Source organism: Xenopus tropicalis, chromosome 5 (assembly GCF_000004195.4).
Source record: "Xenopus tropicalis strain Nigerian chromosome 5, UCB_Xtro_10.0, whole genome shotgun sequence".
Taxonomy (NCBI): Eukaryota; Metazoa; Chordata; class Amphibia; order Anura; family Pipidae; genus Xenopus; species Xenopus tropicalis.
Genome location: NC_030681.2, coordinates 150,466,025 through 150,517,142, shown reverse-complemented (window position 1 = coordinate 150,517,142; position 51,118 = coordinate 150,466,025). Strand labels below are relative to the sequence as shown.

The window sequence follows — 51,118 nt, the reverse complement described above, 5'->3', positions numbered from 1 at the left end:
AATGTTTATGTACATAGATGAGTATAGAAAGGGAAAATAATTTGCCATGGTTGCATAAAACAGTGGGTGCCGTTTGCCCCCCAAGTGAAGAAGAGGTGAGTGTAGGAAGGTGAGCAGGGAAGCAGCAGGGCCATAAGCACCCCCCCCCATTCTAAACACTGTCTCCTAAGATAAAGCCCAGGGATCAGTCCCAAAAGACTCATTTATATTTATCATCTACTGGTGGTGTAAATGGTTGTTTCGTGGTTACGCTGGGAAAATCCTGACTGGGTTGCAACCCTAGATTAAAGGGGTTGTTCACCTTTAGTATGATGTAGAGCAGTGATCCCCAACCAGTGGCTCAGGGGCAACATGTTGCTCCCCAACACCTTGGATGTTGCTCTCAGTGCCCCCAAACCAGGGAGTTATTTTTGAATTCCTGACTTGGGGGCAAGTTTTGGTTGAATAAAAACAAGATTTCCTACCAAATAAAGCCCCTGTAAGCTGATAGGGTGCATAGAGGCCCCTAATAGCCAATCACAGCCCTTATTTGGCTCCTCCATGAACTTTTATGATGCTTGTGTTGCTCCCCAAGTCTTTTTATATTTGACTGTGGCTCACGAGTAAGGAAGGTTGGGGATCCCTGATGTAGAGAGTAATATTCTGATGCAATTTGCAATTGGTCTTCATTTTTTATTATTTGTGTTTTTTTTTAATTATTTCACTTTTTATTCAGCAGCTCTCCAGTTTGGCGTTTAGCAGTTATCTGGTTGCTAGGGTTCAATATACCTTAGCAGCCAGAGAGTGGTTTGAATGAGAGACTGGTATATTTATAAAACAGTAGAAAAATCAGTAATAAAAAGTAACAATAAAATTGTAGCCTCACAGCGCAATAGATTTTCAAGAAAGTTGAAAAGAGTCAGAAGAAGAAGGCACATCATTCAAAAACTATATTAAAAAATGAAGGCCAATTGAAAAGTTGCTAAGAATTCCCCATTCTATAAAATACTAAAAGTTAAAGACGAACCACCCCTTTAAGTAGGAGAACTAAGGAAGCTGAGCTAGAGGCAGAACAAACCAAACCATTAATAATAAACTATATGAAACTCGATACATCGGTAACGCAACTCGTACAGCGCATTAAACTGGATTGTATAAAACCTCTTGAGAGACTTAATCCATTAATGTATATTGTAATGAATATTCAGGAAAAAGTATAGATATTGCTGCTTCCTACTACCCATAAGCCCCATGTTGGTACAGGGGAGTCCCGCGTCTCCCATCACACAGACGTAGAACCTGAAAAATGGCCTCTGGGCACGATTTGTGTCATGGAAATTCTTCAGCCTAATTTGCTCATTGTTAGGCCCTCTCTGTAATCCAATAAACATCAGCCACAAGCACAGCCTTGCTTCCATGTACATATAATTACTGCTTATATTGTGTCAATCTGCTGCACAGTATTACCTGTGTCTCCCAATGCAATGGCACTGAGAGTAGGTAATTATAGGCTGCAGGTAGGTTTATATAGCAAGAGATCCAATGTATGCCTCAATATATAATGTAAATATGTAATGTTCATGCAAAAACATGGTACCACTTACATCATAACAAACTTAAAGTGGACCTGTCACCCAGACATAAAAAGCTGTATAATAAAAGCCCTTTTCAAATGAAACATGTAACTCAAAGTCATTTTTTTATTACCACATCTATACCCATTATATAAGCATTTAAAAGTCCCAGCTGTCAATCATATATTGCCTGACCTGCCTCTATGCCTTAGGCATAGGGGTGGGGCAGACAGTTGCTTTTACTTTCAATTCAGAACTTCTTAGATGTCACTGCCCTCCTCACATTCCCCCCCCCCCCACCTCCTCACTATCTAATTGTGAAGCCAGTGCATGGATATGGGTATCAGGTCCCACCATACTGGCACAGAAACAAGATTTTAGCAGGGTGCACCGCTTGCCTTAATAACAGTATCCACAAAATGGAGCCTGCCTGTTTTCTGCAATAGTGAATTCCAGTGCTGAAGGAAATGTTTAAAATAATTTATATAGTGTAAGTGACGTTTATTTTGCTTGACAAACACAATAGAAAACAATTTGTAATTGTTTCTTAGGGTGACAGGTCCCCTTTAACATTATATAAAAAAATACTGGAATAACGGTCAACCTGCTATAGTTCCAGGGGTACCCAGGGCACAAATAAGCACTCACCCCAAATCCTCCCCTAACTGGCCTTCAGGCTGGGCCCCCTTAGCCCATAACAAGGTTACAGATATATAGAAACATTGGGGTAACAGTCACCCTGCTATAGTTCCAGGGGTACCCAGGGCACAACCACTCACCCCAAATCCCCCCCTAACTGGCCTTCAGGCTGGGCCCCCTTAGCCCATAACAAGGTTACAGATATATAGAAACATTGGGGTAACAGTCACCCTGCTATAGTTCCAGGGGTACCCAGGTCACAAATAAGCACTCACCCCAAATCCCCCCCTAACTGGCCTTCAGGCTGGGCCCCCTTAGCCCATAACAAGGTTACAGATATATAGAAACATTGGGGTAACAGTCACCCCGCTATAGTAACAGGGGTACCCAGGGCACAAATAAGCACTCACCCCAAATCCCCCCTAACTGGCCTTCAGGCTGGGCCCCCTTAGCCCATAACAAGGTTACAGATATATAGAAACATTGGGGTAACAGTCACCCTGCTATAGTTCCAGGGGTACCCAGGGCACAAATAAGCACTCACTCCAAATCCCCCCCTAACTGGCCTTCAGGCTGGGCCCCCTTAGCCCATAACAAGGTTACAGATATATAGAAACATTGGGGTAACAGTCACCCTGCTATAGTTCCAGGGGTACCCAGGGCACAAATAAGCACTCACCCCAAATCCCCCCTAACTGGCCTTCAGGCTGGGCCCCCTTAGCCCATAACAAGGATACTGCTATATTTACCCCAGTTCCAGCTGTAATTAGGCCTTGGCCCTGCCATAGAGGCTGGAGTGGCAGAACCATTAAGCTGCTGGTTATGGGTACCAGACTTGCTAGCTGCCTACAGTATATGTATATATGAATTGAGTTCTGGTCACTTGTTGCAGCTTGCGCTTGTTGCAGCTGAAGGTTAGAGCAGTCGATATATAAATCTCTAAGGACGTCATCGGGCTGCCTATGACACGGGCTTGTGCCAATGGGAACAAAGAAAGGGACCAGTGAGAGGCGCACTGTGCGTAATCCTTATGGGCACAGCCTGGGGGTGCAGCTTAGGTGCTTTCACTAATACCGGCGGTATTTCCGTGCCTCTGAGGAATGAGGGAGAACAAGAATCTAAAAGCACAAACACACACGGTGCTAAGTAATAGGCTATTCAAATGCACATCATGGAGGTTTGTACCGATTCCCTATTTTTCAGTCGGTCTCCATTTTTTATTTATCGTTTTTGCATTATTTGCCTTCTTCTGCCAACTCTTTGCAGTTTTTAAATGGGGGTCACTGACCCCCCCAGCGGCCAAAAATCTGTTGCTCTGTGAGGCTACAGGTTTATTGTTATTGTTACTTTTTGTAACTTTCTTTTTAGCCCCTCTCCTACTTCTATACTCTCCTAATGTTACCTCTGAAGATTGTGTGCAACCATTAAAGTCCCCATACATGGGCAGATCCGCTCGCTTGGCGATGTCACCTACGGGTGGGCCCTGGGGCCAAACGATCGAATTATAACGACAGGTATAGGAAAAGTCGATCTGGGGACCGCATCAATGAGCCAATGCGGTCCCCGATCCGACTAGATTTTCTAACCTGCCCGATCGAGATCTGTCCGATTTCAGGCCAGATATCGGTCGGGCAGGTCCGTCGGTAGTGCCCCATACACGGGCCGATTAGCTGCCGAATTGGTCTAAGGGACCCATATTGGCAGCTACAATCGGCCCGTGTATGGACTGCCATTTATCCTGCAAACAAAAGTTTTAAAATGGATAGTAAAATGTGTTACTTTGGTGCAGGGAGTTCACTTGTCCCTCATAAATACACCAGTTTGTAAAATGTTACTAAATTCCATACAATTTTTTTTTATTTTCAAATAAATTTGATCCACAAAATCTACAGACAGACCCCTGAGATAAAATGGCTTTGAAGAGGAACTCACCTTTACTTCATCTCCAACCTCACAGACCATTAAGAACATAGCAAGGGCCACAGAACCAGAGGATCTCCTGGTGGGCCCCAGCAAGGTCTGGACTGGGAGTGAAAATAGGCCCTGGCAAGTACACAGAGGCCCAAAGAGCCCCCACAAGCCAATTAAATAGTGACTGGGATCTTACAGCAGCCCCTCAGGCATTTGCCAGAACCTACAGATTGCCAGCCTGGCCCCCAGCACCGGCACAAAATCCCATAGTCCATGAGGCCCATTCAGACTCTGGATGTAGCTTGTTGAACATCTGGAGTTTGAGATGAAACCAAAACAGCATTTTGCGGTTGACACGTTTGGGTTTATTTGAACCAGAGTCAAACCAAAGACTGTCTGTATTTGCTGAGACATTGGTACATTGGCCCCTATTTCTGTGAAGGTAATGGGCATGCATTTGACCCTAAGTACTTCTTGTAGCTCAAATTCCATCTTTACTCTTCTAAATGTGATATTTCCTTCGGTTTTCCTCTTTTCTTTACTGTTTTGCCGACCATTCCTCCCTTGACGCGTTAAACTTACGTGCACTCAGGGGAAGACCTTGCGGGGGATGAAAGGGGGTGGCGGGGGCACCAGCAGGGCCCCTGGAGCGGGAGCCCCGGTCCTACATCCCCAGTCCGACCCTGCCTTCCCAACATCATTTTGCTCTTCACCCTTTTGGCTCTCTACATCTCTCCTCTGAATTCTCTCATTTCCTTCTCTTTCCCCTTCCCTTTTTCTCACCCTCTGCATTCTCTAGTTTGCAGAATGTATCCCCATGTGAGGGCCCCCACCCACCTTCCCTGGCCGGCTTTGCTGAGAGGTGCGTCAGTCGGCGAAAATCAAAGAGAATTTTTGAACAAGATGCTTAAAATATTTCTTAGGACTTGAATTCATTAACAGATGAACTGAGGAATCTTCTGCCCTTGCCCTAAGGACAAGAAAGCCCAAAGTATATATTTATCCCCTCTATAATACACAAGAGCCATAAATATCCTAATAAACGGTGCTTGTGATATCATCAGTTAAAACTGGCGCTTAGCGGTCATTAATATCACATGACTCACTGCAACTTGTGTATTACAGTAAATAATGTGCCCCCTGTGGTAAAATATGAGGTTTTTAGAAGTCATCTTGGTGCCCCGTAAGCTGTATAAAAGCATTGGCCTTTGTGGTAATTTTTCTAATGTATTTGTGTAGCGACTACATACAGTATTTACGCAGAATCATAATAACGCCAATGAAAGCGCAATGTGCCAAATTGAGCTCACCTAAATACTTTGCTAGAGAAGAAAGAAATGACCTACGTGGGATAGGAGCTTTGAGAACACGATGTAGATACTAAATTAACTGGCGTATTTTTAAAGATGCCAGGCAAAAACCCCACAAATTTCCACCAATGTGAACATGCATCTACAGCGGTTTCAGTGCAGAGTTGTGGGGAATTTTCTGTGAAATTCCATCAGATGTGACATTCCGCTCTTTAATAATTAAACTATCCGCAGGTTTCGGACTCTCATTTGGGGAGCAATGCATTGGCTCTTTGATTCGCGCCCCCACAGATATCTATTGGCCCTATTATGATCCAATCATTAGCCTGGGGGCCAAACAACAATGTTTCTCAACAGCTTATAAAACATTTAGATACCCTGAGATAGTGCCGGCCCGCAGGCCAGATGTGGCCCTCCAAAGGATTTTTATGGCCCCCAGTCTGGTCAGAGGCTCCATAGACTTTATTGTATGACATTGTCATTTTAATTTAAACATGCTCAGGGGTTGGACTGGGAACTGGGAAAAAACCCGGTGGGCCCTGCCGCCCCAGAGCCCATCCCCGCCAGGCCGCCTGACCCAGGGCTGCCATCAGAAACCACGGGGCCCCTCACAACCAAATTTTCTGGGCCCCCTCTCCTCCCACGCCCCCCTCCCATCTGTACAAAGGACACACAGACATTGGTAGCCAGGGACCCCCTAAAACATTGGTAGCCAGGGACCCCCTAAAACATTGGTAGCCAGGGACTTCCTAAAACATTGGTAGCCAGGGCCCCCTAAAACATTGGTAGCCAGGGAACCCCTAAAACATTGGTAGCCAGGGACCCTCTAAAACATTGGTAGCCAGGGACCCCCCTAAATCATTGGTAGCCAGGGACTTCCTAAAACATTGGTAGCCAGGGACTTCCTAAAACATTGGTAGCCAGGGACTTCCTAAAACATTGGTAGCCAGGGGCCCTCTAAAACATTGGTAGCCAGGGACCCCCTAAAGCATTGGTAGCCAGGGATGCCCCTAAAACATTGGTAGCCAGGGACCCCCCTAAAACATTGGTAGCCAGGGACTTCCTAAAACATTGGTAGCCAGGGACTTCCTAAAACATTGGTAGCCAGGGCCCCCTAAAACATTGGTAGCCAGGGAACCCCTAAAACATTGGTAGCCAGGGACCCTCTAAAACATTGGTAGCCAGGGACCCTCTAAAACATTGGTAGCCAGGGCCCCCTAAATCATTGGTAGCCAGGGACTTCCTAAAACATTGGTAGCCAGGGACTTCCTAAAACATTGGTAGCCAGGGACTTCCTAAAACATTGGTAGCCAGGGGCCCTCTAAAACATTGGTAGCCAGGGACCCCCTAAAGCATTGGTAGCCAGGGATGCCCCTAAAACATTGGTAGCCAGGGGCCCCCCTAAAACATTGGTAGCCAGGGACCCCCCTAAAACATTGGTAGCCAGGGGCCCTCTAAAACATTGGTAGCCAGGGACCCCCTAAAGCATTGGTAGCCAGGGGCCCTCTAAAACATTGGTGACCAGGGTTTAAGGTTTGCATTGGTGCCAGGGCAGGGACCCCCTAAAACATTGGTGGCCAGGGGTTATGGTTTGCATTGATGCCAGGGCAGGGACCCCCTAAAATATTGGTGGCCAGGGGTTATGGCTTGCATTGGTGCCAGGGCAGGGACCCCCTAAAACATTGGTAGCCAGGGACCCCCCTAAATCATTGGTAGCCAGGGACTTCCTAAAACATTGGTAGCCAGGGACTTCCTAAAACATTGGTAGCCAGGGGCCCTCTAAAACATTGGTAGCCAGGGACCCCCTAAAGCATTGGTAGCCAGGGATGCCCCTAAAACATTGGTAGCCAGGGACCCCCCTAAAACATTGGTAGCCAGGGACTTCCTAAAACATTGGTAGCCAGGGACTTCCTAAAACATTGGTAGCCAGGGCCCCCTAAAACATTGGTAGCCAGGGAACCCCTAAAACATTGGTAGCCAGGGACCCTCTAAAACATTGGTAGCCAGGGACCCTCTAAAACATTGGTAGCCAGGGCCCCCTAAATCATTGGTAGCCAGGGACTTCCTAAAACATTGGTAGCCAGGGACTTCCTAAAACATTGGTAGCCAGTGACTTCCTAAAACATTGGTAGCCAGGGGCCCTCTAAAACATTGGTAGCCAGGGACCCCCTAAAGCATTGGTAGCCAGGGATGCCCCTAAAACATTGGTAGCCAGGGACCCCCCTAAAACATTGGTAGCCAGGGACCCCCCTAAAACATTGGTAGCCAGGGACCCCCCTAAAACATTGGTAGCCAGGGGCCCTCTAAAACATTGGTAGCCAGGGACTTCCTAAAAATTGGTACCAGGGCCCCCTAAAACATTGGTAGCCAGGGAACCCCTAAAACATTGGTAGCCAGGGACCCTCTAAAACATTGGTAGCCAGGGACCCTCTAAAACATTGGTAGCCAGGGCCCCCTAAATCATTGGTAGCCAGGGACTTCCTAAAACATTGGTAGCCAGGGACTTCCTAAAACATTGGTAGCCAGGGGCCCTCTAAAACATTGGTAGCCAGGGACCCCCTAAAGCATTGGTAGCCAGGGATGCCCCTAAAACATTGGTAGCCAGGGACCCCCCTAAAACATTGGTAGCCAGGGACCCCCCTAAAACATTTGTAGCCAGGGGCCCTCTAAAACATTGGTAGCCAGGGACCCCCTAAAGCATTGGTAGCCAGGGATGCCCCTAAAACATTGGTAGCCAGGGACCCCCCTAAAACATTGGTAGCCAGGGACCCCCCCAAAACATTGGTAGCCAGGGGCCCTCTAAAACATTGGTAGCCAGGGACCCCCTAAAGCATTGGTAGCCAGGGATGCCCCTAAAACATTGGTAGCCAGGGACCCCTCTAAAACATTGGTTGCCAGGGACCCCCCTAAAACATTGGTAGCCAGGGGCCCTCTAAAACATTGGTAGCCAGGGACCCCCTAAAGCATTGGTAGCCAGGGATGCCCCTAAAACATTGGTAGCCAGGGACCCCCCTAAAACATTGGTAGCCAGGGACCCCCCTAAAACATTGATAGCCAGGGGCCCTCAAAAACATTGGTAGCCAGGGGCCCTCTAAAACATTGGTAGCCAGGGCCCCCCCTAAAACATTGGTAGCCAGGGGCCCTCTAAAACATTGGTAGCCAGGGCCCCCCCTAAAACATTGGTAGCCAGGGACCCTCTAAAACATTGGTAGCCAGGGACCCTCTAAAACATTGGTAGCCAGGGACCCTCTAAAACATTGGTAGCCAGGGACCCCCCTAAAACATTGGTAGCCAGGGAGCCCCTAAAACATTGGTAGCCAGGGACCCCCCTAAAACATTGGTAGCCAGGGAGCCCCTAAAACATTGGTAGCCAGGGACCCCCTAAGACATTGGTAGCCAGGGATCCCCCTAAAACATTGGTAGCCAGGGGCCCCCCTAAAACATTGGTAGCCAGGGGCCCCCCTAGAACATTGGTGGCCAGGGGCCCTCTAAAACATTGGTGACCAGGGTTTAAGGTTTGCATTGGTGCCAGGGCAGGGACCCCCTAAAACATTGGTGGCCAGGGGTTATGGTTTGCATTGGTGCCAGGGTAGGGATCCCCTAAAACATTGGTGGCCAGGGGTTATGGTTTGCATTGGTGCCAGGGTAGGGATCCCCTAAAACATTGGTGGGCAGGGGTTATGGTTTGCATTGGTGCCAGGGTAGGGCCCCCTAAAACATTGGTGGGCAGGGGTTATGGCTTGCATTGGTGCCAGGGCAGGGCCCCCTAAAACATTGGTGGGCAGGGGTTATGGCTTGCATTGGTGCCAGGGCAGGGCCCCCTAAAACATTGGTGGGCAGGGGTTATGGCTTGCATTGGTGCCAGGGCAGAACCCCCTAAAACATTGGTGGGCAGGGGTTATGGTTTGCATTGGTGCCAGGGTAGGGATCCCCTAAAACATTGGTGGCAGGGGTTATGGTTTGCATTGGTGCCAGTGCAGGGCCCCCTAAAACATTGGTGGGCAGGGGTTATGGTTTGCATTGGTGCCAGGGTAGGGATCCCCTAAAACATTGGTGGGCAGGGGTTATGGCTTGCATTGGTGCCAGGGCAGGGCCCCCTAAAACATTGGTGGGCAGGGGTTATGGCTTGCATTGGTGCCAGGGCAGAACCCCCTAAAACATTGGTGGGCAGGGGTTATGGTTTGCATTGGTGCCAGGGTAGGGATCCCCTAAAACATTGGTGGGCAGGGGTTATGGTTTGCATTGGTGCCAGTGCAGGGCCCCCTAAAACATTGGTGGGCAGGGGTTATGGTTTGCATTGGTGCCAGGGTAGGGATCCCCTAAAACATTGGTGGGCAGGGGTTATGGTTTGCATTGGTGCCAGGGCAGGGCCCCCTAAAACATTGGTAGGCAGGGGTTATGGCTTGCATTGGTGCCAGGGTAGGGATCCCCTAAAACATTGGTGGGCAGGGGTTATGGCTTGCATTGGTGCCAGGGCAGGGCCCCCTAAAACATTGGTGGGCAGGGGTTATGGTTTGCATTGGTGCCAGGGTAGGGATCCCCTAAAACATTGGTGGGCAGGGGTTATGGCTTGCATTGGTGCCAGGGCAGGGCCCCCTAAAACATTGGTAGGCAGGGGTTATGGCTTGCATTGGTGCCAGGGTAGGGATCCCCTAAAACATTGGTGGGCAGGGGTTATGGCTTGCATTGGTGCCAGGGCAGAGCCCCCTAAAACATTGGTGGGCAGGGGTTATGGCTTGCATTGGTGCCAGGGCAGGGCCCCCTAAAACATTGGTGGGCAGGGGTTATGGTTTGCATTGGTGCCAGGGTAGGGATCCCCTAAAACATTGGTGGGCAGGGGTTATGGTTTGCATTGGTGCCAGTGCAGGGCCCCCTAAAACATTGGTGGGCAGGGGTTATGGTTTGCATTGGTGCCAGGGTAGGGATCCCCTAAAACATTGGTGGGCAGGGGTTATGGTTTGCATTGGTGCCAGGGCAGGGCCCCCTAAAACATTGGTAGGCAGGGGTTATGGCTTGCATTGGTGCCAGGGTAGGGATCCCCTAAAACATTGGTGGGCAGGGGTTATGGCTTGCATTGGTGCCAGGGCAGGGCCCCCTAAAACATTGGTGGGCAGGGGTTATGGTTTGCATTGGTGCCAGGGTAGGGATCCCCTAAAACATTGGTGGGCAGGGGTTATGGCTTGCATTGGTGCCAGGGCAGGGCCCCCTAAAACATTGGTAGGCAGGGGTTATGGCTTGCATTGGTGCCAGGGTAGGGATCCCCTAAAACATTGGTGGGCAGGGGTTATGGCTTGCATTGGTGCCAGGGCAGAGCCCCCTAAAACATTGGTGGGCAGGGGTTATGGCTTGCATTGGTGCCAGGGCAGGGCCCCCTAAAACATTGGTGGGCAGGGGTTATGGCTTGCATTGGTGCCAGGGCAGGGCCCCCTAAAACATTGGTAGGCAGGGGTTATGGCTTGCATTGGTGCCAGGGCACCAAAACATTGGTGGTCCTCCCCCAGCGTCCTCTTACTATGGCCGCTCCGCGCTGCTTCCTCACAGTCCCCCCTGCATCCTCCGGCTCCCCCTGTGGGCCCGAGCTAAAAACCTGTATCACAGCTGGGCCCCCCTTAAAGAGAGAATTGACCGGGCCCGGAACAACTGCCCCCCCCCCCCCCCCCCGATGGCGGCCCTGGCCTGACCCCCTCCATACATGCGCTGAAGGTGAGTTTCACTTACACACCAGTGTGTCAGGGGCCCCTTCAGGGGGGAGGTGTGGGGGGGCCCTTGGGGGTGTGGGGGCCCCCCAGTATAACCCTGATCATGCTGTATGAGAAATAATTGGGCCACTACATGTAATATGTCTCACACACCATTGCACTAAGAGGTCAGATTACCTTACAGGTAACCCCCTAATTTGTTTTTTTGGGGCTTAATGATTTTACATTGGGAGGAGTTATTTGTTATACGTCCCCCTTTGTTTAGATTTTTCATTTTAATATGTGGCAGCCACACTCACAACAATACTATTAATCATAACAATAAATATATCCATCAGCTCCTCACAGAGCTGCACATCCCCTCTGCTGTCACGGCTAAGGGGGCGGGGCGAATGCGCGCAGGCGCAGTAAGGCGGCGGAGAGCCCGCTGTGTAACTTCTGACTGGGAAAGGAGAAGTTTAGCGTGAGTGGGAGAGCGGAGGGGAAGGGTGGAGCGGGCAGGAGAGGGAAAGGGAGGGGGACACGGAGAGCCGGCATAGTTTCCCGGACATGGCTTTCAGGAGGAGGAAAAGTTACCCGCTCTTCAGCCAGGAGTTTGTCATTCACAACCATGCAGATATCGGCTTCTTCTTCGTGCTGTGTGTGCTCATCGGGCTTATGTTTGAGGTACGTCCCCCCCCCCACCGTCCAAGAGTGGGAGAATCCGTGGGGTATGCAGCAACTTACTAGTAATAGGGGTGCCCTGCTGGCTCTAACAGTGTCTGACCTGGCACCTCGTACCGACCCCCCCTCCAGAGAATGGGGAGTTGGTATGTGCCTACAGTGCTAAGGGCCACGGTGTATGCATCCCCCCTGGGCTGGCAGAATGGGGGCGACTGTAGGGTAGGAATGCGCCACTGCACTCCAAAGGGGGGGGGGGAGTAGCTAGTGGGGTTCAACTTGTATAATGCAAAACAGTCACAAAAATCTGTAGGTTCAGCCAAAGTAGAAATATCCACTCTGTACCTCTATAGGCAGATACAATAGTGAGTATCCCTGGAGTTCAGTAAGGGGAGGGGGGAGTGAATAAGGGAAGATCTGCAGGCTGAATCCATGGCTGCCCCCCTGGGAAGGGGGTAATGGTATGTGCTTTGTTTTCACTTGTTGGATCTGTGCTAACACAGTGACTGGGAAGGGAAAGCAGCTGGATACAGTATCCCATAGCCCCATTGCATTCCTCTACTGTCCCCCCCCCCCCCTCCCAAAAATGCCTTCACCCCTGCTCAGAGCTGGCATCACCCAGGGCAGCCCAGGGTAGCCCAGGGTCTGGTATCTGTTTCACTTCTGACTGGGCTGCTCTCCTGCCAGGGATCTTTATTCTGTTACAGTTGTGCCCGTGTCCCCGCGCAACCCTGAGATATGCCAGTGTGGCAGTCCAAACACCGGCGGGGGGGGGGGGGGCGGGGGAGTTCATATGAGGGGGGGGATTGCCAGTCATTCCAGGCTAGATAGTACCCTGGCTTAGCCTGGCAATTCTCATGAATATCCATAGCACTGACATACTCTGCAGCTTTTTATAAATATTATACCTAGACCTGAGCAAGCTGGAGTCGAACCTAGGTCCCCGGTGCTGTCACCGTGGCGCCATGCTGCCCATATGACTAGTAGAGCAGGGTAGTACACAGGTATGGGATCCCTTATCCAGAAACCGATAATCCAGAAAGTTCCGAATTATGGAAAGGCCATCTCCCATAGTCTCCATTAGAAGCAAATAATTCTAATTTTTAACAATGATTTAATTTTTCTCTGTAATAATAAAACAGTACCTGTACTTGATCCCAACTAAGATATAATTACCCCTTATTGGGGGCAGAACAGCCCTATTGGGTTTATTTCATGGTTAAATGATTCCCTTTTCTCTGTAATAATAAAACAGTACCTGTACTTGATCCCAACTAAGATATAATTACCCCTTATTGGGGGCAGAACAGCCCTATTGGGTTTATTTAATATTTAAATGATTTTTAGTAGACTTAAGTGATGGAGATCCAGATTATGGAAAGATCTCTTATCCGGAAAACCCCAGGTTCCAAGCATTCTGGATAACAGGTCCTATACCTGTACATAATCACTGCCACTACAGCTATAGAGCCCCTGCAAAGTTGCCAAGGGCATGCTGGGGGTTGTAGTTCGCCAACAACTGGAGGGCAGAAGATGATGTGCCCCCCAGGGATATCTTTTCCGCCTTTTAGTCCAGCGAGCAACTCCCTGAAGGAGCAGTCGTGCAGCCGTTAGCCTAGGTGCTCTGTAATTATAGAGGCACAGTTAGCTCTTTGTGGTTAGGGACGAGCTGTCTGCCTGGGCTCCCAGACGGAAGGAATCTGCTGTGTCTGGGGAAGAAGCTCTCCATGCAGCAGGTTACTTGATAGCGGAATTAGTCAGTGCTTTGACGCTCAGAATATTTCCCTATATCCGAGTGTGTGTTACGTTGATCATTCGTGCCACTGGAAGGTGCCATATTGCTTATTGTACAGAGCTCAGTAACATTACAGAAGCATATGTATGGCAGCTAGTCGTCTATGTCCATACACAGGCAGATATGATCTGATGACTAAGCCCCTCCCAATCAAGTTGGCAGCTTATTGGTCTGAGTGAGGGCCTTATCAACGGCCTCCTTGTCGGATATCTAACTGTAAATCAGCAGGCTACTGGATCTCCTCCGTTTGTCGATGTGGTGCTCTCTGCGTATTCCTCCTTTATGATCACAATAAGATCGGCCCAATTTGTTCAGTGTAATATCGACCCTCCCAATGTTGCGTTGCTCTGAGGGGAGCGATGTGGCAGTTTTTACCCACACATATATTATAATATAAATAAAAAAAGAAATGTTCTCTGCATACAGAAAGCTTTACCCTGCCTAAAGCTGGCCAGACACGTACCCATAAAATAGATTTGGTACGATTTTCGCTCGGTGTGGGGGCTCCAAATTATCTTCTCAGTAGTCCCATACTACGCCTATCTGTCGTTTAGTTGGACAGGTTCGAAAATTTTGGTCAGATAAGGATAAAATCTGCGCATGTATTGTGTATCTGCCGATATCCTTGGGGGCCCTACAATGGGAGTCACTTTCGTACGATTGGTGCCTGTAACTATTTCATGTTCAGCGCATCCTCCCATTGGCTATATTTAGGGCTTTATCCTACAATTTTAGGCTGTTCGTTTCAGATCGTTGAATTTAAATGATATCCGAATGTTCGTCGGAAGAAGACTAAAGTTTTAGGGGATCAGTATGGCAGCTCCCATTGATCTAATTTTCCTTTTATATCCAGACAATGCATTTATATTAATGAGACAGACAGAGGTGGCTATGGGCAAGTACTGAGAGTGTTTGGAGACTGTACAGATGGGGGTTCTCTGTTTGTTGTTGTGAAGCTGCTGATTGATCTTATTGAGGCCTAAATTTTTCTGATTTTTCATTCAAGCAATACAGGCATGGGATCCGTTATCCAAAACCCATTAGTCAGAAGGCTCTGAAATACGGGAAGGCCATCTCCCATAGACTCCATTTTAATCGAATAACTCTCTTTAGCAGACTTAAGGTATGACGGTCCATATTATGGAAAGATCTCTTATCCAGAACACCGCAGGCCCTGAGCATTTTGGATAACAGGGCCCGTACCAGTAATGCACTTGGGTTTAATTGCGAGTAAAGTAGGGTGAGTCTATTTGGAGCCTGCGTAGGATTAAGATGACTCTGTTCTTATAAGTAGACTTTATGACAGTAGGGAAACCCATGCCTTTAGGTTTTGTTCAGAAAACCAAAGTAGATGCCATTGCAGCCCATTTATGGTGCCCAAAAGAGCCTGATCCATATCTGATAGTAGATCTGTTATATGGAAATCTGTTACTGGCAAATCCTATTGGCTGCGGAGTTGTCGGTCAGGATTTCAAGAAACCCACCAATCAGGGATCTCCCAGGATGATCCAGTTGTTGGCCCGAGGGTCCAACTGCAGGTCATGTAGATGGTAAATGGCGACATGACCAAATGCACTCATTTTCCAGTCGGTTGCCTTCCACCCCATCTTTATAATGTACGGTGTGCGCTTGTCGGCACACATGGCGCTGTTTTATTCTTCCTTTTCCAATGGAGAAAACACAAGGGGTGACACTCGCCTAACGCCATGTACTAAGCGTCTTTACTGGTGTATGGGAATTAACTGTCCTTGTGCTTTCCATTTCTCTTAGGGCGAGGGACACCCCGAATCCAAGATTCGGCCAAATCCTTAGGGTTTTGATTCACTTCGGCAGAACACATAGGCCACCGAATATTACAATATAACCCGACACGTTTTCATTTACAGATGATGCTATTTTTTAAAAAATGATCTTAAATTTGAATATGCAAAATTTAGGACAAATCCAGAAACGATGGAATCCTTGTTTCCCTGGTTAGGACAATACCAGTACCAGGCTCTTTAAACTCCCGTTGCACTGGGACGCCCCTTGGGTTTGTCCTTTGTGGCTTCTTGCTTTGTGTGTGTGTCGGAGGCCGGAGCCAAATAAAGCGCCAGCTTCTGAGGAACGGGAGGTTATCTGCAGGGCAGGCCAGATAAGAGGCGACTGCAAACAAGTGAGAATGACTGTACTGAGCCAACGTCACGGGAGGAGTATTATCTGTCTCATTTCCCCAGATGAGCCTTACTGGCAGCAGTACGACTGGGATTGGAGCGTATGGCTGTCCAACTGGCCCCAAAGGCTATGTGTGGCCCTATAAAGCATTTTATATGCCCCCAGCTTGCCTCCAGGCTCAGCAGGTTTTGGGATATTGCTTTCCTTTTTTACAACCACTATATTTTGGCATATATATATATATTTTTATATATTATATTTTTTGCATCGCTACCGTTTTTTTGTGGTGCGCTACAGATAGGAAAGAGCTACATGCAGTGAAGAATACGCAGGGGTAGTTTACCTTTAAATTTGCAATTCATTTTTTTATTACACATGATTTTTAATTGTTTAGCATTTTGTTCAGCAGCTCTCCTGTTTGGAACTTCAGCCGCTATCTGGTTGCTAGGGTCCAGCTTACCCTAGCAACCAGGCAGTGGTTGGAACGAGAGACTAGAATATGAATAGGAGAGAATCTAGAAAGATAAGAAATAAAAAGTAATATCTAGATTGTAAGCTCTTTCGGGCAGGGACCTCCATCCTCTTGTGTCTTTGACTCTTAACTTATTGCAACTGTACCTTGTATTTATTTGTATTTATTGTTATACTTTATATTTATCTATTTTTATTTTAGTAACCCCCTGTTTATATTAATCTATTCTACTGTACAGCGCTGCGTACATAAGTAGCGCTTTATAATTAAAGATATACATTCATACAAGTAACAAAAATAATAAAATTGTAGCTTTTGGGCCATGGCAGACAGAGAAATTAGTCTCCCGCAACAAATCTCCCTTGTTGCGGGCGACTAATCTCCCCGAAATGCCATCCCACCGACTAGAATGTAAATCGCCGGTAGGATGGTATATACTGCGCCGAAATCGCTGAAGTTTCCTCTCAAGGCAGCTTTGGTGATTTCGGCAAATCGCGCGCCGCGTATGCCATCCCACCGGGATGAGCAATAGATTTTGGCTGTCGGGGTCAGTGACCCCCATTGGAAAGGGTCAAAAGAACCAGGCAAATAATTCAAAAGATTAAAAATAAAGACCAGTTGAAAAGTTGCTAAGAGCTGGCCATTCTATAACATACTAAAAGTTAATGTAAAGGAGAATAATGGATAGAGCAGTTACTTTAGGCCATGAAATACTGGCGGAGCAGGGGAAAATAAAAAAAAGCCCCTCAGTGTTTCCCTCCTTCCCCGCAGGAAGTGAAAGGAAAGCATTCTCTAAAGCGTCTCGGCAGAGCCAAACTATGCCAGGAATGCGTCTTTCCTAAGCGAGGAGGGTTCCCCCCCTCGTACTGTCTGTTCCTGGATTGGGAATTTGAGTCGCCCCTGTGTGTTAAACAACTCGGCCCTTGTACACCTGGCTCCTGGGAAACCATCCGCCGGACCTCCGACCCTCTGTAAATGGAGGGATTCTTTTTTTTTTTTTTTTTTTTCGTTTTTTTTTTTTTTCTTTTACCCCCCTCCACTCGCAGCTCAGTGCCACGTATCAAACTGAAAGGAGCCTAACTGTAACTGGGAGGGAGAGAGGGGGGAGAGGAGGAAAAACGTGAGCCGATATCGCCAGACGTCGCTCTCTCCATGAAAGCCGAAGAACCGTTTTTTTTTTCTTTTTCATACGTTGTGGGGAAGGAACACACGTGTGACCTTCTGGCAGAGCGCGGAAACCCACGGCCCCTCTGGCGTTTCAGTTGCGGCTCTTCTATTAGAAACCGATACCTAGAAATGAAAAAAAAAACAGTTTTAATAGCTAAAACTAAGCAGATTGGGGAGAATGAGTCATAAGGCGATTGCATTAACTTTTAGTATGATTTAGAGAGTCCTATTCTGAGATAACTTGCAATTGGTCTTTATTTTTTATTACTTGTGTTTTTTTAATTATTTCACATTTTGTTCAGCAGCTCTTTAGTTTGGAATTTCAGCAGTTATCTGGTTGCTAGGGCCCAAATTACCTTAGTGACCAGGGAGTGCTTTGAATGAGAGACTGGTATATGAATAGGAGAGGGGCTGAATAGAAAGATAAGTAATAAAAAGTAACAATAACAATAAAACTGGAGCCTCGCAAAGCAATAGCTTTTTGGCTGCCGGGGTCAGTGACCCCCATTTGAAAGCTGGAAAGAGGCAGAAGAAGGCAAATAATTCAAATACTATAAAAAAAATAAATAATGAAGACCAACTGAAAAGTTGCTTAGAATTGGGCATTCTATAACATACTCAAAGTTAACCAAGGACTTTGGGACTGAATTTTTGAAGTTGTTCCCCCAATTTTTATGACCTTTTAGCAGCTGCCTGTGGATTCTCTGTTGCTCTTAGCGATTGGCCGGATATTATGTATAATAAAGGCACATTGAGACTGCAAAGTGGCCAAGCAAGCAGATCTTAGCCGCAATTTGGGGGGGCGGGGGCCAAATGATAGGTTAGTGATTGCTATGACTGAGGGGTACCTGATACCCCAGGGCCGGTGCTCCTGTTAGCAGAAAACTGCCCCGACCTGGGGTAGCTGCGAGCAAGCAAGGACACTTTTCCTTCCTTCTTTCTTTGAGATCCTGGAGCCGACGTATGCGCAGTAAAGGGAAAAGGCGTTTTTTCGTTAAAGGGGACATATAGTTTGGAAATATATATTGTGCCAATGAATTCTACTCATCTTAATACAGAAGGAATGTGCTTTAAAAAGTAGTAGTTTCAGTAGTAGTTTCAGGCTGATTTATTGAAAATTTCTCCAAAAACCCCACTAGTCCCGCCCATCTGTTCCACTTCCTGCTGCCTCCTATCCCAGGCTGTGCAGGGGGGCCGGCGGCACTCAGTACACTGCACTGTAGGATAGGAACCAATCAGCAGCTAGGCTGACCTGATAGGGAACTGAAGCCTGTCAGTGCTTGTGTGACTGCAGGGCTGTGATTGGCTCTCCCCCTCCTACTGTGCTTCTGGCAGAGACCAATAGGACACGCCCACCCCTCATTTGACACACACAGGGACCTGAGAGGATCTATAGGGAGCCCCAATAAAGGGGCCATTTTACAGATAGAATTAATTTTTAGCCCAAAGTGAAACCAGCACCGGATATTATTCCTAATTGCCTACAGGATTAGAAGCTTTTTCATTTATCCAATATGCACAAGTGGCAAGGCTGGCCCAGTTCTCTGGTAACAGGAGCACCAGCCCGGGGTATCAGATAAGTGGTTTCCATCATTGAGGGGGGAACCTAACATTTTGACACCCCCAGTGATTGTACCTTTCCTTGAGTCTTCTGTATTTTTTTCCCCCAAGATACAGTATTGGACTGGCCCAGCAGGATACCAGGAAAACTCCCGGGGCCCAGGTGTCAGTGGGACCGGTTGCTTCTGACTATTGCATGGTCATTCCCTATTTCTGTATGGGAAAAAGAGATGGAAGGATAGAGAAAAAAGACTTGGATAATAAAGAGGTTGAGGGGGGAGGAGGAATAATAGTTTAGAGAGTGGGCCTATGGGCCAAGGTTTTCTGGTGGGGCCCTGGCATCTCAGTCCAACACTGCCAAGATCTAACATTGACGCACAAACCCAGACCGTGACGCCGGCTAATATGGCTTCATGGCCGATACCGACATTGGGACATTGATACAGTCCTCTCCCGATGGGCCTGCGTCTGTCTCATTATGGGGGGGGGGGGGGGGGTCAGCAATCTGTTGAAGGGCAACACACAAGACACACAGAGCTACTTAGTAGCAGCTACTTGTCACAGCTACTAAATGCCAGAAAATCCCCTGCCATACACAATACTGAGAATTGCCTCTGCTAAAACACACAGTTATCAGTAAATGGTCAGCATTGTCTGTTTTAGTAGCTGCTTCTAGTAGCTCTGTGTGTCTTCACCCTTATTACTACTGGAATATTCCACTGTTAGACAAACCATTTATACATTAAAAAAATATATAATTCTGTCTAATCCTCTGTTTTGCCATGGTTCCCTCTAATGAATAATTTACTCCTTCCCATTGTGTGCTCTAATCCTTTATTTACATAAAATCACCACATCCTGGTACACAACAGAGTCCGTTTTGTCACAGAATAATATTAGTTTTCACAGTCGCATCAGTTTTGTGCCGCTCCTTATTGGGCTGGGATCCCCAGCGGTTCCAGTGCTGTGTATCTTAAAGTCATATATACACCTTTTACCCCCCCATATGTAATAAAAGGCACTAAGTTTGCCTGGGAGCAGTAACCCATAGCAACCAATAAGATGTTTGCTTTTAAACAGGTGACCAGTAAATTCTGCCTGCTGATTGGTTGCTATGGGTTACTGCTCCTGGGCAAACTTAGTGCCTTTTTATTACAAAACCCCCTATAAATTCAGTTTATCTGACATTCCCCTACCTCATTAAATCGGCAATGGCATGGAGAATTGATGCTGCTTGAGAGGGAGATGCCAAATGTCCATTCTTCATAGACCTCAGTACAACAGCCCCATCTAGAGGTCAAAAATGCATCACTCTTTGTTTGTAGACAGTGGCTGAGACTGGCAATGTGTATCTGTGGTGTTCTAGATAAACACTCTGGGGCAAAGCAAGTTTATTTACCCTTTATCTGAAAGGCTCATTAGCCTTTGCTGCACTGCTGCCTGGAGAGGCCTGTGACCTATTCAGCAAGCAGTCGGAGAGAGAAGAAAGGTTACGCTGAACTTTTAAACTGAGCATTTGAAATGATCTGGTAGAATTTAACGCAATATTAATGGGACTTTAAAGGGTAGATAGTCATGTGATGATGGAATCTCTGTGTCTCATAGAGATCTCATTGCATTCAGCACTGGGGCGGGGGGGGGGGGGTGACAAAATAGACATTTTTAAAGGAGAACTGAAGCTCGCAAATGAATATGGTGTGTATATGATTTACTGAACTTATTGTACCAGGCCAGAGGTTCAGCAGCCCTATAACGTTAATGATCCAGGCCTTCACAGTTGCTCACAGAATCTCCCCATCTTGAATCTTGTTAGGCATCTTTTGTGTGTCCGTGGCACTGCACGTGCTCAGTGGGCTGCCACTAAGAAGCTACGCTTGGGGGGTTATGGGAAATTAACAAGCAGAATATGAGGTCACATCTAACATAGAAGCTGAGGCTCCAGGGCTAATTGTGAATCAATTCTGATGCAGACTGCACTGGTTTCTGGCATTTAGTAGCTGCTACTAAGTAGCACAGTGTGTCTTCACCCTGTTCCTCCGTGACTGGGTCCTTCCGTGGGCCTGTTTGGATGGCAGATAAGAGATCATTTATTTAGATACCGGTGGATATAGGCTGGCACGTGTGTATAAGGGGAACCCCCTTGTATAATGCAATAAATATAATTTCCAGGTACTGTAGAGATGTCTACAAACAGCCACTGGTTTCTGGTTATACTTCCCCTTTAAATTCAATAAAGCAGCATGATCTTGTACCGCCGCGCTTATCACTTTATTGTTACTGTAAATGTTCTGTAATACACTGCCACATTGTGGGGGGTCTGTTATCTCTGCGCATGTGGGGGCGCAGCTGTGCGCTTGTCTGTGTCGGTACCTCCTGTTACTATCTGAGCCCGAATGTATAGGAACTCGCAGAGAGGTGGCAAACCAAAGTGATAAACTTTATATTTTTATTATTAAACTACAGGCATTGGGCAAAGTATATAAAACGGGCACCAAGCACCCTATTTTTGCCTCGTGGGTTGTAGCATAGGGAAACTATTGCTCTGTGAGGCTACAATTGTATTATTGTTACTTTTTATTACTTTTCTTTCTATTTAGGCCTTCCTCCATGCAAATCCCTGTTTCTCTTTCAAACCACTGCCTGGTTGCTAGGTTACATTGGACCCTAGCAACCAGTTTGCTGCTGAAATTCCAAACTGGAGAGCTGCTGAGCAAAAAGCTAAATAACACAAAACCTGCAGATTATAAAAAATGGAAACCAATTGCAAATTGTCTCAGAATATTACTCTCTACATCAGGGGTGGGCAAACTTTTTGGCTCAGGGGCCACATTGACTTTTAAATTTTGACAGATGTACCGGGCTGGGTCAGCGTTATGTTGTCAGTCCAAGTCTCGTGAGATGAGACTTGTGGAGTCGGCGGCCCGGATTAAAAAGAGCAACGGCCCGGATTAAAAAGAGCAACGGCCCGGACAAGCCCGTGGGCCGTAGTTTGCCCTCCCCTGCTCTACATCATACCAAAGGTGGCCATACACCTTCAGATCCGCTCGCTTGGGTGGGCGATATTGGGAGAACCCAGGCTAATTCGAATTAGAATGACGGGTATAGGCAAAGTCGGTTCGGGGACCGCATCAACGAGCCGATGCGGCCCCCAATCCGACTAGATTTTTTAACCTGCCCGATCAATTTCAGGCCAGATGTCGGTCAGGCAGGCCTGGCGTTAGTGCCCCTACATGGGCCGATAAGCTGCCAAATTGGTCTAAGGGATGGATATCGGCAGCTAGAATCCGCCCGTGTATGGCCACCTTAAAAGACAAGTAATTGTTCCCAAGACGTGCCATTATGGTGTGTGCCCCCCAGATATAAAGTGGTGCCCTCTGAGGCTGTAGGTGGGCAGTGGGTGTTCTGCTGATAAACCCCATTGGTGGCCCTTCTGCCGCCCTGGTCAGGGCCCCTGTGAGCCAGGCAGTGCCACCGTGCCCAGGAATTACAGCTCTCAAGGGGAAGCTGTACCTATCAGATGCTGCTAGATAGGAAAACACAGCATTTCCCCTGACATTTCCTTTACATGTATATAGCAGCCCAGTGTGCCAGCATAGCCCTGCAACCCAGGTTTTTAGTAACTGAGCTTATTTAGTGGCTTTATATTTGCGCAATTGGCCAGCCGGTGCCTGGCTCGGAACACTACACAGCCCAGATGCCTGGTGGTGTTTACACAGGCCCAGACCTGGCTCGGGGCCCAGTTCTCACCCCCAGTAGCCGTGCTGGGAAATGCAAAGTCGCATTCTATTGCTATTCTATAGGCAAAATGAGGCATTCCTGTGCCAGTGTGTTTAGTAATCCTACTGCTGCCAGTGGGGCCCTGTAACTCCCTGTGCGGGGTATAGAATAGCCCTGGGCTCCGTGGGAACCCCCAGCAGCCCATTCAGCAGGTAAAATACAGCAGCAGAGGCTTCCGAGTGTTCTAGAATTAAATCGGTGCATTTAAAGGGGAAGTTCACCTTTCAGTTAACATTTAGGGGGATGTAGACGTTGATATTTTCAGACAATGTTTAATCGGTCTTCATTTTTTTTTCCAGTTATTTAGCTTTTTGCTCAGCAGCTCTTCGGTTTGATATTTCAGCAGCTACCTGGTTGCTAGGATCTCATTTACCCCAGCAACCAGGCATAAGTTTGAACGAGAGATGGGAATATGAAAAAAAGAGGGTCGGAATAAAAAGATAATTAATGAAATGTAATGATAAAAGGAAAATTGTGGGGGGCGGGGGGGGTTGTTATGCTATTCGGCAATGTCTGTGTGTGTGTGGGAGCCGTGGGTGATATTTACTCCATCTAATCTGATTATTCTCTGTCCAACAGGTCACCGCCAAGACCGCCTTCATCTTCATCTTACCTCAGTACAACAGTAGCATTCAGTCGCTGGGTAAGTAAATCATTGGCTCGGCCCTGGTATTATGAAGCTGGGGAGAGGAGAGCGGCTGTCTATTAGAGTGCTGGAAAGCTGTCTCTAAAGAAGTGTGGAGCAAAACTATACATTAAAGGGGAGCTGTCACCCACACATAAAAACCTTTAAAAATTAAACCCCAATTTATTTTAATGAAATCACCCATACCTGTTAAAAATGTATTTAAAAATCTGAGCTGTCAATCATATAGGCAATATATGATTGACAGCTCAGATTTTTAATTACAATTACTTTCACTTTCCATTCAGCACTTCCTAGATATCACCTAGTTGGCAAATGCATAAGGTTTTGGGGGGGGATACAAAGCTTTGCCTTAATAACAGTGCACACAAAATGGCGCCGGCCTGCTGGCTGTGACTGTAAACTCCCAAGACTGAAGGGGGAAAAAAGCTAAATAGTTTATATGGTGTAAGTAAAGTTTATTTTGCTCAACTAACATGATAGAAAAGGATTTGGAATTATTTTTTAGGGTGACGGGTCCCCTTTAAAGCCTGGAAAAAGTGACTATAAATGCTGTATTTTATATACAGAACTTAATATAACAGCCCTACAACAGTAACGATCCAGGCCTTTCCATTTGCCCCCAGCAGCTCCCCATCTTGGATGTCGTTAGGCCATCTTTTGTGTGTCAGTGGCACTGCACGTGCTCAGTGGGCTTATGGCTCCTAAGCTGCAAAACTAATGAGCTCTAGGGGCACATGGGGTGGCAAAATGCTCTGAGTTACCCCTTGTGGGGATGCAAGCGCAGAGTCGGGAGTGTTCTTCTGTCCCTCCCCCTTTGGGGGTGTGTCCTGTAATTGTGTCCCGTATATTAAACCAGCGCCGCATGTTCTCCTTCATTTCAGATGGTGAGCTAGTGTATTATCATTACGGGGTGAAAGATTTGGTCACCATCCTGTTCTACGTGGTCATCGCCATCATTCTGCACGCCATTGTGCAAGAGTACATTCTCGATGTAAGTATCCTCCGCTCATTGCCTTTCCCTGCGGTCCCTCGAGAATGAGGCCCAAACCTCTGGGGTTGGATTGTAATTCACCTTTCAATTGCTTGGCCCCTCCTCACCTAGATGTGAAGCCAACAGCAACGGTGCTGGGAAACCAGCTTTACTTATTGGTGGAAGCAAACTGGTGTCCAGTTTAAACGGCCGCTGTGTATATGTACTTGATCCCAACTAAGATATAATTACCCCTTATTGGGGCAGAACAGCCCTATTGGGTTTATTTCATGGTTAAATGATTCCCTTTTCTCTGTAATAATAAAACAGTACCTGTACTTGATCCCAACTAAGATATAATTACCCCTTATTGGGGCAGAACAGCCCTATTGGGTTTATTTCATGGTTAAATGATTCCCTTTTCTCTGTAATAATAAAACAGTACCTGTACTTGATCCCAACTAAGATATAATTACCCCTTATTGGGGCAGAACAGCCCTATTGGGTTTATTTCATGGTTAAATGATTCCCTTTTCTCTGTAATAATAAAACAGTACCTGTACTTGATCCCAACTAAGATATAATTACCCCTTATTGGGGCAGAACAGCCCTATTGGGTTTATTTCATGGTTAAATGATTCCCTTTTCTCTGTAATAATAAAACAGTACCTGTACTTGATCCCAACTAAGATATAATTACCCCTTATTGGGGCAGAACAGCCCTATTGGGTTTATTTCATGTTTAAATAATCTTTTAGTGGACTTAAGGTATGGAGATCCAAATTATGGAAAGATTCCTTATCTGGAAAACCACAGGTCCCGATAATGGTTCTGGATAATGGGTCCCATACCTACCTGCTGTCTGCCATAGCCCACTGGCTGTGTTAGACCCTGCCTGTAGCAGAATAACATTACACACAGCTCGGAGGTACCACAGGTGTATGGGACACTACTGTGTATGCCCTGGTGTAATGCGAGTCTCTGATCCAATTGGCTGGTGTAATTTAGCCAATCAGATTGATGATGCAGAAAGGAAAGGGGCATGCACAGTAGCACTTGATCCCTGCACTTTCCCTTTGCTGTGTGTCACTGCATAGCATGGCATGGGTTAAAGGGAGCCAAAAACACAACTGGATACAGGCCCCACCCACTGTTACAAGCCCCACCCCTTTACCCATCATTCTGTTTGCGCCAGTGAAGGCAAAACCCACCTAGATATGAAGAACATGTCACATGACCTTCATTGCTTATCATTTTTTGCCCTTTCTATAGAAAATCAATAGACGTCTTCATCTGTCCAAAGTGAAGCAGAGCAGGTTTAATGAATCGGGGCAGTTGGCGGCCTTCCATCTCGCCTCCATGTTCTGGTGCCTCTATGTATCTGCCACGGTGAGTACGAGTGGGCCCATTTGCCTCTCTCACTTTTTTGCCACGTAGAAACAGGGTGATCATAGGGTGTTTTGTTCCCCCAAGTCCAGGGTCAGGGTGGGTTGGCACTATATTGGGAGAAATCTAGGTGGGCTTCGGCCCATTTTTTTGTAACAAAATGCCATATGTAATAAATGGTGGAACTGACAAGCAATGTAAATTCACTTGGGCAGCAAGGGGTTGGCATTGCTGTGTTACCGCGCTGGGGTCCTAGGTTCAGTTCCAGCCTGGGCGCTATATGCAAGAAGTTGGTAGATTCCCTTGGGCACTCTGGTTTTATCCCTCGCTTTATTATCTATGGACAAGTTTATTGGCTCCTGATAAACTTGACCACTTGTGTATGTGACTGTAACAGGGACCAGGGCAGGGACTGATGGGAATGTGATAGGGACCTTAGATTGTAAGCTCACTGGGGCAGGGACTGATGGGAATGTGATAGGGACCTTAGATTGTAAGCTCTACTGGGGCAGGGGCTGATGGGAATGTGATAGGGGCCTTAGATTGTAAGCTCCACTGGGGCAGGGACTGATGGGAATGGGATAGGGACCTTAGATTGTAAGCTCCACTGGGGCAGGGACTGATGGGAATGGGATAGGGACCTTAGATTGTAAGCTCACTGGGGCAGGGACTGATGGGAATGTGATAGGGACCTTAGATTGTAAGCTCACTGGGGCAGGGACTGATGGGAATGTGATAGGGACCTTAGATTGTAAGCTCTACTGGGGCAGGGGCTGATGGGAATGTGATAGGGACCTTAGATTGTAAGCTCCACTGGGGCAGGGACTGATGGGAATGTGATAGGGACCTTAGATTGTAAGCTCACTGGGGCAGGGACTGATGGGAATGTGATAGGGACCTTAGATTGTAAGCTCACTGGGGCAGGGACTGATGGGAATGTGATAGGGACCTTAGATTGAAAGCTCACTGGGGCAGGGCCTGATGGGAATGGGATAGGGACCTTAGATTGTAAGCTCACTGGGGCAGGGACTGATGGGAATGTGATAGGGACCTTAGATTGTAAGCTCACTGGGGCAGGGACTGATGGGAATGTGATAGGGACCTTAGATTGAAAGCTCACTGGGGCAGGGACTGATGGGAATGGGATAGGGACCTTAGATTGTAAGCTCACTGGGGCAGGGACTGATGGGAATGTGATAGGGACCTTAGATTGTAAGCTCACTGGGGCAGGGACTGATGGGAATGTGATAGGGACCTTAGATTGTAAGCTCACTGGGGCAGGGGCTGATGGGAATGTGATAGGGACCTTAGATTGTAAGCTCACTGGGGCAGGGACTGATGGGAATGTGATAGGGACCTTAGATTGTAAGCTCACTGGGGCAGGGACTGATGGGAATGTGATAGGGACCTTAGATTGTAAGCTCACTGGGGCAGGGACTGATGGGAATGTGATAGGGACCTTAGATTGTAAGCTCACTGGGGCAGGGACTGATGGGAATGTGATAGGGACCTTAGATTGTAAGCTCCACTGGGGCAGGGACTGATGGGAATGTGATAGGGACCTTAGATTGTAAGCTCACTGGGGCAGGGGCTGATGGGAATGGGATAGGGACCTTAGATTGTAAGCTCACTGGGGCAGGGACTGATGGGTAATGATGTATAACCTCTGTACAGCACTGCAGAATATGTTGCCTCTATAAAAATAATATATATAATATAGTTATGAGTGTTGCTGATTCAGTGCTTTCCTCTCTCACACAGGAAGGCTATTTATCCAATCCGAAAACACTGTGGGAAAATTACCCTCACGTTTACCTCCCGTAAGTGCGTTCTGCCTGCGTGTGGGAGTCTCGGGGATCCGCGGGTTACATATTTCCCATTAATCTCTGTATTTATTCTATTTCCAGCTTCCAAGTCAAGTTTTTCTACCTGTGTCAGCTCGCTTACTGGCTCCATGCACTGCCCGAGCTCTACTTCCAGAAGGTGAAAAAGGTAAGCGCTGCCCGTATGGCTGAACTGCACAACCCTGCCGCACTGCCCGTATGGCTGAACTGCACAACCCTGCAGAGCTGCATAGAGAAACAATGGAGCTCTTGCTTCCCAAACTATGGAACTGCCCCCTCTAGGGGCGACCCCTGAAGTAGATGGAAGTGTGTCCTGCCATGGCCGGCAAATGCACAGCTTGGCCGAGACTGTGTTTGTGGGGGGGGCATCTCCACTGAGGTTTGGAACATGCACTTTTCTGCTTCCTCAGTGGCACGTGCGGTAGGAAGAAAGGGCCACGTAATTATAATGTGATGGTTTCCAGCCTCTCTGTTCTTAGAAGACTCTCTAATTTGGTCTGTACCCATTCAGGAAATGTCAAGCAATTGATGTTAATTCAGTGTGAGTTATAGGCATTTAATTCCAGCCTAGCGTGTCCCAAAAATATATCGGGTAATAATGGATATTAGAGGTCACGGATACGTCCTTTGACCATATAAAGGCACAAGGCTGCAGGCTGAGTTATACAGGGAACTCTGAGTATCACTCATGTATTATAAGGGATAATGTACCCCCTACTGTAAATGATAAGGATATTAGCAGTCACTGAGGGGTTCTGTGCCCATATAAAGGCACAAGGCTGCAGGCTGAGTTATACAGGGAACTCTGAGTATCACTCATGTATTATAAGGGATAATGTACCCCCTACTGTAAATGATAAGGATATTAGCAGTCACTGAGGGGTTCTGTGCCCATATAAAGGCACAAGGCTGCAGGCTGAGTTATACAGGGAACTCTGAGTATCACTCATGTATTATAAGGGATAATGTACCCCCTACTGTAAATGATAAGGATATTAGAGGTTCCGGAAAGTTTTTATGCCCATGGAAATCTGATGTATCTCATAATAATCTCATTCTCATTTATAAGGTTTAGATGCCCACACATGGCCATGCAGTTTATTATTTGCCTTAATGGAACCCCCCCCCCCTCCGTCCCCCTTGGATATAATATATTAATGCAAACTTGCTGGTGGAGAATGCGCCTCAGGTTCTATGAGCCAAATTCCTTTGATTTACTGGCCTTTGTTTGCATAGGGAGGCAGCTGTATATAAGGCTGGTGGTGATAGAAGTGTATTTAGCTGGGGGGGCTGTTAGGGAATGATTGTCCAACAAATAGCCTCCAACTACTCTACATATATTAAGACAAGATTTCTCTGAATTAGCTTACCCTTTCCATTTCCCTTCCTCAAATGATGTCTGCCCAAGCTGGACATATACAGGCCGATATAAGCCAATGACTCTGCCCCCGCAGATTAAGAAGGCAGCTGGTTGGCCAGTTCATGGGGCTTTGCCATAGGCCAGATATCTATTAGGCATGTTTGAGTGAAGGCTGCTTTGGCCAATTGGTGCAGCCTTCTCCTATCAGCTCTGCATAGGCCTTCATGATTCGATTGTTGGGCAGTCTTGCGTTTGGCCAAAACCAGTGATCAGGACTGATCTTGGGCTGTGTATTTGGCAATTAGTCACCGCGACTTTGAAAAATCATGGAAACGAATCACCCGTCTGTTCTTTTGCTGTGTAGAATATACAGACTGTGTGTGCCTGGGGGCTTGGGGGGGCTGTTTATTTGCTTTTGGTGTTTAACCACAACCTACTGTAATACTTTTTCTCCTTTGGCTTCCCAGGAGGAAGTTCCGCGCCAGTTGCAGTACATCGTTCTCTATCTGCTCCATATAGCGGGAGCTTACCTGCTCAAGTAAGTGAACATTAATGGCGCCCCATGGAGGCTTAGGCCACTGCCGCTCACTTCAAGGGGTCTCCTTTGGGACCCACCTATTGGCTGTGTTCGTTTGTTTATATCTTTTTGTTCTCTGGTTTTGAAACAATATAGCAGAAGCCTGATCTCTTCCACTTCGGCTTATCAGTTTGCTTCTGCTAGATTATTTCAGGAGCCAGAACAAGCAGTGCAGAGAACATAAACAGTAAGGCAGTTTTTTTTTTTCTTTTATTGTGCAAAAATATTTTCAGGTGCTGTTCCCCTTTAAAACTAGAGTAGTTGTTGGGAATAGGCTCTTCCCTATTTTTTTAGCTGAGAAGGTTTTCACCCTCCAGCAGGCAGTTATTTTCGCCTCTGTGGAATGAATGGCTGGCAGCGGTGCCAAGTGCTTTTACAGCACAGCCTGACACGGTAGCAAAAAAAGCCCAAAGCCCTGACTGGAGTCACGCAGGTCTGTCGTGTCGGATCTCTTTGCACAAACAAGCCATACAGCAGCGTGACACAGGGGCCACTCTCGGCCCACATTGGCCTCTCCTGCGTCTCATTTTCTCTCTGTTATTCCAGTTTAACCCGCTTGGGGCTGATCCTGCTGCTCCTGCAGTCCGTGGCCGAATTCCTGTTCCACATTGCCCGCCTCTTCTACTTCATTGACGAGAACAATCAGAAGCTGTAAGTATCCACTATAGGGCCCCACTGCCCTGTACCTGCTGATAGGGGGCAGAGTAGAGCTGCGGAGTTGTTGCCACTTGACTTCTTTCTTTGGCAGCCAGGAGCTGACTGGGCAGGCTTCTGGTTCGATATTGACCCCGGGGAGCAGCCACCAACTTTGAGGGATTTGTGGGTGGCACGGTTCTGAGGGGGGTGCTTATGTCAGGTCAGAATGTTGAAGGAACATCAAGCACACCGGACAGGCAGAGTCTGCTAAAAACGGTCTTTATTTCTTCATTTTAAAATCAAAATCAAAGGCACTTTGATTTTAAAATGAAGAAATAAAGACCATTTTTAGCAGACTCTGCCTGTCCGGGGGCTTGATGTTCCTTCAACATTCTGTGACTTCTCCCTTCAGCTGCGGGTTGGGGGCTTTGAGCACCCGGACCACTACTGGACACCGTTGAGCCAATTGATTTTCCTTCGGCTTAATTTGATTTATTACTATTTACCAGATTGGGATTGAATATTTAGAGATACACCCGAGCCTCCATTAGCAATTTGGTATATTTTTTGCCCTGTCTTCCCAATATAAAATCTTAAAGCTTGTTTCTAATCGATGTTACTTCATTTATAAAATTAATTCTGTTTTCGCTCTTTCTGGGAATATAATCTTAGATATGTCAGGACTGGGATTCAAGATAAGCCCTGGCATTTCAAGTACACAAAGGCCCAAACAGCCCCCCAGCAGCCTAATAAACAGTGACTGTCTAGGGCAGAATCCAGGCCTGGCAAACGTATCGGATCAGAATGATCTAAATGGGTTTGTTTGCCCTTAATTTGCCCTTAATTTTGCCCTAATTTGCCCTTAACCTGCAGCCTTCTAGATGTCAAACCACAACTCCCATGTTCCTTTTGCACTGCGTATTTCACAGGGTTGCGCCTTGTACATTTAGCCCTATGCTGTCAGGTAGGAATTGCCCTTATTGCCTCTCCCAGCACAGATACTATAGTGTATATAGACTCTGTACCAGAACTGTAACTCTCAGCAACCCTTGCAGACCGGGGGTGACCGGGAGTCGTGGCATGGTACTGTTGCAGCCCAGTTTGCCCATACCAGGGCTAATGCCACCTTGTTGCCTCTGTCCTGCTTGCAGATTTAACGCCTGGGGCGTAATCTTTGTCGTTACACGCCTTTTTACCCTTACGCTCACCGTTCTGACGGTCGGTTTTGGTCTTGCACGAGCCGAGATTCACACGTTCAATCCGGACAAAGGGGACTTTAATACTCTTCTGTTCAGGTAATTATTTTATTATTCTTCATATTAACCCCTCGGAAATCTGCATGCAAGGGTAATGGCCCACAGGCCGCTCATTTGGCCACATTACGTGCAATGGCGGCCTTACCTGTCCATTACATTGTCCCCTCTCCTTCCTCCGCAGGATGGTGGTGCTGCTGCTGATGTGCATATCCCAGACCTGGATGATGTGGCGATTCATCCACTTCCAGTTGCGGCGGTGGCGCGAGTGCTGTAAAGAGCAAGCGGCCAGGAAGAGATCGGCAGTGGCGGCCATGGTGAAGCAGCAACAAGCCAAAGTCCTTAAAAGGGAATCTGGTAAGATGTCACCGGCGATCGCTTAAGGTGGCCATACACGGGCCGATTGTAGCTGCCGATATGGGTCCCTTAGACCAACTCGGCAGCTTATCTGCCCCTGTAGGGGCACTACCGACGGGCCTGCCCGACCGATATCTGGCCTGAAATTGGGCAGATATCGATCAGGCAGGTTAAAAAATTTAGTCAGATCAGGGACCGCATCGGCTCGTTGATGTAGTCCCTGAACCGACTGCGCCTATTCCGGCCCCAGGGCCAAAAGACCGAATTAGCCTAAATTCTCCCGATATCGCCCACCCGTAGGTGGAGGTCGCCAAGCGAGCGGATCTTAACGTGTATGGCCACCTTTAGTCTGCCCTAGCTCTAGATAGAAATGAACGCTGAACCAAGTATGGGTTAAATCAACCCCCCCAGTAAAATAATTGATTTCTGAAAGTCCTCTCTTCGCTTCAGGTTATCACGAAAACGGAGTTGTGAAAGCCGAGAATGGATCCACGCCCCGACAGAAGAAAATCAAATCACCTTAAAGGCCAAGCGAAGCGATAACAGAATCTGGAGGAGACAGCGAGCCCAGGACTGAATCTGTGCTCCACATTTCTGCCTGCCCAGTGCCTTTTGGGGGCCAAATAACAAGTGCCTTTCGGAGCCCTCACTAGAAACTATTTACTATATGAAAACAAAGATTTAAACACAGCGCCCAACTTCCCTTGCCCCGCCCCCTGCCCCGCCCAACCTAGTCAGGAGTGGGGGGGGGGGGACTGTACATTCCCTTTATTACTGATTGAAGTATTCTTGTCTACGTTGCTATTCTTGTCATACGGAGCCATCAGTTCCAACTGTCCGGAGCGTAACCTTGTACGGAGCCGTCGGGTCCTACTGTCCGGAGCGTAACCTCCTTACTGGCCCCTGTAGGGCGTCATCTCTGCGGCGCCGCCCTGGAGCTCAGTCAGTCCCATGCGGATCCACCAGAGGAGGCGAATCAAGAGTTGATATAGCGACGGGCGCAGTTTCTCGTGATGCCAACAGACTCGGGGCATAGTGTTCTAAAGTTTCCGTTTTGGGGTAAAATCCTGTGACTGAGGAGGGGTGCTGCGGTCCCAAAACAGAATTTATTTGTTAAGGTCGGCGCAATGCAATAGGGAAATTATCATTCATCACCTCAGCGTCCATCTTGTCCAAGCAGAGGCCTGAGCAGTTCTGCAGTCACTGAAAGGGTTAAGCACGTCGGTGAATTCTGGGGGTCCTGCCTGCTCTGGGGTGTCTCTTGTGCTGAGCTTGTGGCTTTGGAAGCCCCTTTGGGTGCATGTAGGCTGCACAGTAAGTGACTCTCTGGTTGGTCTATAGTCTATTAACACACAGCTTGACTTCCCCTTTAAACACTGCTCCATTAGGATTATATTGGGGTCTGTGGCCTGTATATGGGCACGGCTGGCCCTCAGGCACATTTACCATTGCAGTAGTACTTTGGGCACCCAGTGCAAAGTGCAGGGCCCTATCTGGCATAAGGTGCAGAGTGTAGTGCAGACAGGAGGAGGCTGCCCGATACTAACAGTGCCAGGGACTGCCAACGTACTGCCCACAACATGCCCCTTATGAATACAGTGCTGCCCAACACAGAAGCAGAAAGTAGTGGGAGGCCCATTGGGAAGTGTTATGAGAGACTAATAAAAATCTACCTCAATGACCCGTACTGACTGGCGGCCAGGTTTCTGCCAGATAGTGAGAAGGGCGCCTTTCTGCTTTGCGGTGTTGGGGACTGGCAGCTCTGCCAAGTGTTATTTGTTGGGGGTTGAGTGGCAGAATCAATTAGGGGCTCATCTGGCCAGTGGCTGTTGTTGTGGTCAGGTTAAAGGGAAACTATACCCCATAATGTATACTTAGATAGTTTATATCATATTAAGTGGCCTATTAAAGAATCTCCCCAAACTGGAATATACATATCAGTAAATATTGCCCTTTTACATCCTTCCCCCTGAGCCGCCATTTAGTGATGGGCTGTGTGCTCCCTCAGAGATCAGCTGACAGGAAGTGATGCAGCTCTAACTGTAACAGGAAGTAGTGTGGGAGCAAAAGGCAGAACTCTGCCCATTCATTGGCTGATGGGGCCTAGCATGTATGTGTGCCTTGGCTTGTTTGTGTGCACTGTGACTCCTATGATCCCAGGGGGCGGCCCTTAGTACATAAAATGGCAGTTTCCTATTTAGGATTACCCAATGGCACACACTGCTAAAAATTTATATTTTTATGAAAATGGTTTATTTAGATGAAGCCGGGTTTTACATATAGACAATATATTTTTATAGAGACCTACATTGTTTGAGGGTATAGTTTGCCTTTAAGTTGGCCATATTTGTATTATAGTGAACAAACCAAATTCACCATAGCCAGCTCCATCTGAACCTGGTCCCTCCCCCCAGATGATATCAGAGAGAAGGGCGGGCTCGGGAGAACACAGTCCCATGTAGGACAGAGGACATTTCTTTCATCCATTTGGGCAGTTTCTGTTCCACCATCCGGTCGCCGAGTACTGATCTGTGATAGGCCGACTGCAGCACGACTCTCATGTCTCCACCTTCATTGCTTCTCTTGGGAAGGACGTGTGAAACCCTTCAGAGGACATTACTCAGCGATATCTACAGAACTGGCCAAACGCAGTGGGAGTGGCCTGGCAAAATGGACGCTCATTTGTTCCTAATGAAATTGTACTATCAGTATCTACAGTCAGACTGAGAATATCCCACAATCCATCTGCTGTGTGGCCATACTGTGCAGCCCATCCACCCAATCACAAGTCTTCAATTAATTTGAATGTATGAAAGAGCTCCGCCCCACCTCCCGTCTGTATTATGGTCCCAGTGGATGAAGCTCCACCTACAGGCAGTTAGTGACAATTACAGAGGAGCCAGATGTACGCCAAGTAGGCTCTATTCCCATTGGTAGTTCTATCAAGCTGTGTTGCTTTAAGAAGCCATTCCTGATGTTGAGTACAACTTATGCCTTGTTAAGTGTGTTAAGGCATGCTGGGATTTGTAGTTCAACAACACCCAGGCAGAGCAGCACTGCTTTATATGAAAGTGAGCTGCCAAGTTATCCCCCCCCCTGTAGGCGGCAGTAGCGGCAGCACGGTCTCTTTTCTGTTTATATTCAATATGTATGTTTACATTTGCCCGAGGCAATCAGTATGGCCGCCCCCGCAGTGGGTAAATTGAAATACAGAGAAGGTTCAGTGTGCCCCCAGTGGTAGCTAAAGGGAAAATAAATATATAGCCAATCAAAATGACTTTTTCCCAAACAATCCCCTATGTATGGAGTGGTTTAACCCTTCAGGACAGAGTCCACAGGGGGTTAACCCACTCGCTGTTCTGTTTCTGGGCCGTGTCTGTATCCGTGTCGCAAGAAAGTGCCTTATGTGTCCTGCGCCGTTTCTACTCCGTGTACTGTAACCGTAGCCACACGTGCGCCCGCCTGTGCCTTGGGCACCAAGCTCTGGACATTCTGTGCGCGGTGGGCATTTTTCTAAAGGGACTGTTACTTGTGAAAAAAAACATTTTTTTGGATCTTTCACCCGTGACTTTTTCATATGAGAATATTAAATCGTTTCTTATAATGGTGCGTGTCGAGTTCTTTTTGGTATCTCTCTGTACAGGCTATGAGCAAACTTAGGGGGCTGTTCCTGCTGAATTGTGCTTAGTACAGGGGAATCCCTATGTGCCATAGTTTTATGGTATCTCTCTGTACAGGCTATGGGCAAACTTAGGGGGCTGTTCCTGCTGAATTGTGCTTAGTACAGGGGAATCCCTATGTGCCATAGTTTTATGGTATCTCTCTGTACAGGCTATGAGCAAACTTAGGGGGCTGTTCCTGCTGAATTGTGCTTAGTACAGGGGAATCCCTATGTGCCATAGTTTTATGGGATCTCTCTGTACAGGCTATGAGCAAACCTAGGGGGCTGTTCCTGCTGAATTGTGCTTAGTACAGGGGAATCCCTATGCTGCCATAGTTTTATGGTATCTCTCTGTACAGGCTATGAGCAAACTTAGGGGGCTGTTCCTGCTGAATTGTGCTAAGTACAGGGGAATCCCTATGTGCCATAGTTTTATGGTATCTCTCTGTACAGGCTATGAGCAAACTTAGGGGGCTGTTCCTGCTGAATTGTGTAGTACAGGGGAATCCCTATGTGCCATAGTTTTATGGTATCTCTCTGTACAGGCTATGAGCAAACTTAGGGGGCTGTTCCTGCTGAATTGTGCTTAGTACAGGGGAATCCCTATGTTGCCATAGTTTTATGGTATCTCTCTGTACAGGCTATGAGCAAACTTAGGGGGCTGTTCCTGCTGAATTGTGCTTAGTACGGGGGAATCCCTATGCTGCCATAGTTTTATGGTATCTCTCTGTACAGGCTATGAGCAAACTTAGGGGGCTGTTCCTGCTGAATTGTGCTTAGTACAGGGGAATCCCTATGTGCCATAGTTTTATGGTATCTCTCTGTACAGGCTATGAGCAAACTTAGGGGGCTGTTCCTGCTGAATTGTGCTTAGTACAGGGGAATCCCTATGTGCCATAGTTTTATGGTATCTCTCTGTACAGGCTATGAGCAAACATAGGGGGCTGTTCCTGCTGAATTGTGCTTAGTACAGGGGGAGACTACTGCTGCCCCTGGAATTTGTCTGAAGGTAGAATCTGATCTAGTATTCAGTGGGGCTTGGGCATTTTGGGCTCTTCTATGTAGGTGAAGTCAGTCACAGTGTTCAGTCATTGTACTGGGGTGGGCTACTGAAAGGTAAAGTGATGCCCAATTATTGGGGGGTCGTTAAGGTGCTGTTACTACGCAGAGGCAAGTTTCCAAGGTGCTGAGAGGGTTAGTTCAGTGGCAGCTGCTATTAGATCTTATATTCATGCCTGAACTCAATGAGAGGGACAAACACGGCACTTTGCCAGTACTATAAAGTGACTGTTGGGCATCTCCGCTGAAGCCATTGGATAAATATAAATGGAGGGGAACCATAATGGAACATTGATATGAATCTCAGCCGAACACGTAAGTCTCAGGCATTGGTTTAATATAAGCAAATTCATGCAGCGCACTGCCCAACCCAACCCAATCCAATCATTTGGCCTCTAGGATGATGACTTCCCAATAAGCAGCGTCTGGAGGCTTTGAGCCAGTTCTTCAGTGAGATGTTGGCCTCCCCACCATGGATCCACTGAAAGAAAATTCCAAGAGGAAGAAGAAGGGAAAGACTCATCAGAGTAGAAATCTGACACTGTAGCACCTTGTCTGATCCCTTCTACTCTAGGTATCCGTGGGCGTTGCTACTGTACTGGTATATAGCAATGGTAAGTACCAAAGAACCCTGCTTCTCTAATGGTACTGTCCATTTCCTATGTACACAGGCAATGTTCCTGATCTAATGGTATGATCCATAGAACATGGTTACTCTGATGGAATGTACCAATAGAATGGAACCAATGGATGGAATGTACCAATGATACGGTGCTGCTATTGTGTGTCCTGATGGGACCCTGTTACCCACAGACCATAGCTACTCTTATAGTATGTACCAATAGTGCTTTTGAGTCTCTAGTGGGACCCAATGGCTGATATCAACTCCTCCTCTTGAATACTGCTTCTCCAATAGCACAGGCCCTAGAAATATAACCCCTCAGGAACATTGTTACTCAGTGGTACCATAGGGGCCCCTTGTGGCCCTTTCAGTTCTACTTTTATGGTTTCCCACTCAGTTCTCTGTATTAACAATTAACATGGCCCCAGTCTATTAAACTCTCTATTTAACTTAGAAAAACCTTAAAAACTATTTTTTAAAATGTTATTTCCTGGGTCTATGCCCCCCCCCCATTAGTTGTAATGTGGCCCCTTCTGAGATTCGCTTCAGGATTGGTCAGCTCTCCCGGGTGTAAAAGCAGCGCCATTATAGCAGCTGGGAAAGCCGCGCAACAGGAGCAACTGGATATTCTCCTTTACTATAGAAGCTGTATTGTTCGTTAGGGATGCTCATTGTCTGACCCTGCTAACGAGCATCACTAATGAGTGACTTTAGAAACGCTGTGACCCTTCTCTGTGCCCAGGTAACCTGAACCCTCCCTGTTATGTTCAGCCCTGGCATTTCGTGCCCCTGTGGGACGGTTATACTGATGGGTGAGTCATGTGACCCTGGTGTGGCATTTTGTGCCCCTGTGGGATAGTTATACTGATGGGTGAGTCATGTGACCCTGGTGTGGCATTTTGTGCCCCTGTGGGATAGTTATACTGATGGGTGAGTCATGTGACCCTGGTGTGGCATTTCGTGCCCCTGTGGGACGGTTCTACTGATGGATGAGTCATGTGACCCTGGTGTGGCATTTCAGTGCCCGCTGCTGATAGACTAGAGGCGCTAATGGTTCTGCTATGGATAATCCTACAGTATCTCCTTTCTCTGTGACCTAAGGGCGCCAACAACCTGTGTACAGAGGGCCCCTCTATTCCCTGCTTTCTAATGCATAAACATGGGCACCATTCACTGCTTAGAACATGTCAGTCAAATGCTAAGCCTCTGATTGGCTGTACATAGGGTACATGATGCCCCGATTCTGCTGAGACCCATTCTCTGCCCATACGGTACCTTGGCATTATATCTCCGGCTGGGGGTACAGGTGCCTTTCCAGGGAATGTAACACATGGGGGGGGAACTCCTTGCTGTGCGCCTTCATGTAGTTTAATACGTATTCGTCGGCGTCTGTGATGATAAATCTGTGGTTGAAGACTGGAGGGAGAGACAGAATTGTTAATAAAGGAATGGCCGATCATTTAAAGGCACAGTGCACCCTTACAACTTACGTAAGCTGCACACCATAAGTATAAGATGCTACCTGGGAGCCAGTGCGATATTGCAATGTAGATAGAGAGAAAATGACGGCACTCACAGGAATTTTCACACTGGAGACATCAGATGAATACAAAAGTGAGGTTTTATTCAGTCCGACGTTTCAGTTCCAATTGGTCCCTGATGAAAGTTCCAATTGGAACTGAAACGTCGGACTGAATAAAACCTCACTTTTGTACTTCATCTGATGTCTCCAGTGTGAAAATTCCTGTGAGTGCCGTCATTCTCCTCGGGGACTTATAATATCCTTATATGTTACAATAGGGGGTACTTTATTCACTGTATATTATAAGGAACTCCTCTGTGACGTATAATATCCCTATATGTTACAATAGGGGGCACTTTATTCACTATATATTATAAGGAACTCCTCGGGGGCTTATAATATCCCTATATGTTACAATAGGGGGCACTTTATTCACTATATATTATAAGGAACTCCTCGGGGACTTATAATATCCCTATATGTTACAATAGGGGGCACTTTATTCACTATATATTATAAGGAACTCCTCGGGGACTTATAATATCCCTATATGTTACAATAGGGGGCACTTTATTCACTATATATTATAAGGAACTCCTCGGGGACTTATAATATCCTTATATGTTACAATAGGGGGTACTTTATTCACTATATATTATAAGGAACTCCTCGGCGACTTATAATATCCCTATATGTTACAATAGGGGGTACTTTATTCACTATATATTATAAGGAACTCCTCGGGGACTTATAATATCCCTATATGTTACAATAGGGGGTACTTTATTCACTATATATTATAAGGAACTCCTCTGGGCTTATAATATCCCTATATGTTACAATAGGGGGCACTTTATTCACTATATATTATAAGGAACTCCTCGGGGACTTATAATATCCCTATATGTTACAATAGGGGGCACTTTATTCACTATATATTATAAGGAACTCCTCGGGGACTTATAATATCCCTATATGTTACAATAGGGGTACTTTATTCACTATATATTATATAAATATTATATATATATATATATATAAACAGAGAAGAGAAGAAATGCCGCACTCACAGGTCTTAGTGCAAAAATAAAGAAAATTTATTCAGGCAAACTAACGTTTCGGCTGGATCCCCAGCCTTTCACTTTGAGAAAGGCTGGGGATCCAGCCGAAACGTTAGTCTGCCTGAATAAATTTTCTTTATTTTTGCACTAAGACCTGTGAGTGCGGCATTTCTTCTCTTCTCTGTATATACTTACCTATATACTGCACCCAGGCACTATTGACTCTTACATGACGTGAGTGCCGGCTTTTCTATACATATACATATATATATATATATATATATATATATATATATATATATATATATATATATATATATATATATATATATATATATAAAAAAATATACACATACATATAGAAGCTGCCATTGCTGGGGCATAGTTACACTGAGCTGCTACACGTTGGATAACAAACAGGCACACAATAGCGCAAAATATTGTCTGTTTGTCTCTTAAGGTAGCACAGGACCAACTGCAACAACCAGGTTCCCAAGAGCCAGCTCCCTATGTACCTGGGATAAACCCAAAGCCTATAAAGGGCTGAAAGATTTTAAAAAGTTGAAGCTTTCAAAATGGTGGTATAATAGAAGTGGGGTGTCCATTCTCCGTGTTTTAGTGACCCCTTCTGCCCCTCTAGTGCCGCAGTGTATGTGCCGCCCCTCATTAATCACCCATAGATCTCCCTGTAATTTAATCAGCATTTGCCCAGGCCTATTAATGAGCTGAGTGCCCTTCTGCTTCTCTGGGCTAAATACCCACAGTCTTCTTACTCCTGTAGCCACAAGGGGGCGCAATTGTCCACTTAATGCACAGCTGAATGTGTCTGCTTTTCTGTAGCTCCAGTATTCAGCTGAGGGATCGAAATGTTCTGGTAGCAATGCCCCTTTCTATTATAAGTCAGATGCCTTATGATCAGAAAAATAATCTATAAAATCTGACAGTCATGACATTTTGTATTATTCATTATTATTTTATACTATATAGAGTTCTTTTATCTACTTCCAATCAATAACTTAAAATTATTATTTAGGAATAGATGCTGCTTTATGCCACTAGATGGCGCATAGAAGCCATATTGTTAGCCTTGGAATTGGCATTGCTGCAAAGCTTCCGGATATGAAAAGAGCCCCTGGCACACAGGGAGTTTATTAGGGTCCAAATGACCTTAGCAACCAGGGAGCGGTTTAAATGAGAGACTGATATATGAATAGGAGAGGGCCTGAATAGAAAAATAAGTAATAAAATGTAACAGTAACAATAAAAATAGTGACACCCCCCCCATTTGAAAGCTGCAGAGAGAAGAATATGGCAAATAATTCAAAAACTATAAAAAAAAAAAAATAAAATAATGAAGACCAATTGAAAAGTTGCTTAGAATGGGCCATTCTGTAACTGGCTGACCCGCTGCCATACACGTTAAGATCCGCTCACTTGACGAAGTTGCCAAGCGAGCAGAGATCTTCTCCCGATATCCTCACCTACGGGTGGGGGATATCGGTCCCCGATCCGACTAAATTTTTTAACCTGCCCGATTGATATCTGGCCAGGCAGGCCAGTCGTTTCTGCCCCTACAGGGGCCGATAAGCTGCAGAATCGGTCTAAGGGACCCATATCGGCAGCTACAATCGGCCCGTGTATGGGCACCTTAACACAAACCATGTCGGTGCCAGTATTTACCTTCAATAGCAGCCCCAATAGTGAAGTCCTTCGGCCCATAGTAGATAGGGTTGTCTACGGTGGAACCCGGTACCAGCACCCTGGATTTCTCTAGGAATTTCCCCCCGATGATACCAGAGTTCCGAACTTGGCGCTCAAAGATGCTCAGCATGTCGTTGGCCAAGAAGTACGAGAGGACGAAGCGCCGCACTTTGTCTTCTGGGTTTGGGGAATCCTACAGAAAGGATGTTTGTGAGGAAGCGTCTTAACTGCCCAAAATAAATACCGCTCAGTTTGCCCCATGCAGCTTAAAGGGCCAGTAACACCACAATAGTTAAAAGTGCTTTGAAAGCAATGTGCCCAGAGTGCAAGAAAAGATCTCCTTACCAGAATAACTACGTATCTCAGGACATTATGGTCATTCTCCAGCATTTTCAGCACATCCTTTTTGGGGGGCTTGGGAACCAGGGATAGGCAGTTCTGTAAAGAGTCTTCGAGCAAACCAAATCCATTGTATGGAGGGATCTCCTGTGGTCAGATAGCAAGAATGGCACATGGAGTCATTTACAGCTATGTTATACACCCCCCCCCGTCCAACCCAAACCCTGAGCAGGCACAAGGAACCCAGCCTCAGACTATAAATGCCCCTTTGCCTCCACTAGGAGCCCTTCAAAACTGCCCCCCGTTATACTATGGAGTTCCATAAGTGCTGATGAAGGAGTTAAACGTATAAACTGGAAAAGACTAAATCAAGTTTAGATGTAGGTGGAGATTAACAGGTCAGCCTGGTCAATAACTGATAAGCTCAACCAAAACAGGGAAAGTTAAAGACCAAAACCCGGAGCAAAACTGAGAAAACAACCCCAGGAAAAACAGAACGAGGAAGAGGAACCGGGTACAGAACAGAACTGCAACAAGGACAAGAATCAAGGTGTTTGTTAGACCCATCTCACTTGGGGGAGGAAACAGAGCAAGAAGATTCTACTAAGTAGGGCACTAACTAATGAGGAGCTTCAATATATGTTTGAAAATCATATATAATCCCAAAGCGCTGCAGGACCCTCTAACTGCTAGTAACATGAGTGTCTTATCAGCAGTTTTGCTGTCCTTGAAGCCACATCTCTAGGGCCTTGAGCACGTTGACATCTACTAACTTTTTTTAGATCCCAAAAATCCCTAAAAGAGCAAGCGTGGGTAGGCCTAAACCTGGTCCACAAGTGCACTTCACTTCCATCTCAGAGCTCACCTTGTTTGGGCAATACAACACTCTACTGAACTTCTAAAAAATGTTGTTACCATCTGTAGATGTTCCCCCAAACCCCACGACCATCATCAAACATGCCCTCTTGAGTTCTAAAATGCATGGATTGCGCCTGTGAAATGTACTCATAGCTTGGTGGCAATATCAGAAGAACGTCAGTAGAAGCCTACATCATACCTGGACTTGGTGGTAATATCAGAAGTAAATCAGTAGAAGCCTACACCCTACGTGGACTTGGTGGTAATATCAGAAGTAAATCAGCAGAAGCCTACACCCTACCTGGACTTGGTGGCAATATCAGAAGTAAATCAGTAGAAGCCTACACCCTACCTGGACTTGGTGGCAATATCAGAAGTAAATCTGTAGAAGCCTACAACCTACCTGGACTTGGTGGCAATATCAGAAGAACATTAGTAGAAGCCTACACCCTACCTGGACTTTGTGGCAATATCAGAAGTACATCAGCCTACACCCTACCTGGACTTGGTGGCAATATCAGAAGTAAATCAGTAGAAGCCTACACCCTACCTGGACTTGGTGGCAATATCAGAAGTAAATCAGTAGAAGCCTACACCCTACGTGGACTTGGTGGTAATATCAGAAGTAAATCAGTAGAAGCCTACACCCTACCTGGACTTGGTGGTAATATAAGAAGTAAATCAGTAGAAGCCTACACCCTACCTGGACTTGGTGGTAATATCAGAAGTAAATCAGTAGAAGCCTACAGCCTACCTGGACTTGGTGGTAATATCAGAAGTAAATCAGTAGAAGCCTACACCCTACGTGGACTTGGTGGTAATATCAGAAGTAAATCAGTAGAAGCCTACACCCTACCTGGACTTGGTGGTAATATCAGAAGTAAATCAGTAGAAGCCTACAGCCTACCTGGACTTGGTGGTAATATCAGAAGTAAATCAGTAGAAGCCTACACCCTACGTGGACTTGGTGGTAATATCAGAAGTAAATCAGTAGAAGCCTACACCCTACCTGGACTTGGTGGTAATATCAGAAGTAAATCAGTAGAAGCCTACAGCCTACCTGGATGACCTTCTCTTCCTCATCTTCTCTCTCCTTGTTAACCTCAACAGGCTGAAGGTCTCCGATCCCCATTTTATCTCTGTAGAAGTCTCGAGTGTAGGCATCACAGTCATAGATAAAGAACTTGCGTCCTAGAATACTAATGTGCTTTCCTACTTTGAAATCTCCAGGGGAAAACCATTCCTTCACCTCTTGGTCTGAGATCTCCAGCACACACATTGGGAAGGTGTCTGGTCAACGCAAACATGGAGGGTCAGAAACACAGAAACAACAATAACCTAATAACGAGTCATTGTTTTTTTAGCATTTCCATATACAGTCGGCTATTAGACCCGCCCTATCTGAACAAATTGTTCCACACCCCTTCCAACACCATCAATACTTTCAATAAGTAGGACACTTTACTTGATATAACACATGTTTGGGTGTTGGATTATAAGAAAATTATATGTAGAAACCTCTTGGAGGACCACGTCCATCTCTTGGGTCTCCAGTGGAAGAGTATGGCCAACCAGCATATACAACAACCTCACACTATAGGTCTGAAATAACCCACCATTCCTTAGCTAGCTTTCTAGAGCTTCCTTGAGATATGTGTTCTAAGCCAAATTAATCTAAGGGTGGTGGTGGAAGCATATTGGGACCCAGAGCTTCTCCTTGGGTTCCCAGAAATGAGGTTCCCAACCCCATACCTTGCAGTTCCCTACCCCAGTAGGTAGTCTTACCTTTTGTATCATTCACCACTTTAGGTAAGTGTTGGCGTTTCATCAACACTGGGAATGGGTCGCGTCCATCGTTTCGCTCATGCACTTCCCTGATTTCCACTGTGTCGTCAGACAGGTAGTAGTGAATGAGCACCGGGTGCTTCTCTCCAAACATGCTCTCCGTGTCGTCCCACACAGCAAAGAAGCGCAGAACCTGCAGAGGGAGTCAAGGAGTTTTATTCTGGTTTTATTGGGTTAGAAGGTCCATACTTATATCGCATTGTGTATATATGACCACTAGGGGTGCTGTTCCCTTGGTCTTTAGGTGGGCACACAAGCGAGGCTACAGGTTCAAGACCAGAGTGACCTAGATTATTGACGCCCTCGGACTCACCTTACGGTCCATAGTGAGGTACTGCTTGAGCTTATCGAAGTCGGATGGGGTGACGAATGTGCGATTGGGCCTCCTCCTCAGTTCAGTAAATGGGTCTGTAGGGATGCCCTCTGGGGGGTTCAGCTCGATGCCCTCGCTCTCCAGGAATTCCTGCCCACGCCAAGCAAGAGATTCTTGTTAATCAAAAACATTAGCAATATGGTTCCTACAGGTTGTAGGGCGCGTGAAGCGCGTCAGGTGATAATTTGATTTGCCTTTATGCAAAGTAAACTGTTTCCTATCTATTCAGCTGTTGTTAGGAAACTGGGGGACAATTTTTCCCTTTCATATTGGGGTCCAAGGCTTCCTGCAATGGCCAGACTCCCCCCAACTCTCTTTATGGCCAATGGAACAAAGGTACCTGTGTGAAACTGTCACAGCTGATAAGGCGGAAGGTTCGGCCGTACAAAGTGACGTTGATCCCCACATTTAGATCCTTCCAGTGATAGGGATCCCCGTTTGCATTCTTGGGGTGTCTTTGGCGCTTGATAAATGTTCCTTGGGGGATGCCGGAATTTTCCATAGGTGGCTCTATCACTGATATAGTGTCATCTTCCAGATAGTAATACAGCGTGACTCTGCGCACTCGGTAGTGCTCCTCCGGGGACAGGGGGACAGTCTCTTGGAAGTAACCCTCAAACCTGAGCACCTGAAAGATTATGGAGAATGAATCACTTACTGGCAATGGCCTACTCCTGGCCAATGGCCCTTACGGCTACTGGGTCACCAGGCTGCTGAGAAAATGTTGCGCTGGTCCAACAGGGGAAATAATGCAATTGCTCTTCTGTAACCTAGGGGTTTAGAACCTTTAGCGCTTCACATCCCTTCTGCCCCCCACTATTTCTGTCCTTGTTATGGGCTAAGGGGGCCCAGCCTGAAGGCCAGTTAGGGGGGGATTTGGGGTGAGTGCTTATTTGTGCCCTGGGTACCCCTGGAACTATAGCGGGGTGACTGTTACCCCAATGTTTCTATATATCTGTAACCTTGTTATGGGCTAAGGGGGCCCAGCCTGAAGGCCAGTTAGGGGGGGATTTGGGGTGAGTGCTTATTTGTGCCCTGGGTACCCCTGGAACTATAGCGGGGTGACTGTTACCCCAATGTTTCTATATATCTGTAACCTTGTTATGGGCTAAGGGGGCCCAGCCTGAAGGCCAGTTAGGGGGGGATTTGGGGGGAGTGCTTATTTGTGCCCTGGGTACCCCGGGAACTATAGCAGGGTGACTGTTACCCCAATGTTTCTATATATCTGTAACCTTGTTATGGGCTAAGGGGGCCCAGCCTGAAGGCCAGTTAGGGGGGGATTTGGGGTGAGTGCTTATTTGTGCCCTGGGTACCCCTGGAACTATAGCAGGGTGACTGTTACCCCAATGTTTCTATATATCTGTAACCTTGTTATGGGCTAAGGGGGCCCAGCCTGAAGGCCAGTTAGGGGGGGATTTGGGGTGAGTGCTTATTTGTGCCCTGGGTACCCCTGGAACTATAGCGGGGTGACTGTTACCCCAATGTTTCTATATATCTGTAACCTTGTTATGAGCTAAGGGGGCCCAGCCTGAAGGCCAGTTAGGGGGGATTTGGGGTGAGTGCTTATTTGTGCCCTGGGTACCCCGGGAACTATAGCAGGGTGACTGTTACCCCAATGTTTCTATATATCTGTAACCTTGTTATGAGCTAAGGGGGCCCAGCCTGAAGGCCAGTTAGGGGGGGATTTGGGGTGAGTGCTTATTTGTGCCCTGGGTACCCCTGGAACTATAGCGGGGTGACTGTTACCCCAATGTTTCTATATATCTGTAACCTTGTTATGGGCTAAGGGGGCCCAGCCTGAAGGCCAGTTAGGGGGGGATTTGGGGTGAGTGCTTATTTGTGCCCTGGGTACCCCTGGAACTATAGCAGGGTGACTGTTACCCCAATGTTTCTATATATCTGTAACCTTGTTATGGGCTAAGGGGGCCCAGCCTGAAGGCCAGTTAGGGGGGGATTTGGGGTGAGTGCTTATTTGTGCCCTGGGTACCCCTGGAACTATAGCGGGGTGACTGTTACCCCAATGTTTCTATATATCTGTAACCTTGTTATGAGCTAAGGGGGCCCAGCCTGAAGGCCAGTTAGGGGGGATTTGGGGTGAGTGCTTATTTGTGCCCTGGGTACCCCGGGAACTATAGCAGGGTGACTGTTACCCCAATGTTTCTATATATCTGTAACCTTGTTATGAGCTAAGGGGGCCCAGCCTGAAGGCCAGTTAGGGGGGGATTTGGGGTGAGTGCTTATTTGTGCCCTGGGTACCCCTGGAACTATAGCGGGGTGACTGTTACCCCAATGTTTCTATATATCTGTAACCTTGTTATGGGCTAAGGGGGCCCAGCCTGAAGGCCAGTTAGGGGGGGATTTGGGGTGAGTGCTTATTTGTGCCCTGGGTACCCCTGGAACTATAGCAGGGTGACTGTTACCCCAATGTTTCTATATATCTGTAACCTTGTTATGGGCTAAGGGGGCCCAGCCTGAAGGCCAGTTAGGGGGGATTTGGGGTGAGTGCTTATTTGTGCCCTGGGTACCCCTGGAACTATAGCGGGGTGACTGTTACCCCAATGTTTCTATATATCTGTAACCTTGTTATGGGCTAAGGGGGCCCAGCCTGAAGGCCAGTTAGGGGGGATTTGGGGTGAGTGCTTATTTGTGCCCTGGGTACCCCTGGAACTATAGCAGGGTGACTGTTACCCCAATGTTTCTATATATCTGTAACCTTGTTATGGGCTAAGGAGGCCCAGCCTGAAGGCCAGTTAGGGGGGGATTTGGGGCCCTGGTTATTGCATTTGCTTATAAAATAAATAAGGGCCATGACCCTCTGGATGGTGCTTAAAGTGGTTCTTCACTGCTTTATGGGAACTTACCATTATTACACCTTACCTTTTTATCAAAGGCCACATAGGAAGGGATGAAATCTGATGGTGGGGCCGGCTTGGCACGCCCATAGGTCAGTGTTGGCCTTTTGTTGGCCAGCTCATCTAGTTCGGCTTGGGACAGCTGGTTGGCTGTGATGGGTTCCCGTCCAATGCCGACAGTGGGGAGAATGGGTCGACTGTAACCGTTTTTGTAGGTTAAGGTCTGGGAGCGGTGAAATGCGCTTTTCTGGAACAGAATCGGCACAAGGTTCTGATGATTACGGTTCCAAAGACTGGATCATCATGTAGGTACAGTATACAAACACCATAGATATGAGGAACCCCTTGTTACAGGCCCCACCCACTTACCCTCCATTCTGTTTGTATGTCACATGGTACAACTGGATCAGAGAGGGCAAAACAGACCCAGATAAGGATAAAACTTATTATACAAATCTATTATACAAATCGCTCCAATACTTTACATCACCATGTTGCCAACAAATACAGCTCTACACTCCCAAAGCCGCCCAGGTGCAGCATGGGAAGACACTGGTACTTACCGTGGGGTCCCTGTAGGTGTTCCCAGGCAGGAAGGGCAGTCCGTGCACGGGATAAGAAGCCATGGCGCCCAGTAAATGGGGGGAGCTCCCCTCAAACTTTCTGCTTAAACTGGTCCCTGCTGGGGGGGCCCACACTCTCTCTCTGCCTTTCCGTTGGGCTCCCTGTGTTCCCCTGTGTGGGACTCTCCCCCCGTCTCCCTGTATCCCTAAAGCCTGTCTGTCCCTTCACTGTCTCCCCACACAGCTCCCAGTCTCCAGGTTACACACAGCAGCAGCATCCAGTCTCCATGGTGTCAGTAAACAGTCTGTAGCTCCGCCCCCTCAGAGCTGCAACTGCCTGTGCTGTGCCTGCACCCAACTGTCTGTTTCACTGGGTCTTGCCTGTGGGTCTGCGCTCTCTCTGTATTGCACTCACAGGACCCCCTGTATATGGCACAATGTGCTGCTGTATATGAAAGGGAAACTTAACCCAACTCCACAGGGCTGGCACTCAGCAGCAACGATGGGCAGTTCCCAGGGTCAGACTAGCAGGGAAGGGAAAAATTCCAACCTGGATGGTCTCCTAGCAAATATGGCTGCTAAGGGCTTTTATGAGTGGTAGTTTAGGACCCATTATCCAGAATGCTCGGGACCAAGGGTATTCCGGATAAGGGGTCTTTCCGTATTTTGGATCTCCATACCTTAAGTCTACTAAAAAATCCGTAAAATATTAATAAACCCAATAGGATTGTTTTGCATCCAATAAGGGGTAATTATATCTTAGTTGGGATCAAGTACAGGTACTGTTTTATTATTACAGAGAAAAGGGAATCATTTAACCATTAAATAAACCCAATAGGGCTGTTCTGCCCCAAAAAGGGGTAATTATATCTTAGTTGGGATCAAGTACAGGTACTGTTTTATTATTACAGAGAAAAGGGAATCATTTAACCATTAAATAAACCCAATAGGGCTGTTCTGCCCCAATAAGGGGTAATTATATCTTAGTTGGGATCAAGTACAGGTACTGTTTTATTATTACAGAGAAAAGGGAATCATTTAACCATGAAATAAACCCAATAGGGCTGTTCTGCCCCAATAAGGGGTAATTATATCTTAGTTGGGATCAAGTACAGGTACTGTTTTATTATTACAGAGAAAAGGGAATCATTTAACCATGAAATAAACCCAATAGGGCTGTTCTGCCCCAATAAGGGGTAATTATATCTTAGTTGGGATCAAGTACAGGTACTGTTTTATTATTACAGAGAAAAGGGAATCATTTAACCATTAAATAAACCCAATAGGGCTGTTCTGCCCCCAATAAGGGGTAATTATATCTTAGTTGGGATCAAGTACAGGTACTGTTTTATTATTACAGAGAAAAATTTAATTGGTTTAAAAAATCTGAATTATTTTATTAAAATGGAGTCTATGGGAGACAGGCTTTCTATAATTAGGAGCTTTCTGGATAATGGGTTTCCGGATAACGGATCCCATACCGGTACTGGTGTGTTCCCAGAACTGGACAGGTGACAAGTAGGGACATTATCTATTACATAATATCTACAATATCTGTTTGTAGGGGGATTTTGGTTTGTCCTCTCCTTAGTCAGGATAGAGTTAATTCCAGCTATGGACTGGGTCTGCAAGAGAGCTGCGAGGTTAAAGGGGTGGTTCACCTTTAAATCAACTTTCAGTAAACTGATCTTTATTTTTTATTATGTGGTTTTTGAATTGTTTAGCATTTTTTTCAGCAGCTCTCCAGTTTGGACTGTCAACAACCATCTGGTTGCTAGGATCTAAATTCCCCTAGCAACCAAGCAGCGGTGTGAATGAAAGGCTGGAATATGAATACAAGATACCTAAATAGGAAGATTAATAACAAAATGTAACATTAAAGATAACATTGCAGTCTCACAGAGCCAAAGATTTTTGGATTATGGGATCAGTAACCCCCATTTGAGTCATAAGAAGAAGGCAAATAATCTGCCCTCTGGGGCAGAAGGGAGTGCCCTTTTGCTGGCAAATATTACCAGGCAGGACTCTAGGGCAGGGTTGCCAGGTTGGTGGTTTAACCGCCAAATTGGGCTACTAATTTAAAGCCCAGGCGGGTTTCCAAAGTACGAACCTTCCAAGGTACAGTTTTGGGCTATTTTTTGGAGCCTTGGCGGGTTTGTAGTTTGGAAACTAGCCAACGGTTTTCCCCCTAGTGTGTTTGTTCCACTGCATGCTGGGTAATGTAGTTTGTATCTAACAATTAGCCTACAGCTAGGATTAGTATAAAACTACAATACCCAGCATGCAATTGGATAGTCTGTTCTACCCCCTGCTCCCTGCTCTATAGGGAATGTGATTGTACTGTTACTTTCTACTGGGATGTGGGGCAGTTCTACCCCCTGCCCCCTGCTCTATAGGGTATGTGATTGTACTGTTACTTTCTACTGGGATGTGGGGCAGTTCTACCCCCTGCTCCCTGCTCTATAGAGTATGTGATTGTACTGTTACTTTCTACTGGGATGTGGGGCAGTTCTACCCCCTGCTCCCTGCTCTATAGGGTATGTGATTGTACTGTTACTTTCTACTGGGATGTGGGGCAGTTCTACCCCCTGCTCTATAGGGTATGTGATTGTACTGTTACTTTCTACTGGGATGTGGGGCAGTTCTACCCCCTGCTCTATAGGGTATGTGATTGTACTGTTACTTTCTACTGGGATGTGGGGCAGTTCTACCCCTGCTCTATAGGGTATGTGATTGTACTGTTACTTTCTACTGGGATGTGGGGCAGTTCTACCCCCTGCTCCCTGCTCTATAGAGTATGTGATTGTACTGTTACTTTCTACTGGGATGTGGGGCAGTTCTACCCCCTGCTCTATAGGGTATGTGATTGTACTGTTACTTTCTACTGGGATGTGGGGCAGTTCTACCCCCTGCCCCCTGCTCTATAGGGTATG

General features: G+C 46.8%; 2 protein-coding genes across 2 annotated transcripts; one reads left to right on the top strand and one right to left on the bottom strand.

Moving 5' to 3' along the window:
* The first annotated feature begins 11,644 nt into the window (after positions 1-11,644).
* On the top strand, positions 11,645-35,333 carry tram2 (translocation associated membrane protein 2). The gene is given in 11 exon segments (NM_001142021.1): positions 11,645-11,778; positions 23,277-23,340; positions 24,228-24,337; positions 25,589-25,705; positions 27,464-27,522; positions 27,610-27,694; positions 29,374-29,444; positions 30,030-30,134; positions 31,271-31,414; positions 31,557-31,729; positions 32,180-35,333. Coding segments are annotated over 11 exon segments (1,119 nt in total). The 5' UTR covers positions 11,645-11,661; the 3' UTR covers positions 32,254-35,333.
* Positions 35,334-36,769: 1,436 nt separating this feature from the next.
* Positions 36,770-48,434, bottom strand: efhc1 (EF-hand domain (C-terminal) containing 1). Its single transcript, NM_001008105.1, is given in 10 exon segments — positions 36,770-36,930; positions 38,347-38,487; positions 41,335-41,548; positions 41,701-41,841; positions 43,613-43,842; positions 44,338-44,530; positions 44,711-44,860; positions 45,111-45,398; positions 47,648-47,869; positions 48,186-48,434. Coding segments are annotated over 9 exon segments (1,635 nt in total). The 5' UTR covers positions 48,249-48,434; the 3' UTR covers positions 36,770-36,930; positions 38,347-38,353.
* Positions 48,435-51,118: the final 2,684 nt, after the last annotated feature.